This window comes from Daldinia caldariorum, assembly GCF_022478825.1.
Source record: "Daldinia caldariorum strain CBS 122874 unplaced genomic scaffold F4812scaffold_7, whole genome shotgun sequence".
Taxonomy (NCBI): Eukaryota; Fungi; Ascomycota; class Sordariomycetes; order Xylariales; family Hypoxylaceae; genus Daldinia; species Daldinia caldariorum.
Genome location: NW_025953043.1, coordinates 259,100 through 322,765, shown reverse-complemented (window position 1 = coordinate 322,765; position 63,666 = coordinate 259,100). Strand labels below are relative to the sequence as shown.

At 46.8% G+C, this 63,666-nt stretch overlaps 25 protein-coding genes across 25 annotated transcripts in view; 14 read left to right on the top strand and 11 right to left on the bottom strand.

Moving 5' to 3' along the window:
- The window catches only part of F4812DRAFT_426032 (acyl-CoA N-acyltransferase), a 2,438-nt gene extending 942 nt beyond the window's left edge, over positions 1-1,496 (top strand). Inside the window, exons 1-2 of the mRNA XM_047933978.1 lie at positions 1-336; positions 404-1,496. The exon at positions 1-336 is cut by the window's left edge and continues 942 nt beyond it. Of these exons, the coding sequence (XP_047790559.1) occupies positions 1-336; positions 404-1,309 (1,242 nt within the window). The 3' untranslated portion in view covers positions 1,310-1,496. The remainder of the gene's footprint in view (positions 337-403) is intronic.
- A 919-nt stretch (positions 1,497-2,415) lies between these two features.
- F4812DRAFT_359832 (uncharacterized protein) lies at positions 2,416-4,289 on the bottom strand. The gene has a single exon (XM_047931826.1). The coding sequence runs from the start codon at positions 4,107-4,109 to the stop codon at positions 2,691-2,693; it is 1,419 nt and encodes a 472-aa protein (XP_047790558.1). The 5' UTR covers positions 4,110-4,289; the 3' UTR covers positions 2,416-2,690.
- A 1,886-nt stretch (positions 4,290-6,175) lies between these two features.
- On the top strand, positions 6,176-8,178 carry F4812DRAFT_359704 (uncharacterized protein). The gene is made up of 3 exons (XM_047931825.1): positions 6,176-7,037; positions 7,216-7,549; positions 7,640-8,178. Exons 1-3 carry the CDS (start codon positions 6,926-6,928, stop codon positions 7,791-7,793), a joined length of 600 nt encoding a protein of 199 aa, XP_047790557.1. The 5' UTR covers positions 6,176-6,925; the 3' UTR covers positions 7,794-8,178.
- A 3,322-nt stretch (positions 8,179-11,500) lies between these two features.
- On the bottom strand, positions 11,501-12,193 carry F4812DRAFT_458673 (uncharacterized protein; the record flags this gene model as incomplete). Its single annotated transcript, XM_047937396.1, has 1 exon — positions 11,501-12,193. The coding sequence occupies one exon, from the start codon at positions 12,191-12,193 to the stop codon at positions 11,501-11,503; it is 693 nt and encodes a 230-aa protein (XP_047790556.1).
- Positions 12,194-13,633: 1,440 nt separating this feature from the next.
- Positions 13,634-15,299, bottom strand: F4812DRAFT_359625 (putative short chain dehydrogenase/reductase). The gene is made up of 3 exons (XM_047931824.1): positions 14,379-15,299; positions 14,098-14,322; positions 13,634-13,991 (listed from the first exon to the last, which is right to left on the bottom strand). The coding sequence occupies exons 1-3, from the start codon at positions 14,773-14,775 to the stop codon at positions 13,771-13,773; spliced, it is 843 nt and encodes a 280-aa protein (XP_047790555.1). The 5' UTR covers positions 14,776-15,299; the 3' UTR covers positions 13,634-13,770.
- Positions 15,285-16,446, bottom strand: F4812DRAFT_359608 (uncharacterized protein). Its single transcript, XM_047931823.1, has 2 exons — positions 15,924-16,446; positions 15,285-15,822 (listed from the first exon to the last, which is right to left on the bottom strand). The coding sequence occupies exons 1-2, from the start codon at positions 16,144-16,146 to the stop codon at positions 15,794-15,796; spliced, it is 252 nt and encodes an 83-aa protein (XP_047790554.1). The 5' UTR covers positions 16,147-16,446; the 3' UTR covers positions 15,285-15,793.
- A 611-nt stretch (positions 16,447-17,057) lies between these two features.
- Positions 17,058-18,287, bottom strand: F4812DRAFT_426019 (uncharacterized protein). Its single transcript, XM_047933977.1, has one exon. The coding sequence runs from the start codon at positions 17,950-17,952 to the stop codon at positions 17,404-17,406; it is 549 nt and encodes a 182-aa protein (XP_047790553.1). The 5' UTR covers positions 17,953-18,287; the 3' UTR covers positions 17,058-17,403.
- A 423-nt stretch (positions 18,288-18,710) lies between these two features.
- F4812DRAFT_426018 (uncharacterized protein) lies at positions 18,711-19,362 on the bottom strand. The gene has a single exon (XM_047933976.1). The coding sequence runs from the start codon at positions 19,336-19,338 to the stop codon at positions 18,805-18,807; it is 534 nt and encodes a 177-aa protein (XP_047790552.1). The 5' UTR covers positions 19,339-19,362; the 3' UTR covers positions 18,711-18,804.
- A 240-nt stretch (positions 19,363-19,602) lies between these two features.
- On the bottom strand, positions 19,603-20,465 carry F4812DRAFT_458668 (pectate lyase superfamily protein-domain-containing protein; the record flags this gene model as incomplete). The annotated part of the gene is made up of 3 exons (XM_047937395.1): positions 19,603-20,121; positions 20,181-20,345; positions 20,388-20,465. 3 exons carry the CDS (start codon positions 20,463-20,465, stop codon positions 19,603-19,605), a joined length of 762 nt encoding a protein of 253 aa, XP_047790551.1.
- Positions 20,466-21,279: 814 nt separating this feature from the next.
- F4812DRAFT_359496 (uncharacterized protein) lies at positions 21,280-23,617 on the top strand. The gene is made up of 2 exons (XM_047931822.1): positions 21,280-21,322; positions 21,481-23,617. Exon 2 carries the CDS (start codon positions 21,656-21,658, stop codon positions 23,414-23,416), a length of 1,761 nt encoding a protein of 586 aa, XP_047790550.1. The 5' UTR covers positions 21,280-21,322; positions 21,481-21,655; the 3' UTR covers positions 23,417-23,617.
- A 106-nt stretch (positions 23,618-23,723) lies between these two features.
- F4812DRAFT_458666 (uncharacterized protein) lies at positions 23,724-25,594 on the bottom strand (the record flags this gene model as incomplete). The annotated part of the gene is made up of 6 exons (XM_047937394.1): positions 23,724-23,771; positions 23,859-23,917; positions 23,976-24,077; positions 24,150-24,590; positions 24,651-24,879; positions 24,947-25,594. The coding sequence occupies 6 exons, from the start codon at positions 25,592-25,594 to the stop codon at positions 23,724-23,726; spliced, it is 1,527 nt and encodes a 508-aa protein (XP_047790549.1).
- Positions 25,595-26,703: 1,109 nt separating this feature from the next.
- F4812DRAFT_470861 (uncharacterized protein) lies at positions 26,704-30,049 on the top strand (the record flags this gene model as incomplete). The annotated part of the gene is made up of 7 exons (XM_047939027.1): positions 26,704-26,919; positions 26,988-27,360; positions 27,445-27,674; positions 28,171-28,369; positions 28,441-28,990; positions 29,145-29,748; positions 29,858-30,049. 7 exons carry the CDS (start codon positions 26,704-26,706, stop codon positions 29,873-29,875), a joined length of 2,190 nt encoding a protein of 729 aa, XP_047790548.1. The 3' UTR covers positions 29,876-30,049.
- Positions 30,050-30,298: 249 nt separating this feature from the next.
- On the top strand, positions 30,299-31,229 carry F4812DRAFT_426001 (acyl-CoA N-acyltransferase). Its single transcript, XM_047933975.1, has one exon. The coding sequence runs from the start codon at positions 30,513-30,515 to the stop codon at positions 31,122-31,124; it is 612 nt and encodes a 203-aa protein (XP_047790547.1). The 5' UTR covers positions 30,299-30,512; the 3' UTR covers positions 31,125-31,229.
- Positions 31,230-31,504: 275 nt separating this feature from the next.
- F4812DRAFT_425999 (uncharacterized protein) lies at positions 31,505-32,977 on the bottom strand. The gene is made up of 2 exons (XM_047933974.1): positions 32,212-32,977; positions 31,505-32,148 (listed from the first exon to the last, which is right to left on the bottom strand). The coding sequence occupies exons 1-2, from the start codon at positions 32,469-32,471 to the stop codon at positions 31,635-31,637; spliced, it is 774 nt and encodes a 257-aa protein (XP_047790546.1). The 5' UTR covers positions 32,472-32,977; the 3' UTR covers positions 31,505-31,634.
- A 994-nt stretch (positions 32,978-33,971) lies between these two features.
- On the top strand, positions 33,972-39,046 carry F4812DRAFT_425996 (FabD/lysophospholipase-like protein). The gene is made up of 12 exons (XM_047933973.1): positions 33,972-34,318; positions 34,371-34,838; positions 34,957-35,120; positions 35,244-35,352; positions 35,487-35,849; positions 35,911-36,541; positions 36,600-36,707; positions 36,763-37,106; positions 37,158-37,218; positions 37,282-38,039; positions 38,142-38,501; positions 38,588-39,046. The coding sequence occupies exons 1-12, from the start codon at positions 34,048-34,050 to the stop codon at positions 38,770-38,772; spliced, it is 3,822 nt and encodes a 1,273-aa protein (XP_047790545.1). The 5' UTR covers positions 33,972-34,047; the 3' UTR covers positions 38,773-39,046.
- Positions 39,047-39,918: 872 nt separating this feature from the next.
- F4812DRAFT_458661 (uncharacterized protein) lies at positions 39,919-40,612 on the top strand (the record flags this gene model as incomplete). The annotated part of the gene is made up of 3 exons (XM_047937393.1): positions 39,919-40,247; positions 40,304-40,417; positions 40,486-40,612. 3 exons carry the CDS (start codon positions 39,919-39,921, stop codon positions 40,610-40,612), a joined length of 570 nt encoding a protein of 189 aa, XP_047790544.1.
- On the top strand, positions 40,136-41,549 carry F4812DRAFT_425993 (uncharacterized protein). The gene is made up of 3 exons (XM_047933972.1): positions 40,136-40,666; positions 40,727-41,286; positions 41,358-41,549. Exons 2-3 carry the CDS (start codon positions 40,751-40,753, stop codon positions 41,434-41,436), a joined length of 615 nt encoding a protein of 204 aa, XP_047790543.1. The 5' UTR covers positions 40,136-40,666; positions 40,727-40,750; the 3' UTR covers positions 41,437-41,549.
- A 783-nt stretch (positions 41,550-42,332) lies between these two features.
- Positions 42,333-43,733, bottom strand: F4812DRAFT_359077 (uncharacterized protein). Its single transcript, XM_047931820.1, has one exon. It carries the CDS (start codon positions 43,247-43,249, stop codon positions 42,521-42,523), a length of 729 nt encoding a protein of 242 aa, XP_047790542.1. The 5' UTR covers positions 43,250-43,733; the 3' UTR covers positions 42,333-42,520.
- Positions 43,734-46,129: 2,396 nt separating this feature from the next.
- Positions 46,130-47,775, bottom strand: F4812DRAFT_458658 (MFS general substrate transporter; the record flags this gene model as incomplete). Its single annotated transcript, XM_047937392.1, has 2 exons — positions 46,130-47,033; positions 47,093-47,775. 2 exons carry the CDS (start codon positions 47,773-47,775, stop codon positions 46,130-46,132), a joined length of 1,587 nt encoding a protein of 528 aa, XP_047790541.1.
- A 3,121-nt stretch (positions 47,776-50,896) lies between these two features.
- On the top strand, positions 50,897-52,533 carry F4812DRAFT_358972 (Di-copper centre-containing protein). Its single transcript, XM_047931819.1, has 3 exons — positions 50,897-51,340; positions 51,409-51,571; positions 51,628-52,533. The coding sequence occupies exons 1-3, from the start codon at positions 51,123-51,125 to the stop codon at positions 52,429-52,431; spliced, it is 1,185 nt and encodes a 394-aa protein (XP_047790540.1). The 5' UTR covers positions 50,897-51,122; the 3' UTR covers positions 52,432-52,533.
- Positions 52,534-54,626: 2,093 nt separating this feature from the next.
- On the top strand, positions 54,627-56,819 carry F4812DRAFT_425968 (alpha/beta-hydrolase). Its single transcript, XM_047933971.1, has one exon. It carries the CDS (start codon positions 55,045-55,047, stop codon positions 56,773-56,775), a length of 1,731 nt encoding a protein of 576 aa, XP_047790539.1. The 5' UTR covers positions 54,627-55,044; the 3' UTR covers positions 56,776-56,819.
- Positions 56,820-57,301: 482 nt separating this feature from the next.
- On the top strand, positions 57,302-58,463 carry F4812DRAFT_458655 (uncharacterized protein; the record flags this gene model as incomplete). Its single annotated transcript, XM_047937391.1, has 2 exons — positions 57,302-57,561; positions 57,641-58,463. The coding sequence occupies 2 exons, from the start codon at positions 57,302-57,304 to the stop codon at positions 58,461-58,463; spliced, it is 1,083 nt and encodes a 360-aa protein (XP_047790538.1).
- A 1,137-nt stretch (positions 58,464-59,600) lies between these two features.
- Positions 59,601-59,936, top strand: F4812DRAFT_458654 (uncharacterized protein; the record flags this gene model as incomplete). The annotated part of the gene is made up of 1 exon (XM_047937390.1): positions 59,601-59,936. The coding sequence occupies one exon, from the start codon at positions 59,601-59,603 to the stop codon at positions 59,934-59,936; it is 336 nt and encodes a 111-aa protein (XP_047790537.1).
- An 885-nt stretch (positions 59,937-60,821) lies between these two features.
- F4812DRAFT_358944 (uncharacterized protein) lies at positions 60,822-61,900 on the top strand. Its single transcript, XM_047931818.1, has one exon. The coding sequence runs from the start codon at positions 61,114-61,116 to the stop codon at positions 61,759-61,761; it is 648 nt and encodes a 215-aa protein (XP_047790536.1). The 5' UTR covers positions 60,822-61,113; the 3' UTR covers positions 61,762-61,900.
- A 687-nt stretch (positions 61,901-62,587) lies between these two features.
- Positions 62,588-63,133, top strand: F4812DRAFT_458652 (uncharacterized protein; the record flags this gene model as incomplete). The annotated part of the gene is made up of 1 exon (XM_047937389.1): positions 62,588-63,133. One exon carries the CDS (start codon positions 62,588-62,590, stop codon positions 63,131-63,133), a length of 546 nt encoding a protein of 181 aa, XP_047790535.1.
- Positions 63,134-63,666: the final 533 nt, after the last annotated feature.

The window sequence follows — 63,666 nt, the reverse complement described above, 5'->3', positions numbered from 1 at the left end:
ATGCTCGAACGCTTATACGTCTGTCCGTGCTGCTTCAAGTATAGCAGGGAATTAGTCGCGTGGTGGGAGCATGTCAGATGCTGCGAGAAGTCGTTTGAAATGCCCGGCCAGAAGGTGTATACGCATCCCAAAGGTTTGGGGACGAGGACGAGGACGGTAAACATTCCCTCAGCGTTCTCAAGTAGCTTCACGACTATAGCTACCGAGACGGCTGGAAAGGGTAAAGGAAGGAAAAGGAGCGACGGGGGTGCGGCTGCGGGTGCGTCGACAGTGGAAGAGATGGTTAGCGACAATGGAGAGTGGAGTGTGTGGGAGGTTGACGGGGAGAAAGATAGGGTACGCCACCAATCCTCAGAAACTCCGGTTTTGCTACGACATACCACTGACTGGGTCTATTCAATAGTTGTTCTGTCAAAATCTATCCTTGTTCGCGAAGCTATTCCTGGATAACAAATCGGTATTCTTCGATGTGACCGGATTTAACTACTTTCTTCTCGTCTACACGCCTCCACCACCGACTCCCGACTCGCAGTCACCCCCGGAGCCTACTATCGTCATTCCGAATTCACAGTCGTCTGTAATAACAGCAATTTCTGCTGCTTCCCAACATACCCCAACGTCGCAGACGAGACCGCAAGTGGTGGGATTCTTCTCAAAGGAGAAGCTATCATGGGATAATAATAACCTCGCATGCATACTGGTTTTCCCACCGTGGCAGCGCAAAGGCCTAGGCGCCTTGCTTATGGGCGTATCATACGAGATCTCCCGACGCGAGGGTATCCTGGGCGGTCCCGAGAAACCTATCTCCGAGCTTGGCAGAAAGGGGTACAAACGATTCTGGGCGGGCGAGATCGCGCGGTGGCTTCTGGAACTGAAGATTCCGAACGAGGGCCGAGGAGAAGAAGCTAGTAAGGACAAGGAGAAAGAGAAGGAGGAGAAGGAGAAGGAGACTGAGGTGGTGATTACTGTCGAGGATGTTTCCAAGGCCACGTGGATCGTGCCCGAGGACTGCCTAGCCGTTCTCCGGGAGATGGACGTCGTTGAAGACGCAAGCCCTGGGTCTGGTTCTACCGGGGCGGCTATTACTAATGGATCGACCGAGCGGCGCGGCGGTAGTATCAGCGACGGAGATGCCGAAGCGGAGGAGTCGTTGTCGAAGGCGGCTCCGCGCGTCAGGCTCGACAGAGAAGCTGTTAGGCGCTGGATCAGCGCGAACAAGATCGATCTTACGAAGACGTGCGACCCGGACGGGTTTGTAGAAGGGTACGCGGTTAAAGAGGGAGGGGATGAGGAGGCGGATGAAGGGTAGGAGGGTAAGAGAGATTGATATGCGCGCGCGCGAGAGAGAGAGAGAGAATAAAAGAGGAATAAAGGAGGAAGAGATGGAAGATAAACGAGATACCCCCTGCGTTCCGTTAAGGTTCTGGACGCATAATATGTACATAGCTGGATATTAAATATTGAATATTGCCTGACCTAAGCAGGCGGCTTCCTAACGTTTATGCGTGTTGATGCTGCAGTTGATCTCTATGGAGTATGGCTGTTAGAGAATATTTGTTGAGGTAGCAAGGGTGACTTTTTTACACGGAGCGGTAATCAAATCGTACCCAAATCCCATCCTAGGCGAAGGTACTTTTCAGTGATAGATATATTTTTATTGCTCTTGATGCTTGACATTTCGCTCCCTATCGATTGCGTTACTCTCCTTCCCATTCTCTAATGTGACTTACTGGAAACCTGCACTACTCGCTTTGATATTCACGCTATAAACTTGGACTTTGCTCGTGGCACATCGAGATATTTTATTATGTTAGGTACTTATTGCCCCCTGAAGCTGTTCCGTCTCCTACGAGCGTGTAGATTATGAACGCGTGGCTACAACTAAGTCCCCTATCCTGAGGATGTCTAAGCCGAGATGGGCTCGGTCTCGCCCGGGCGGAATTGTCACATCATGAGCTACAACGGGAATGCTGATTTGGAACCCTGTTTTCTTTATATTGAGAAGGGAAGAAAAAAAAGATGTTTTTATGATTTGCCAACATATGCCTAAGAAGCGAAAGATGCGCAGAAGATGAGATCTAAACCCAAACCCAAAGCAAAAAAGCAAGACATACATACATGACTGATTCATGCAACCCATTCATTCATCATTTTTGTAAAGGACCGCCCCCATTCACATTCATATCGCTCGCCTTGCTCATTTTTTTCGTTTGTCGTAACAGGGAAAAGGAAATAAAGGGAAGAAGAATAAAAATAAAAAAAGGCCTGCCCAATGTAGTGTGCCGGAGACATATGCTGTAGTACCAAGGTAATGTATGCTGTCCTACATGTGCCAGCTGAAGAATTCCTCAACAAAAAAAAGCCCAAGCCCATGTACCGTACGTATGCCAAATGTTATTTCCCTCGAGGCATCATACTTTTTTTTCATCTCGTTATCATTGCCCAGTGGTCATATCGTATCGTATCGTATCGTTTTTCATTTTTGTTGTATGGAGCGCGTGATGCATGATATGGGGAGTTTGGGAGGAGGGAGATAGGGAGATAGATAGGGGTAGGTAGTACTATGATGGATGGGAAGAATCCTGCTTTTTTTCTCTTTTCTTTATTCACGTGGCAAGGCTATCCCTGCCATACGAGACAGAGAGAGAGCGACACACACACACAGAAACATGCGGGTTTCCTCTCTCTACCTAATTAACCTCGGACCCGTACAACGGCCTGCGTTTGCCGTCGAACTCGTTGACCACCCTTCGAAAGCGGCCGACCATCGACGGCGTCCCCGGCGGCATGTGCCTGCGCGTGCGCTTGTACCCCTCGTCCCCGACGCAGCTGATGCTGTCCTCCGGCGCGATGCTCTCCACGTCGTCGTCGTCGTCGTCGCCGTTCTCGCCATCCCAGCCGACCCGGCTCGCCGGAAGCTCGAGGTCCCGCGCGGAAATGCGGCTGTGCGACCTCGAGGGCGGGCGTGCCGCGCTAGCAGCAGCAGGTGGTGGTGCCCGCTTGCTGCGCGTCGACACGTACGTCTCGGTTTCCACCTGCCGCGGCGCCCGGTGCTTCGAGCTGCTGCGCGCGCGGTACTCGGACTCCCCGGCGTAGCGGGAGGGAGTGGCGGTGTGCTTCGACGGCGCCGCCGAGTACTTGGACGGCGCGTAGCTGCGCCGGTCGTCCTCGCCTACTTGGCTGCGGTATTCCCGGTCCATCAGGAGCTTCTGCTCGTACTTGGAGCCGACGTTGCTGATGTATTCCACGTCCGCAGCCGTCGGCGGGCGCCTCGTCGAGGCCTCGCTCAGCCGCCGGGACCGGCTGGCCGTCGTGTAGTGGCTCGAGTGGCGGCTCGCGCGGTCGTCGAGGTCGTCCGCCGCCCTGCTCCGCGCGGGGGGCGCCTCGATCTGGGCGTACCGCGCCCCGTAGCTGAGCGGCGGGTACTTCTTGTCCTCGGCGTACCTGGGCTGAGCGTTTGCGTGGGGGTCAGAGTAGGATGCGCGCCGATGCGTCGCGGCGTCGTATTCTTGGCGCTGGGCGTTGCGCTGCCGGCCGTTGCTCATGAAGGCGTAGGTCAAAGCGCTGCCCACGGCTACGCCGACCGCGGCGGCACCGAGGACCGTGCCCATGCTAGAGCCAGCGCCGAAAGGCCCGGAAGTCTCGCGGGGCGGGGGCGGGGGCTCTACGCCGGTAGTAGTGGCGCTCCGCTTCACCATGGCTCGAGGCTCTGATCGTGAAGGCATAGATGCGCTGGAATTCGCACGTGTGAAGCTAGAGCGGTATCCGGCGGAACAGACGACCTCTATTATGTTACCGTCCAAGTCGGTGACCTCCACGCGGCCGTCGTCGTAGGTGTCGATTTGTATATCGGGCTCCGCTCGCAAGGCAGCGGTTCGAAAAGCAGATACGACAGAAGGCGACTGGGCGGAAAGGACTGCACGGGATGGTCTTAAGTGTTGGCCTGGGGCAAGTTTCTTAACTTCTAAGACGGGTGTACCGGAGGTACTGTCACCGAAGACTATGGAGGAGGAATTGGCGGAGATATAGCGGAGTTTGAGGGGTTGGACGATAGCGGCGTAGAAGGAGGCCGAAGAGGGGAGGTCCCTAACCTGAAGCGGCGGCTGCATACCTTACCTTAAGTCACACTTCTTGGGGGGGTATAATGCTGACAACGTATTGGAAGAATGGTAAGCGGTTGGGGACATGGAAACTTCGAAGAAGAGAACAAAACAAAAAACTAGAACCAAAAAAGCAAGATCTCATTGACTTGTATATTTCGAGAAGCAATAGACGGTGATGAACGACTGGAGACAAGGCAACATAAGGCACCAGATACGCAGCTACACGTGTAACACGCCGGGTGTATGTAACAAGGGACTGAGGGAACTACATAGTAAGGGGTTAAAAAAAAAGGTCCAAGCTCTCCGGGGGGGTATCGTGTACACGTAGCTGGCTGGCTGGAGTTGTGGTGGGAGGAGCCCAGCTGGGCTAGGTTAGCAGGTTAACAGGGTAAATTTTTGAGATACGGTAAGGTACGGGCACATAGTAGTGTAAGTGTGGTGTATAACGGGGTTTACAAAAGAAATCAATCGAGATCTCATCGAGATTCAAGATAACTATATATTGTTCTATTACATTATATCTCATCATTTGTAGCGATCCTGTTGATATTTCAATTGAAGCAATCTCCAATTGAATTGGAAAAGAAGCTAACCGATGATCTCTAGGTTAATAAGATAAGATCCTTTTTTAAGGTTGAGAGATCTGATAGGTTGGGTAACCCTGTGAAATCAATAGCAGTGACACGTATAAGAGCTACCCCAAAGCGAAGATCGTATTAAGTCCGAATCGACAAGTCACGTGAATTTCTTTACCGCTGAATTGGATGAAAGAAGTACGTAGGTACTTAAACCGTACATGCATTTCGGTACTTCAGACCGAAGGATATGCTGGAAACTTGCTGCACCATGACCAGCGCATTGAAAAATGAAATGGGTCACATGGGATGAAAAAGAATTTGCGCCATCGGTTCGAGAAACAATGTTTCAGATAAAGAACATCCGTTATGATATACATATATGTGTATATACTTGCCAATTGGTGAAATCTACCCCTTTCTAATAGAGTGAAAGTAGGACTATTAATAGGCATAACTAGTTGATTTTTATGGCGTAAAAGACAAGCTTGATTTCGCTTGGCGGACACGAAAAAAAAATAAAAAATAAAAGAATAACAACCTGAGGCAATGAGGCTTACAAAAACCGCAACCTGCAGTTTACCGGCAGAACCGACATCCCGGGAATCTGAGTGGCTCGAAAAAACTTTTTCACATTGTGCGACCCACAGCCTTACATTTTCCCATTCCCTCTCCCATAATACTCCCAATAGAAAAGTCTCTTGCCGGGAAATTCCCAACGGAAATTTGCATGGCTGCAGGCATTGATGCTATGCTGTAAAACCGGCCCTGGAGGGCACACCTTCGCATACATTAGGTACCTACATAGTTAGGTACCTGTAGTGAGTGAAGCAGTGATCGATGTCAATCCTGGTTTGTCTAAATAAGCGTCTCTCATTGGCCACTCAGCCGAAAATTAAAAAGTTAGATCGAAGGGTTGAGCTGCAGTGACAGCTACAGTGGCGAGGAAAAGCTTCAGGTGTCACAGCTTGAGCAGCTTTAGCAGTTTTAGCAGTTGTTGAGAGCTAATCCCGGTTGGCTTAGGTGAGCTCAAGCACTATAAAAGTTGGTACTGCACTAGCAGCTTAGAAGGACCGAGGGAAAAAAGAAAACAATTAACCCTTTCCTTGGGGAATTCTTCGGGCAGGTGCCGGAGTCCAAGAGTGCAATCAGGCCGTTTTGAAAAAAAGCTCCTTCCTCCCGGAATCCGAGGGTGCTTCGTGCCTTTTATCCTTTCTGTCCCGACTCCTTCCTGTTTGCTTTATTCTCTTGATGATCCACCCACGTGTTTATCAAAGTCTCAAGGTTGTTAACGCTGATGACATGCAGTGGAGCTTTATAGAGGGTGGGGGTCGCTTACAGGTACAATCTCACTTTTTTTCTTTTATTCTTTTTTGTTTCCTCTTCTTGGTCATAATATAAGACTTCACAAGACTTCATATTATTATAGTTTGTTAAACAGAAATATACTCTTAACCTATTAATACAAGCTTATATACATAATATATTTATTCAAACTTGAGAATAACATCTAAAAGACATAATATAAGGAAGTCCTTAATTGGGAAAATTAGCGAAGCGGTGATCGTCAAGACGAAAAAAAAACCTCAAAACTTTTTGATAAATGCGCCCGGGATGCCGGTATAGGATGACCCGGTATTCCCCGAAAGGTAGCCCTTCGCTTTACCCAACCGTCAAAAAAATTATCGACAGCCTTGTCCTGATCGGGTAGTCCTCTACTACACAGTAGAAAAAAAAATTGCGATCAAGTTTAGATCAGTACCTTAGGTCAAAGGCGTCCCACTTTCTCAACCCACTCGTCCTATGAATTTTCGAGTCGTAGTCTTTCCCTTAGCATTACCTAGTACCTAAACCTACCTGAAGCAGCTTGAGGTACTTCTGGTCTCTCAGGAAACTTCCCAAGGGCCGACGACCTTACGCTCATATCAACTATTGCACTGTGTCCCCTTAGGTACTTACCCCCCTAGGGCCTGAAGGTACCCAGCTGCTAACTAACTTAGCAACCAAGTAACCAAGCAACCACCGACCCGGACGATTCTGTTCCTCTAGTTTCTTTCCGAAGCTCTTACTTCCTTTTCTTCCTTTCCCACTCACACACCAGTCAGCAAGCTCAATTTTTTTTTTCTCTCCCTTCGACGATTTGGACCAGCTCCTCCCCTCCCATCCCATCTTCTCTTTCATCAGTCATCTTTGGTCTTTTCCAACCAATACCTCTCTCCCCTCCATCTCATATCCACGTCTATCACAATGGCCTCCGCTCGCGTTGTCGCCTCTAGGCTCGCTTCCTCCATGGGCACCAAGGTCGCTCGACCTGCCATGCGAACTCAATTGACCAGCGTTGCTGCTAAGCGAACCATCAGTATGTTTTGATTTTTCTTGTTTACCTTTTAATACTTGATGAGGTATACAAATAAAAAAAAGAAATAAAAAAAATTCATGTCGATGACATCAATTGATACTTCAATTGCAACTGTGAAAATTTTTTTCTTTTTTCAATGTTTGTTTGTGCGCTTGCTGACATGTGCTCAACCTCCCAGGCAATGCTACTCCCTTCCAGGCTGTCAAGCGCCAGCAAGCCTCCAAGATCCTGAGCGCCACTACCCGCCAGGCTTTCCAGCAGACTCCCCGCCGAGCATACTCCTCTGAGATCGCCCAGGCCATGGTCGAGGTCTCCAAGAACTTGGGTATGGGTTCCGCTGCTATCGGTCTGACTGGTGCTGGTATCGGTATCGGTCTCGTCTTCGCTGCTCTCCTCAACGGTGTTGCCCGTAACCCCGCCCTCCGTGGCCAGCTCTTCTCTTACGCCATTCTGGGTTTCGCTTTCGTCGAAGCCATCGGTCTTTTCGACCTGATGGTTGCCCTCATGGCCAAGTTCGTACGTAACATCCGAAAATCCCGCAACCGAACTTTTTTTTTTTTTTTTTTGTATATCGGGACAGAATACTAACATATCGGAAATAGACTTAAGCAACTTAACCTCCATACTTACGGAGGCTGGGGTTCACACTACGGTCTGGAACGTGTGAATGAGCAAATTCGGAGTGAGGGGTACACCGCGATAGGTTTTCGTGCCTTCACCGTGTTCAATAGGCGAACCAGCATTAGAGTAATTTAGAGGTCCATAGACTCCCGTGGAAAGGGGATAAAAACCTTAGGGGGAGGGTTTGCATTGCATTCAAGGCATGTAAAGATGGGAGAAAACTCAAGGCCACCCTCTTGGTTGGCGTCTGTAAAAATACAACCACCATCTTCACCAACACTACTACTACTACCACCGCTAAGACTTCCCCTTTTTTGTCTTTTCTTTCATGTCTGGTGACGAGAAAAAAAGAAAAAAAAGAAAGGGACGAGAGAAAATGAATCCGTAAAAAACTGTCCAAAATGGACTAATCTGAAGAAATTCCACTCATCAAGTATTTTTGATATCTTGCCTCTATCGTGGTATGGCCTGTAAGAAGGGGAGGGGGGACCCGTTAGCAGAGGCCAGCCAGCTCCTGGTCACTTGGGCCATCCCCGCGATTTGCGATTTGCGCGGTTTTCCCGCTTAAAGATCTTGGTCCACCGAATTCGCTTGATTCCCTCCCTGCCTCCTTGCCTTCCCTGGGCGGCCCGAGGGTAAGGTATCATTCCACGAGCAACGAACTTTTTGCCGTCTGTATTGTACTGTACGTAGGTATTCTCTCTCGACTAGGGACTAGGCAAGGTAATAATTAGCCCAAGAGAGAGCACAGTAGCACAGCTTTGTGCGGTTTGTGCAAAACGCAATTCCCGTTGAGCCGTAAAACTCGAGGCCCACTTAGGCCATTTCGTCTGCCATCTGCTCGCTGTCCTCGCATCCGTAGCAAAAAAGAAACCCCCACTAACGTCTCCACGTCCGCTCCCGAATGCCACCAATCAGGAGGAGCAATTGGGCGCCGTGTGGATTCTCTACCTGGGGCGCGAAGAGGGAGCGGAGACGGACTTGGCTTTTCCTTGTCTGGTCTGGTCTGGGGGGAGGGAAGGGGGAGGGGGATGACGAGACGAGAGAGAGTATGTACATAGGTAGTCTGGTAGGGTAGGGTAGGGTAAGTATTGAACGTTGCGGAGTTAGAAAGAGAAAAAAACAGACAGAAAGATAATTTAGCTGCCTCGAACTAGCTGCTTCGGGCAGGTATCGAAGGAATGAGGTCAGATTGATGGCTCGATAGAGAAGCTTGATGTGTGCGGCTAAGGTTCGTTAGGGTTAAGTTTAGACTTTTCTCTCGACATCAAAGTTTCCTTCGTTCTTGGTTGTGGACCGGTCCGGACGGTGCTAACAGGGGGGGGAGGCCCGGGAGGGGAGGGAAGTCCTGATAACGACTAGTTAGAGGAATATATGTATTAGTTGATTCCCCGATGGAGATGCTGTTCTCCTTTCTTGACACCATAGATCGATCGATGTTGGCTGTTGACGATTTAGACGCATTTTGAGGGTATCCTTACGGCCCTGAAAAGCGTCTGAAAAGCGTCTGAATATATTGATAAGAAGAGATGGCTGGCCTGATATCCCTGCTATCCCCCAAACCGTCGCTACGAGAACCACGAATAGCACAATGCGACTCATGACTCTCTTGCGTGGTGGATGTTAAGAACAGGGCCCGCAGTACTATATCGCGCAACCACGGTGCAACGTGAAGATGCGTAGTTGGCGGGACCAGTCAGGCGCCATCCCAAGGAAACCCCGAAGACGAGAATCACGTCACTGCGCCTCCATGACAACTTCGAGGAAGTAGGCGAGCAAGGCCGGATAATCAACCGGACACGACTGGCCAATGGCCTGCAATGAATCGACATAAGGGTCTGCTTTCGAGATTTCAAGCTATCCTTCAATACAGACGACCTGTACATGGTCCGTAAAGATTACCGGCAGTTGGTACCGAGTATCTGAGTTACTCAACGGAATCTGAAGGTCGGTTAACAAATGGTTCCGATCCTGAGCCGCCGCTGTGATGAAGAGGACGTTGACGACGGGATATTGGATCAACTCCCAACGGCCTTGAAACGGGTTTGCCGCTTATTGCGAAGTGATCTCGTCCCAATTATCGCTCCTCGATGTTTCCCCTAACGATGGATATATTAATATGGGCTTTGGTATAAGCCATATTGGTCAAAATGCCTATTGGACCGCGAGTTTTGCTCCAAGTACCGCAACTCCCGACTTGGATTCCAAGACATAAGATTAGCAGCCGTGGCACGGTGGGCGTGGGCCTGTTTTATACATGGCCTTGGCAAATATGGCAAATGTTGGAAGTGTGAATTTTGGGGTTCCTAAACCATGCCGGTGCCCGAACCGTTATATTTGCTGAGCATCCCCGCATTATAGCTGCCACCACTGACACCCCGGCCTCGAGGTTTGGGTTCTACTTCGGACCTTATCATTGTCCGGAGAATTCGAGTTGGAAATAACTTTTGGTCTTGGTCGATTCTCAACGGTGCTGGATGATGACAAGGATACCTTTCGACTAGGGTATCGTTATTTGGAAAAACCCACGATATGTTCGAGTTGGGTGTGGTCTAGAGTTGATTGCTCTCTTTATATGGATTGGGTATTCGTTCCCGGGTGCGACAGACAAGCAACAAGCCAGAAGCAAAATACCGCGTCTTAACAAACTATCATGCAAGGGGGGTTGGATTCTTGGAGAAGGTATTCTGGGGCTTATAAATCACAGGTACAAGCGAATAAGTTGTCGATTCTTAAGTGTTCAAGACTCGGCTTTACCGAACGTGTCTTCTTCAACAATTCGGCTTTTTAGAAGACGAAAATACGGGATAGGAGGCAGCAGAGGGAACAGACGATAAAGTGTGACACTGGGATGAAGTCAAAATAAGAAGCATAAAGAGAACTTTGGTTCTGGTCGACGCACCCTCAGGCTCTTGTGGCCTGTTGCTTTCTTGCTCCCTTTTTCCCCTCATTCATCACATGACAGCCTTCCTCTTCAATCCAGACCAATGCTACCCCAGACTTTCTCCCCCAGACGAAACCCCGGACTTTGAGTCCTTCCCCGCGTTCCTCATTCGTTCCTCGTTGCTTCGTCCTACACCGCTATGCCTTATTTTTACCTTATTATCCGGCAATGGAGGTACGAACTTGTCAGCCCGTTAATGTGCGTGCGTACAACACATCAATAGGAAAACGGATAATGAGTATGGGCGATGCGAGGATGACGCCAACCATAGTCCTCCACATCGTACACACCGCATTGACAATACCTACCCAGCTTGCTGCTTTGAAGGGTCCCGGGGACCGTGCTTACTTTACGTTTAATTGCGACCGTTTCGTATTCTCCTGCTTCCGCGGAACACAGGGTCAATCTTACATGCATAAGAGCAATATTCGTCTTAACCGTATCACCCCGTTCGATATTGACGCATGCAGCTTTTTGAGGTCAAAAGAGTTAACATCTCACCATTTACGTTCAAATCTGAGAGAAGCGTCGCATCTAACTAAGTCACATCACACAGAGGGCGGGGGGGAAAGTTAATATGTGTTAGTGTTATAATCATATTAGGGTGTACACCGAAATACCTCTGGAATAGAGCTCGCGACACCTACCTATCTATCCGCCATCTATCCTCTATCCCGATTATATGCAAACCCAAACACCCACTCGATATGATCGATATACTGCAAATTGTTTCTTACTGACGCCTATTTTTACCCACGAATGGTCCGTTCACGACGCGATTATGCCGTTCCTCCCTCTGATACGCGTCGTTGGTCGATGTTGTCCGCTTTTCGACTTCAAGAAACATCCATCCTTCCTCTAAGTACGACTTGTCCAACGGGTATACCGACACAGAATCTTACGAGAGCGGCCACCATTGCTCGGTGGGGTGGCGAGGATAGATGAAATAATCACGGGTTGGAGGAAAGTTCGCCAGGTTCGGGAGCTTCTCATCGATCACGTTATCCGGGGCAAACAGATCCTGTTCTAGATACCCGTCGTCGTCGTTAAAATTATCGCCGTCTCTCCAATCCAGATCGTATCGCCAGTCGTACGAGTCGTACGAATCGTACCCGTCGTCGGCGTAGTAGAAGGGAGAGTAGTACTCTCCGCTTTCTACCCTGTCAATCAGGGTCGCGAACCACCACCACGAGTACGTGGCTGTCGAGACCAGTTGGTCTCGCCCAGACAACCTGTCCCAGTAGCTCTCGGGACCGTACGGTGCTTGGACGGATTCGCCATACCCGGCCTCTAGGAAGTGGGGATGCCACGCATTATTTACCGAGCCATCGATCATAATATCAGGAAGAATGTCCCCGCTGCCCCGAGGAGTACTTTGGCCAGACGTGGCATTGTCACGCTGCGGCTGCGAAAGAAATCGCCGGGATTCCCGGTCGTATACCTCGGAGGGGTCGAGAGCAGACCAGCTGGGAACATCCCCAACGGCCCTATCGTCCATGGCTTCCAGAGGCTCGCCTTCGTCGCTGCCGCACTCTACAAGCTGTACGCCGTCCTCGAACCAGTCGATATCATAACAATAGTATCTCGGCATCGGGCGAGTCGGGCACGCAACAATCTCCTATTATCTCCACTCTGGCACTAGTACCAGTTGCTTCTAATGACCCCCCTCGTAACGTCGCGGAATTGTATGTCCTTGCGCAATCTGCCCTTTTGTTTTTCTTTTTTTCGAATGCTTGGGTGTTGGAATTGTGCTGGAGCCCAGCAAACAGGATGCTATACAGGTGAGTGCTAGGTAATCTTAGAGTAGCCGAAGCAAGGCAGGGAAAGGTTGGCGAATTGCTTTACAAGAAAGAAGAAGTGGACGTGTTGATGAAGGCTTATATTTAATTACCTAGGTAGGTAGGTAATGGTGCGACGAGGCACGGCCGGAATCGCGTAGGTTGAGTCGTAATTCCCCCTTACCTCATTAGGCTTCAGAAGGGTAAAGTCAGGTAAGTGTCTACTCAGCAGTGGGTCAAAGGAGGATTCGCGGAATTGGCGATCTAGTCGAATCTCGAGTGCGGGATAGAGGTAATACTCATGAATAACGGTGGTTTCTACCTACGTACCTTAGGTTAGGTAGTCACGTTGAGTTGGTTGCTAGATATAATTGTCGACGTGACAACCGCTCTAGAAACAGACGCTTTGTAGGTCCTTAGATTGACATTGGTTACTACAATGACGAGGACTTTCCAGCCACCCCTGGATTTTTTTTCCTAAGTCTGCGCGTGAAAGGATACCTTAGTTCCTTCTTACAACTTAGGATAGCTATTTGATCTGAATCATTGCCGAGACTTTTATTTCTTTATAGTCAGTTGCTGGGCCGTGGCTGGGGTCGAATGAGCTTGATTCACTTCTGGCGCAAGCAAACCTTAGCCTTGATGTCTTTAAGCGTTTGTGTCATGTAACTAGATGAATCTACGATGGAAATTTTTCGACGCTATCCTCTTGTTTTTGTGCTTATCATGAAATTTCCTAGCCCTCGGTGGGTAGTGTCTAATATATACTGTTATTTGTTGACGGCAAGTTAAAGTACCTCTCAGCATATGATCGAGCATCCGATAAAACCGCTAGGATACTAGCTTTGATTCGCAAGTCGAGAGCGACTTTGAACCGTGATAGAAAAGAAATCCGATACCTAATTTCTCTGACTAACCGATATATATCTACCTGTTGGAACAAACGCTTAAAGATATATTAGGCTGGTAAGAGTAGGTAGTTTTTACTTGCTGTTATTCTCCTCCGATCGGATTGGATCTACTTGAGAAGAGGTACATGGCTGTTATTGCATTGCATTCAAATAAACAGAGAAATTTGAAATGCTTATACACAGGTAGCTTGGAGGTAGCCATTTAAGCTAAAATAGACACGAGAGACCATTGTATAAATCGTTTAACCTAGAAGAGTACCAGTTGAAGACACGGCTTGTCTCGGAAAACCCTCTCTAAATAGCGTCCATTAAAAAGGCCTCGATAGCCCTGAGAACCAAGCCCCAAATCCCCTTTCTATGCCCCTTTCTATGCCTTACTAGCACATGACGGTCATATCCCAACCTTAGGTAATTTACTTTACGCCTTGATTCCTTTTTTTAAACCGATAAGACCTAGCAAATGCATCAAACCATCGCTTTTAAGCAACGCCGTGTTTCCAGAAAGTCTGCATGTTGGCGTGTGTAGCCTCATCCACGTACTCGGGAGGCGGGCGCAGCGTCACGCTGTCGCCGTGGATCTCGGCTACGGCCCCGGTGATCTTGGGGTCTCCGACTAGCTGCGCGACGCCCTTGATAAGCGTCTCCTGCGGCGTGACAACCATCTCCTCAAATAAAGCTTTGGAGGGAGAAAGTCCGGTTTCTGTACCGTATTAGTTAGTAGAGTTTCGGTAATGCATGCGCAAGCACCTTTGGAGGACCTGAGCAAAAAGGGATGTGGGGTGCGCGGGAGAGGGGGGGGATCTTACCCAGTACTGCCGGTGCTAATGCGTTGATCCGGATGTTGACACGTTCGAGAACTTTGGCTAGAGAACGAACTAGCCCTATCACACCGGCCTTTGAAGCAGCGTAGATGGGGGCAACGGGGAAGGGGTATAGACCTGCATTCGAGGCAGTGCATATGATTGTACCCCGTGATCCCGTTGTGGGATCTGGATTGTTCTTCTTGATATAGTGTGCTCCAAGTTTGACGGCTTTTAGACAGGTTAGTAAAGGGTTTGCTATTTACATAGAGATAGATGGAACTCACTATATATCACTCCCGTTAAGTTCACGTCCAGTGTCCTGAGTCTTGGCTGGGACGGCTCATCCTCGTCGACTAGCGTTAGACTGCTGGCTCCTTGTTCTGAGATGCCAGCGTTGGCCATGACGATGTCGACGGCACCGCGTTGCTGGTAGACCTCCCGGAAGGCTGTGTCTAGATCAGACCAGGATGTGACGTCTACGCGCTTGAAGCTGATAGTCGACTGCGGATATTCTGTCCCAACGTCGGTCACTACCTTGTGACCCAAAGCGGTGTTAACGTCGAGAATGCTGACTATGTAACCCAGAGAGGCGAAGTACTTGGTCATCATGACCCCGAGCCCGCTTGAACCGCCGGTCACGATGACACTAAGCGGTCGAGTTTGCGTTGAGTTGTCGCTCATTGTGTTTGGTGTTAGGTTGAGTATAGGTATGATTTTCAGTCCACTGTAACTGATAAATTTGGAGAAAACTTGTATGAAGTTTCTGTTATACTGTTACTAAGTGGTTATATGAATAATATAGAGTATTTATGTTGTCGAGACTGGTGAACGTCTTGTAGACATATGGATTTAGTAGGGGTCGAAGGACGTGGGGATTATATAGTTGCCAACGTCCGAAGCGCGAGAAAAGTGATGTCTAGACATGTTGAGTCTAATTGGATAAAGCCCGTACATTATTCCTCAACTACTAAGACTTCGTTGAATCCCGAGTTGCTGAAATCAATGGAGGAACGTGTAGCAATGCAACTTTTTTCGCTTTGGGAGGGATTGCCTGTGGATCAGGCTACTGCACTCGGCAGTTCGTCATCCTATAAGTGGAGTGCGGCGTCAGGAGATTGCCGATTTGGTGTCGTGATGTGAGAAATTAGAGGGTATTTTGGAAGTAAAATCGACTTCTAGACTCAAAAATTGGAGCTAGATAATTCGATACTTAAATGGTTTGATATCCTAAATTTATTTACCTCGTTTTGGACACTGTAGAATTTGTCTCGAATTGCTCGTTGACTCGTGTAAAATATCGCAATGGCATTTATTACGCAGAAACTATTCCGAACTTGGTTCAGCTGGGTCGCAAGTGACCTCCAACTAACTGTATGCCTCGCATTGTCGATACGAGCTGGATATTAGATACCTGTCGGATTAATTGGAGAAAGGGAAATCCCGGTTCACCAAGGCGTCAAATTGAGACAACTCTGACAGATGGAAGGACTGAATGAAGGACACGTGACATTTCGATATAAATTCTCGACACGGTTTGCTGTCATATTCCGTATATCGCTAAATACAGACATCGGCTACAAATCCCGGAGCCCGCTTTGGAAGCTCTCATGTTTCGTCTCGGGCAGATTCATGGTTACGAACTCATGGGTTAGGTGCACTGGAATTCCAGATTATGCTCTCAAGCACAAAGAGACAGATTCTACAAGCTTGAATTATCCTTCTTAGGAACTGCAAAATCGGTTAGTCTACCGAGTTGAACGGCAGATACAAAGGAGACTACCGCTATGTAACCGGTTCTTGGCAGAAACGTGTCCGGGCCGGTAACTCACCTTGATTCTTCTCCCATTGCTTCGGCATGCCCTTATAATGGGTAGGCAAATGTCTGGTCGGTCTCGACTGCGAGGTGGAGTTTGAGTCAGATGTGGCGGTATTCTCCGTCTTGTTGTCGCCGGAGTCCGTTTGGGCAGCTTGATCCAATGGGGGGTCTTCCTTTTTGGTTTCCACTCCGGAAGCGAGCGCCGAGGTCTGGTCTTGTGACTTATCGTCGGTCATGATTCTACGATTAAAAAGGGCTGATATATACTAGGTAGGTAATGGGCAGATGATTATTTTGTAAGGTTGATTTTTTTATGTTTTGATGTTTGATGTTTGATGGAAGCAAGAATGGGTTGTGGGATGTTCTGAGGAAAAGAAAGCGTTTATGGCCTAATTATCGGTCGGTCCCCTGATAAGAATAGCGTCCGAATCCAAATAATCAGGTGATTGATCGGCCACTCTGCCACTCCGCCACTGTAAGATGCGCCGATTTTTACACTACCTAGTACCTAATACACCTAGTAAACTGTACACTGTACAACAACCTAGGGGTGACGTCAATAGCCTAGAACGTTTATCAATCGGTGCCTTGCCTGGTACGTAACTTTCCTCTATTATCAATATAAAACCTGATTTGCCTGAAATATATCTGGATCAATTGTTTCATATAAAGCCTCAAAATCTAGTACAATCATGCTTTTGGTTTTTGAAGCTTCAAGTATGAATGGGTTTAAGCTTGCCTCTGGTGCTTTCAAAACCCTTCTAGCAGTGCTAAAAGTCTCAAGTTTTAGAAGGCGGACCGACCACTAAAAAGCACCAACTTTGAGTCTCACTTGTATTAGGGGTACTCAAGGTATAAGAACATTGTAAAAGCTTCTTTTCTCGTGTGAATTATACTAAATGCCTTATAATATTGAAAATACCTACCTAGGTAATAATAATAATAATAAAAACTAAAGCTTTGTGATGTTTCGACGTCTTTGGCCAGGGCTACGCAGCTCACAGAATAAGGTCTCGTCCGCCGCACACTCACGCCCCCCTTTTCGCGTCGGGGAGAAGAGCATATCAACAACATGGCTCAGAGAAGATCGGTCGGCCTCAACAGCCCAAAGCCGTGCATGCGGGGATATATGCTGTCATATCTATGTCGATCGCCTCCCTGTTTTTAAAGTAATTTGGCGGTATAAGAACACGTCGCATAGCAAGTTGGGTTTCCAGCGGGTTAAGGAATAGGCATGGGTCTGATAGAAACAAGAGGCATTACATAGCGAGTTTTGGCACGTCGAATTTCATAAGGCGCGTCATATAGGTATAGAAAGCGGTATGTATATATTAATAAGACGAACAAAAATTAGGTTAGGTGCTTTAGATAGTAGATAGAGATACCTTAACTAACCCAAGGCAAAGCGGAAAGCGGTTGAGTTCAACCACAAGAGACTATATATAATTCTTAGGGCTTAGGCATCATCTAGAGCCTCAGCTTATCCAAGGCAACTAATTGAAACAGCCGCAGTTATCGCAAGGGACCTCGGACATGAGCTGTTCGAGGCGTAACTTGTTGCCGCATGTGAAGCATTCCGGTCCCGTCTGCATCCGATCCATGTCTTTCTTCCCATTCCGCTTTTGATTCCCCCCCTTTACGTTCCACTCCTTGCCTTGCTCGTACCAAAATTCCGTTCGATCGCACTTCCCGCTACTCTCCTCTTCCTCGAGGGGAAGGCTCTCAAAGATTGGCCGGTCCCGCTGCAGTGTAGGACGAGGAGGAGGAGCGCGCTTAGGCTTTGGGATGGCAGGGAGGGTGAACTTACTGGGAGTCGGTGGATATCTGGCATCCATACCCGGTTTGTGTATTACCTCTATCGGCGCAACAAACGGCGAAGGCGCTTCCCTTCGTGTCGCAAACGTGCTATAGGTCCGTTGTTCGTTGCTACTTGAACGACGCTCGCTGTTGTTTGCCGATTGCCCACCGTTAGTTGCTCGTAAATAGTCCACAATCAAATCCATCCTGACATCCTCATCCATGTAGCGTCCCGAGGTAGACATGTTGAATCGTAATGTTTGGCCCCGGTCACTAGCTAATTTAGGTATCCAGAAAGTTCTATCAACCTACCTCTGAATTAGGATATCTTCGAAATCGTTAGTCGTGAAAGTATCTGTGATCCTGAAATTTAGTTAATCGTCACGGGGGACTGGTCTGAAATACTCAATAGTACGTAAGGTGTAATAGGAAGGGCTTTCTCTCAGTCGGATGTTTTCTGCCTTGTCTATATGAAAGGCTTCTCATAAAGTTTGCAACAGTACAATGGATGGTTTCCCAAACAATGCCATTATTAAAGGAGCTGCGACGAGTCAATGCGATTGTTCGTAAGTGTTCTATGTCACGCGAATAGCCCCTTTCTCCTATTGTTTATCTTTACTATGCCTGGGAAGCGTAATCATATCGGCTGCTTTCTTTATACATGAATTACCTAGGCGTAAGATAGATGGTATATACAAATCCGAGACTCATTGATAGCCAAGGGGGTCATACACTAGTAGCAACACCTTTGTTATATACACTTAGGTTTACCATGTACTTCATTGATCATTACTGTTGATACGATGATTGTGCTTGGGAACACCCTTGACGTCCTGCGAATAATCCGCAAGCTTAGTGGTGTCCCTAAAGACCATCCCGTAAGCACCGACAGTACCTAATTCAAGCCGTAAATCTAGAATCCCTTAGTGCTCGCTGAGTCGTATTGCACCATTCCGGCCTGGCATAACGAGCTAGCACCTTTCGCAGAGCATGCTGTGTTGAAGTTACTAGAGAACGAATATAAGCTGCGGTAAATTAGCTAACTGTTCCTAGCAATCAAGTTGGACTTTTCGCGTCACAAGACTTAAGAAGTTGACTTACCCCGCACCATATACAAACAAGTACGCTCTTGCTAGTGCTAACACGGAGCCCCCATGATGACTAGCAGCCGCGGTTGTGACGCGCTGTAGAGCTGCGGTATCATCAATCGTACCGTCACCTTTAGCACCACTAGTTCGAAGAGAAGAAAAAGACGACACAGCGAGATTGGCATATGAAAATTTCGACCGCTCATGAAATCTGTCGTTGCTCACGAGAAGGCTCGGGCGAGTAGGTGGGGTAATCGAGCCGGCGGTGGTCTCGGGGCTTGTAGGACTGTACACATTACCGCTTACCCAGCTAGCAATTGTCGTTGACCCTGTGGTTCCGGCAAGTAGGGCGCTTTTGGTTGGGCCGAATTGGATAGCTCTAGATACGTTCTTCAAGGAGACGTTCTCAATCGCAAGACTGCCGTCTGTCGTCGGTTGATACTTTGCGTAGCGCGATATATTAAATGCGATTTTCATGTTCGTGAATGAGCTATCGAAGGTGACAGACCCTACGGTTTCGCCGCTCGAGTCTCGAGTCGCCATATCAAGACCGGCTGTACAATTATCTGCGCTCTGTCAGCCACTGCCTACATCAGATGGAAATAACCCCCATGATCCATCTCATTGCGAGACATAAATGGAATGTTACGACTCTCTAATGCTTTCACTTGAGAAGATATGCGGTAGACGTGGATTTGCAAGGATTTAGCTACCTAACTTACCCTCCCTCCGTTAATATACCTATGTAGGAAAATAGGAGTAGTTTCAAAAAGAACCTCTAGCTGGGATGGAAGAATTATGTAGTACTTACCTGACGGATATGCTCTTATACGTCCATCCCCAGTCCCATAGCTGATAGCTAGCAGTCACTGCATCGCTGAAAGTGAGGTTTCTTACGGTAAACTGCTGGCTACCAAACACGGCTCCATATAAACCGTCATAAAATACGAGGTCGTTTAGGATACCACCAGGGCCCGACTCTATGAAAACTCCTTGGTGCTTGATCCCCTCATCGCTGGACATCTTGAACACGATATTCTGCAAACTCGTTGCCTGTGCCGTAGGCCAATGGATGCCGGTTGCCTCAGTCGCCGCCGGGATGGCTGTTAGGTCAATGACGAAGTTTCTGACTTGACGCCAGAAGATATTCGTCGCTCCGTGGGGTAGATCTCCACCGGTCTGGCACGGAGCACCGTCTATGACACCGAATCCAGAAAAGCCGGCCGTGGCTTTCAAAACAGGCATGTTATTCGGGTTTCCGACAGTATTGGTCGCATAGTAGCTAACGATTGACGAAGAAACCACGTAGGTTCCTGCGGGGAAGTACTGTATCATGTAAGTTGCTCATAGCCTTTGGCGCCATAATCCTTGACATTGCAGTAGACCTTGTACGTTGTACCGTTGGCATTGAAGGCCGATATGCCTTGATGTGAAATCTTCTCATACCAGTAAGTACTAATAGCGGCTCGCTCCTGGATTTTATTTTCCTCGGAGCCGGAGACGGAGCTCGAGCTCACAGGTGAGACATCATTGACTACGGCCGAATCGTACTAGCCTGTGTATCCGCTGAATCCTACCAACTGCGCGCTCACTGCATTTTGTATCTCAGGGATAACCAGCTTCCCTCCAAGGATAGTTGGCAGGAATAGAACCGCTGCTGGGAAACGCATATTGAATTGGGCAGCGATCGAGACCAAGGAACGGGTCTACGGGCGAGACTGCTGTGTATCGCGGCCGCGCATCATGCTTGCCGAAAGTGTCTTAGAGCTCGCTCCAACTGAGGTCGAGTCGATCATCTTGATCTGAAAAGGCTAGACATATGGAATAGCGGCGTTGAGTCAAGATTAAGTGGTGGATTTGACTTGGAGAGCTCAGACAGCCTAGACCCTGGAGCCCAAGATTTCCCTCGATATTGTCATTAGTCTCATAGTTTATTATTTTATTTGTTTAGTAGATCCTTATTTTTTTATCGAAAAGGTGCTGATACACCTTGGTCTGAGATTTTGATAATCGTGACTTGTACTCTTTATGAGTACCGGCTAGGGCTAGGTACCTCCCTGTAACGCGTCGGTCAGTTCCCAAGTTTACACGTATTTAGGGTGATTTAGCTCAGAGTTATCCGTCTTTCTAATTCGTTAGATTAGGTATAGATATGCTGCCATACGTGAAAAGTATAAATCATCCAGCTGATGAATTACCTATGAAGCTTGTTGGGTGTATCCAATAGTACCTAATATAAAATAAATGTTTTTTCTTTCTTTCAAGAACACTTCATATGAAGCACAATTCTTGATCGTTTGTTTCCAAACCTCGTTTGTCAGTTGCAAAGAGTTGAGTTACTTGCACTCTATTGGTCGTTTTCGGTCTGTTTGTCGTTTTCGCGGTTGTTTGTTTCTTTCTTGGCGCCGCCCACTACGAAAAGCTACGAAAAGTTTAAGACATAAAGAGTCCGGACTCCGAAGAACCTTACTATGTAAAAGTCAGGCACCGGGAGATCTTCGGAACTGATATCGGCGATTACCTATCTGTAGGTATTTATTATCTCTTCCAATTTTGATACCCCAGGTACCCTAACCTCAACTAAGGCTGCCCCCTTTTTTTCTTACGAACCCTTGATGCGACCAATGCCACTTCAGCTGTATTTTTAGAAGAGTAAGCTGATACGCTTTTTGTATTAACTTTTAGCTTTGAGGTAACCAACAACCTTTACCGTTTGATCTTCTTTTTTCTTAATAGAAACTACGTATTAATTTGGCGATCTTGTATCTAAGCCATTTATCATATCACACTTGTGGTCGGGGAAATATCAGCATTCTATTATTTTTATGAGTTAAAGCCTATGATTTAGGGTTGAGGCATCATGAAGTCGCTTTTAACACAGCTGCGGCACCCTGGAAGTGCGCGTGCCTCGTCTTCGAGCTCAAGAGAGATGAAGCTCGATATAATTAGTCGTCTCCCATTCGAGATACATGTTCTTATTATTACCTATCTCGAGCCTAAGGACATAGACGCGGGTCTCACCGCATGTCGTCATTGGCGCGACATTTGGTTGAGCGACGAAATATGGCCTAAGCTTGCTCGGCGGTGGTTCCCAGGCTTAGAGGATCACATTCGCAACTCGGCTACCGCTGGTCAAGATTTGGGTGAGATGTTCCGAAACGCCTTACATAAAATTCAGGGAAGAGTGAGTGGAAGATTCATCTCGGCCTTACATCATAAGATGTGTTTGGGTTCCGACCGTTTCTTCACGCTAAGCAAGGACGTCCCGGAGCGGGCAGGGGGCGTGCACTGTTACGACGATGTGGATGATTTAGAACTTGATGACGGTACTTATTTCCCACGCTTTATGATGTACAATAATGGCCGAATAGCGTGGTGGCCGGAAGCATACGTCCTTCCTTATTTCGCTGTCGTTGACGATCTACGCACGAGAAAGCGACGAGCATACGTATTCCCAAATCATCAAGGAGAGAAGCAAGGGTTCAAGACTGCTATGAGCGGTAAGCTATTGCTCATGGGACGTGGAAGGACGTTACATGCGTGGCATCTCGAACTAGACCGGCTTCATTCTACTAGAGTTCCGGAAGAATTCGTTCGCTGCATTGCGGAGGGGGAGACTGTACTCATCGTCACTAAGAACGCAGAACTCTTCATGTGGAAATTCGACCGAGAGCCCGAACATATCGATGTAACTGGCTGTTACATCAAGGGTCCTCTTGGCACATCTCATATATACGACTTTACTCCTGGACAGCTCGTTTCCTCTCATAACGCCGGATCACGCCTCGTGCAAAATGGAATGCTTCTAGACTTCATCATTTCTCCCACCGAGGATAATGTCTTTTTTGTCATTACGCTCACCCCCGCTCCCAAGAAGCAATTGCGAGTACACGAAATCCGCAACGGCGTACTTGCTGAAACCTACTCTTTAGACAGGGCTATTTGTCCCGATACTACCATGGAATCTCTTGACTTTACGAACCTCCGCTGGGAAAAGGTAGATTCATACGGCGGATATTGCTTAATGCAAGCCATATTCCCGGCTAATCAGAATTTAAATCCTGCCGCTCACGAGGCCCACGAGACTGAATGTTATCCCCTGGGCGACAGCCTTATATCTGTGTGTTTTAATATTTATACGAAGTCTTTCACGGTGCCTCATTATCATCATAGCAGTAATAGAAGCGCCTGCCAAATTTGGAACGATCGAATAGCTGCGACCAATACAGATAATGCACTGGGACCCATCTTATCCCTTCCGCCATGCGGCGGCGCTGCGCGTCCTTGCGACAAGTCACGTCTTCCCCCAATTTACACAACCGTTCCTACCGGAAGAGGTGATCTATATCGAAGACGGCGGGCGAATCCCGAGAAACATACCTGCTACGAATCTATCGGTGCAGACTTCGCACTCGATTCGAACCCCAAATATGATAGGGCCACTGTCGAAAATACCAACGTCGCATCCCCATTGGTCCCGGGTGTCAAGAGGCTAGTAGGTGATGATGACTTCTTGGTTTTAATCATCAGACAGTCCTATACAGTTTGGAGTTTCGGGAACGAGATATCCGAAAAGACCTCGGAGCGGGGAAGAAAGTCATGGCGCAATCTGATCCGTTAAATGCCTTTGTCGTCCCTGAAAGAACGGAGGTGCTTTAGGTTGAAAATTCTGTTACTATTGCTACCTAAGTTAAATGAAACCCTCCCAAGTACCCAAATTTTGAAAGAGATAAAAAGACACTTTAGAATCGTAATATGACAAATGAAATCAGTCGTCAGACAAAGCCGTAAGGATACACGTAAATCAATCGCGGAACAAATTTTCAGACCGAACCCTTTTCCTTGTCACATTCCCTTACACTCCTAACCCCTGAATAACCTGTCAAAGACACCATGTAAGACTGTAAAATTATTCAATACTTTTTAGTTCAACCAAGCTTTCGGTCTAGGATGGGTTCGAGGAGGGTTTCGAACAGCTAGATGATGCGATTAGCACGTTTTCAGAATGTTCAAAGCGATAGGTTAGGAGGTAGGGATGTTAGGGGAGGGGGGGTTATTCTTACCCAAGCTTCGAGGCCTCTCTCGTTGTCCCTGAGCTCTCGGAACTTCGAGTCGAGTTGGTCTAGCAGTCCATGTCAGCAATTGAATATCTTCATATGCTTCTCGTATGGGTAACTCACGTGCTGTAATATACACATTCTCAAGGTTTTCTTCCTTCAGCTTCTGCAGGAATTCTTTGGATTTCTTGTCGCTACCGATTTGACTGATTTGGAAGACCACAGCTTTGCGGCAAGTCAGTAAGATACAAGAGGTAGATAGGCAGGGAGGCATAGAAGTCTGGGAAAGTTACTTACTTCTTGATGGTAGGCCGTTCTCAAGCAAGTACTCCTGACATCTCTTGATCTCATCCCTGAGCGTGTTGTATGTCTCTAACGATCCGTATCCGCCGTATGGGATACCATCGGTGATGATGGAGATGAATAATGGTCTCGTCAGGTTCTTTACATTCTCATTGTATTGAGAATATAAGAGCGGTTGAAGGATTCGTTCACGGAGCTGAATTCCAATTTCCGTGCAACCTTCAGCTTTGACTTTAGCCATGATATTTTCGATGTCGTGCATCTTCAGGTTGTCAAGGTTGTCCCGATGGTTATTTATGAATCGAAGATGGACGCCGAGATTGTCGGGTACGATCTTGGTGCATATCGATGCAACTCGTTTGACTAGGCTCCGCTGGTCTCCCATGCGGTCTTCTCTGTCATTGTTGCCTGCCGGGTCCATTGACCCACTGTCATCTATAAATATAAGTTAGTTTGGGACCGTTAATACTCGACTATATGTGTCAGGGTTCGTACCACAATAGATGACAGGCTGGTAAAGAGCAAGCTTGATGAGGTTTTCAGCGTTCTCCGGTTCGCCCAAGACTGATGTTTGATCCTTCTGCACCTCGACGGCCTTGGCGGCAATACTTTCCAGTAGTTTCTCACTACCTTTCCTGAAGAACTTGCCTAGCTTGTGCTGGGCTACGAAATCACCAATGCTCCTTTCGAAATCTTCCTTAGTTTTTGCCTTTGGTCGTAGTTCCTATAGGATCAAGTTAGATCATAACTAAGGGAAGATAGGGGTTCATGAACTTTCTGCATTTTCGCACCTTATCAACCTTCTTTGCCATTGGGTCATCTGTGTGGCCGCGAATTGGGTACGCCTTCAAGACGCTGCCGGTTGCGATGATTGCATCGTGAACCCAACCGAAGATGTATAGTATAAGAGCAATGATAATGCTCACTATCATTTCGATACCATTAATTGGTTTCCCTGAAGATCCCATAGCGGCATCGATATCGGGCCGGCTCAGACTCTCTGCCAAGGTTGTGGCCTTTCCCGTCTTGCCACCACTCTGGGCGAGAAGTTGGATTACTTCAGGGTCCTTCTGCTGCCTGAGTTCATTCTCGAGAGGTGTCGGCCCGTCTTGGAGGGTCGGGTTGGAGTATCTTGGGTCAGCTCCATATTTCAGTAAGATCTGAACTATCTCAGCCCGGTTGTTGCCTCGTCCTCGTTCCGTGACAATGTATAATGGTGTGAGCAGCCCGGATGAGAGAGCATCCACCGCGGCGCCCTTCTCGAGGAGAAGCCTGACGACATCAGCATGTCCATATCGCGCGGCCACAGCAAGTGGTGTTAAGCCGAAGGTGCCGTTTCCTTTCTCGGTACTGGGCTCGTTGATTTTGCAAGTTTTCAAATAATAATCTAACGCCTTCTCTGTGAGGGCGCCAGTTGCAGCGTCACTGTAAAAAGACATATCGAGAAGGTTATAAGGTAGGTAATTGTTTGGTGTGTCTAGAATTGAGGCTTCCGATTTTCCTTGTCGATACATAGCATAATACCAGGTACTGAATAGCCACTATATAAATAAATATCGTGATATTTGAGCCGCAAGCCGACTGAGCTTAGTTTCTTCGTCCTTCTCGTTCTTACCTCCCTCCCTCCCGCTGCCCACATTTTGAGCCTCATCCCACGAAAGCCACAGTGGACTTTAATTTTCAAATCAACGCCTGATGAAACCGCTGTATCTGCCAACACCTATGAATTATCGTATGCCAATCATTTACCCTATTTTTGTATTAGACTGTCTAAGTGAAATGGTGATGTAACCCCTATCTTAGCATTGGGCGTTGATCTCGGTGTATGAAGGAAGGCTACGTGAAGCTACAGATGCCGAGAAAAAAAAGAAATTATCCCATTCCTTATACACGTGGTGATGATTCTATCGTCGCTTGGGGTATATGCAGCCAGGACGTCACATTGAGCCAAATAGCTACCTAGGTAACATCCCGTCGTGCGGTGGAAATGACCTCTACGTAGGATTTCGCGCAGACGAGCGATTAAGTGCCGATGGGGTGTATTGCGCCTGATTGAAAATATGCTGCCCAACTACACCCACAAAGCCGCTGCTAGTTTAGCACCCTATACACGATAGGTTACCTTCGAAAGCCTTGGTTGAGTCGGCGGCCAACAATATTATGTGAATATCCGCACCGTGTCCGACCCGCAAGTAATTCTATCTAAGCGATTCTTTAAGAGCCCCGGGTATGTTATTTGCAGCCCCCGTCTTACATGCGTCAGGCATTCAGCTTCACGACATGACCCAAAAAGGGAGAGCGTGGGGGGTCATTTTCAGCTGACAACTTCGCCAATCAACCCAATCAACAAAGTCGGTGTGCAGCTACACTTACCCCTCCATAAGAGTGTCGTAATTGGGATAGCGGCAGCTGCTTGAAAATAGTGAGGCTCAAGTGAGAGACTAGGTACCATATTTGATTATAAATGCACAGGCGTTACTGTGAAAAGGAGAGGTGTCTTTAGGCAACTTCAGGCAGGTCCATCACAAACTCTTTTATCTTCTCCATCATGAGTGTTCAATACCTTGCTCGCTCCCTTGTTTCTGTTGGTTCGGTAAAGGTCCCAAGCGATGAAGGCGAGGGACTTTATGTCCTGAGCGTGAGAGATGGGGATCTCATCGAGAAGTACTGGGTGGACGATGTGGTAGAGAGCGAGAACATCATTGCTTCAGGCGTAAGACATAATACCTCGGCTTCATATCTTCTCGGCTCAAGAGACACTCCGGTACGTTGGATCACATCTTGATGTGGGACCTTTGGTACCTTTGCTGACCTAATACTGGTTGTCTGCAGCGCATCGTCATCTTCATTGACGAAGATAATGTTGTGCGTTCCTATGCATACAACGAGGACGCAGAAGACTGGGAAGAGACACCACACGGCGACAAATTGAACATTAAGACAAGCCCAGAGAGTAAGCTAAGTGCGATTATTGGCCCAGAGGAAGAGATTGTGATCTCTTACCAGGATGAGACTGGTTACCTGGCAGTCGTGATGAGCACGGACAACAACGAGTGGGCTTCTTTTGGCCCTCTTAAGGCCACCCCTGTCCTAGGGACACCCCAGTGCCTTGAGGTTATCGACGGCAGGCTCCATCTCTTTTATCTGGAGAAAGGCTCTGGGATTAGCTACCTCGTCTTTGATCCTTTTACACTCAACTGGAAAGGTGAGAAGCTGCTACACCTTAGATCTTATTACCTAACGAAATGCTTCTGCTAACTAAGGGGCATCTCTTGTTCCATTTATTTAGCCAATGTGCTTGAGAATGCCAAGTTCAGCACTAGTATTGATAACTTTAGGATTGAGGAAGACCCCGAGACCAGAGTTATCCAGAGCTACGTCCTTACAGACGGTTCCCTATGGAATGTCAGCGGGGAGAAGGAAAAGACCTGTCTGGGAAAAGTAGAAGGTGACGGTAAGCTTATTCCTTCAAGCAAGGCACAGGCTGGATGGAAGGTTTCATGGAAAGGAGCTCGGAAGGTGAGAGTTTCAAAAAGGAGGATCACTATTTGGTTTTATTAATGATGTCGAGCTTGTTGGGCTTGCAACAACGATTTCCTGGTATAGGTCTAGATGATTATGAGATAGTATATTAATGATTTTACTTGAATATTATATTACTCCACCCGTATCAGGGAGATTCCTGTGGTGAATGGGTGGTCTCAAGTTAGCTGTGTACAAATATCATTGGTGTAATGTGATTAGACTATGCATGCTGGTGTACTTGAAGACATATGATGTTAATTGGGTTTCTATAAGGCAATATACTGTGTTCCGAAGGTGAACACAGGTAGGCATAATTGGATAGTATTTCCCGAGACGAGACCCACCATAGCCCTTTATTAACTTGACAGTCTGTCTTCATATTTTGGAAATTTCTTCCCCTCAAGTGCCTTTAATAGTTATATTTATGAATATTTAACATCGCATTTCAATATAATCTCCATAGTACTAAATCCGGGGCCCTTACTATCAGGTAATTATGGGAAACGAAAAGCAGCCAGACTTCATAAATTTCAATCTAGAAACCTTTCAGCTTCCTCGGGAGTTCTGGCATCCGACTCAAATTGGAGACTATGAATCGTGCGCACCTGAGCGCTTTGGGATAGATGTGTCTACTCTAGCAACCCGGTGGCATGAATGGGTGGTTAAACTGACTTTTGAAAAGCTTGGAAGTGAGTAAAACCATTCTAAATCCTTTGAGACTTCGGGAGACTTAACGCAAATATTTGGTATCGACTTAAAGTCGAGAAGCATGGTAACGGATTTTACGTCAATATCCCAAACGCCCGCTACGATGTTATCTTCACAGCTGGGCACAACCTTGTTGACAAACCGCAACATTATTGCTCTAATATCAGGATCATTGGGGATCCCCACGAAAAAAAAGAAATTTGTGTAAAACCCGACATGATTCGGGTATGCTCGAAGTATTTTGAGGACCCTGATGAAAATATGGAAATCTATGATTACGGAGTCATACTCGTAGAGAGGCATCACTCTAAACGACATCGTGGGTTTGGATTTCACGTTATGTTAGGCCTTGCACCGGAGTCTGGGGAGGGTAGCAATTATAGCGAACATGAAAGCAAGGACATACTTCAAGGCCGCACGGTATACGTCTGCGGATACGCACCAGAAGATTCACCGCACGAAAAGTCGCCACGGAGATCGGAGGGTGAATGCGTTGGAGTCAATTTACACCAAGTCCGTTACGAAGCCGATACTAAACCAGGAATGAGTGGTGGACCTGTATGGTTAGGATTCCGCGGAGTTGAAACCGTTATAGGTATTCAGTGAGTGCAGAGTTCTTCTCTAAAACGGAGTTGTACCTTTTATTTAAAAAAAAGAAGAAAGTGAAAAAATGAAAGAAAAAACCTTAACCGAAGGATGTTCTTATCCTACTTGCGTTTAGCTTGGCTGTTTCATACTGATATCTCGACATTTTAGTACTTATGGAGCGGCAAAGGAAGGATTAGGGAATAGGGGAACCCGCTTGAACTGCAATGTCTGGCGCAACATATTTAGTTGGCTTCAAGTTGGTTGGTATGGAAAGTCACTTCACTACTGCATGTCTCCAAACTTCAGTATGCATCTTCATTTGCCGCAGAACAACGCTGCATTCAGCGAGGGCCGAGTTCGCGTAGGCAAGCCTGGGAAAGTGGAGACTTTATTCGATGTCATCCCCGTGGCAGCAAAACCTAAAGGCAAAGAATCCGATGCTGGCTATGGATTTATTTTAAGACCTCCGGGTCTTGATGCCAAAGGCTTCTGGCCTCCAGGCCTCACATCCCCTTGGGTGCGATGGGATCCTAGTAAAAACAGAGTCTCACATTCACAACGCTTCGACATGCGGTGCGAAGTCAAAATCCCCCGATTGGCTCTTCACCCAGAGAATCCTTTTGAAATACAAGTTCAGGATGGTAATTGCTGGAAGCAAGTACGGATGGGAATGGAATATTTGGATGAGGTAGATCTCGAGCTACTCGAAGAAGATTCTCAAAGATTTGAAGATACATCAGAAATCTCATTCGGACCACTGACCAAGAAGAAGGTTAGCTACCCCTTAACTTCCTTTTCTCGCCTCCTTATTCTGCCACACGGCAGTCACCGGTATAGTGGAAGAGACTTAAATAAATAAGATCTAACAGAGGTATCTACAGTTATTTCAGTTCAAGTAGCGAGCTCAGGTTATAACGCTACACATAGTTGCATGGATCTCCAAGGCCTAAAATACGGCGCAAGATGCTTTACGAATTTTCGTTTCAAACTTTCTGTCGAGTCATATACCTAGGAGTTGAATTTATTGAACTGAAGTTAAGAACCAACACTTGTAGCCATTTAATGAACTTGATCCCTATGCCTTAGGTACCTACCTCTTAAGGTGCATCAGTGCATACCAATATCTAAAGTACCAAACTTGTCATGGAAAGACATAACTAGGTAGGTAGTTAATTATACCAATATCTTTTCAACTCTATATACACCAAGTTAGGAGGTAGTTAAGACCTACACTGGTATGCTTATAGTATATCCGTGTAGGTATAGTTTATCACATATACTTCAAAATCTCTTAGTGTTTTGTTTAACAACACTTTAGTTAGCCATGCCGTAATCTCGGCGAGACCAAATAGGCAATTCGTAACTTATTAGCACCATCGTGGGGACTTCTACGCCGCAACTCCCATTCCCACTAATTTGCAAGATTCCTGTGATTATAAATACGACGTCCTTATCTACTACAAATCAACAGCGAGAATCTATCATTTGGAGAGAATATCCAGGCGTTCTACTATTCTGCTTTAAGCGTTCTTGAAAATGCCTGAAACAAGACCTTTTGACCCCTTCCACTCGGAACGTCTCGTATACCGCGCTGTCAATAGTGAACCGTCGGATGTAGCATTCATTTATGCAATTCAACAGGATGCAGAGGCCCAATCTGGCGCAAGCTATGGACTTTTGAGGCCCGAAAGCAAAAAGGCGACCACCGAGTTTATGAGCCACATCGAAAAATGTCTCCTCGGTGCTCTTATATGTCTACCCGTCACGCCTCTCGACGGGAAGGATGACGAAGTTATACCCATCGGTCTCATTTGTCTCAAACCTAGCTCGCCGAATCATGCGCATCACAGGAGCTCAGATATCAGTATTGATATCATAAAGGAATACCGCGGACAGGGATATGGTGGAGAGGCCATTCGATGGGCGCTGTGGTATGGTTTCCAGATGGCAAACTTGCATCGCATCTCAATTGGGACATTTTCGTTTAATACGGGTGCCATGAGGTTGTACGAAAGACTTGGTTTTATAAGCGAAGGCAAGCATCGTGAGGCGATATGGTTTAATGGCGGTTGGCATGACCATGTTCTGTACGGGATGTTGGAGCATGAGTGGCGGGAGGGGCAGAGGAAAGCTGGTAAAGAAGTATGATAGCAGTCATAATCTTGTCACTATACTCACTGGGCAATATCAACTATGTATGTGAGATACGATCTTGAAATAGATATTGAAAACCCATAAATCAATCTGTTCAACGCTCAAATGTACAGTCACTTAGGCTAGTTCCTGAAGAGTGGCGCTGACCTGTCAGGGGTATGTAGGACTAGTGTGGGCGAGGCATAGATCTATAGGGTAGCAGATGTATGTAAAGGGCAAGCGTTTGTAGCTTATATCTACTACATTACTACTGGTATCGGTATCACTATACGCATGACACCCACCATCGGATTTCTTTGACACTTGGGGAATTTGGCTCACCTTAATGAGCTAGTTTCGCCGTGCCTGGGTTCAAGATCACTTGCAACGTTAGGTAGGTAATTATCGTGTATGGGTGGTAACAACTGATAGGTTAGGTACATTGCATACGATTATCAAGAATTCTAGTCCACGCCTGGTTTAGGCATCAGGTAGCTAATCTTATGAACCCCCATCTATTTCGGCTTAGAATGAGTCCTCCGCAGCTATCATTCTAATATTTCGAGTCAAGATCCCCGTGAAGACAAATACCAAGGTAACAATAATCTCCTCTATGACCTCAAAGCCGATTCGTAGGCCTAGGCTACCCGTTACTGGGCTTAAGTCTTGGTTTTGGGTAAAGAAATAAACGGCTCTTTCCAGTAGTCGGATGCCTAAGAATGGTATAGAAATAGCGACGGCTAAGAGCAGAGCCTTCCCTGATTCGCCCGCTGCCAGTCTTCTAGACCTTTGAGTTAAAGAGTTTCCATACGTGGTAAGCGTAACTACTGCAAGAGAAAGCCAACCCAAGAGCAACAAAATCATGCCACCCTTGACTAGATTGAGGCTTCGTTTTAGCTGGTCTGGTGATAGTGTGGTGTTGTTGAGCTTCGAGGCTCCAGAAGCAACAAGAGCTATTGCAGTCGTAACAAGGCCATGGAAGAGAACAAGGTATTGAGTATCAAAAGGCCGTCGCGATTTCGGAAGGATATAGACGCGTCTGTAACATGGTGAGTTTTAAAGAAACTATTGTAGATGCCTCATAGGACTATATTTAACGTACGACTCGTGCATGATGCCACAAGCGGCAGCAAGGAGGGGAGACAGGCCGATGCTAGCAACCAGTGCAGCGCTTGAACTTCGGGCATCATGTATCTCGATAGCACTAGCGACAATCTTTAAAGTGCAGAATAGGAAGAGGAAGAGCCATCCAATAAAAGTCCCATGCTTCAGGCCATGCTTTTTGACGATATAGATTAGGGATGGAGATACTATGATATAAATGATTAATAGAGCTGCTGGTAAAGCTGTCGAGGAGGCCATCTTGTGGGACTTGGAAAGATACGTGCTGGTGACTCTAACCCAGTATGCCGTGATGGTATGAAAGATGGATCTAAGAAAAAGAGCCTTTCTTTCCTACAAGACTCGGGCTAAGACCTCATTATATATCTCTTACTTTTGCTCATTCTTCAAGCGACGTTTGAGGGTCTTCTAAGGGACTCCATCATGCAGGATAGAGCAAGCAGCACTGCCTCCATATCATATTTTACTTACCTCCTACCTTAGGTACCTGGTACCCAGTATTAGAATCGATGTCGATCAATCCATAAACTGGTTTTCAATAGCTAGAACACTCACCGTCCAGTTTGAATGCATATCGTGAAGCTGATTATTACATGGCTAGGTACCTCCTATGTTGGTCATTAAGGGGCAGTAATTTCAGAATTAGGTTCGTTTTGCTGGGGCGCAGTGCTAAACAAGTCGGTATAAGGCATCAGTTTTCGCGTCAGGCATCAAGTCATTGGGAGGAGATATCCACAGTAATGCCACGCGCTCATAGGCTCCGGCTGGTCAAACGTGTTCTTTATTTGGACACAGCGTGTGCTGTAAATACCACCATGCCCTATTAAATGTTGATGCCTTATGCGAAGGTCAGCGGGCAGAGCGGGCTAACCTAGCGACGTAGTTGATATATCGATATACGCGCAAGGTCACTTAAATTTAGTAAGGAGAATAGCTCTCTACATCTAAAGGATCAATAAAGCCAGCATGTAAATGCGCATCTGTAATACACAACTCCAGATTCTGACAGGGCTATATTGACCCGACCATACATGTGTGAAATTCAAACTGAATATTGTCAATTGATCTCAGCCACAGTTAAATATTGGTTTACTCTTTAAAAATTCGTTGGCTTGTTCCTGCACAAGCTTAATAGCCCTAATGAGAAGTTGGAAATCGGAGATAAGAATAATATACCGTAAGTATCGAGCTATTGCAGGATATGTAAACCATTACCAAATTAAGACTGATATTTACCCCTGAGGAGATATCGTGTTCATGTCTTAGATTATCTGATACCTCATTTATCTACCCGCTTCCTTGGGTTATCATCCAACCTGCCCGGCCTGCCAAGCATGGGTTGTTCAGGTGTTACTAATGCGCCGTTCTGCAGCAATCCAGACCCCTCTGCGGCTGATGCTGCTGATGAGGGGAAGCGAGTCCCCCGGAGCTCGAGTGCCTCTTTTTTTTGAGCTCCGAGGAGTTCCGCTAACTCTCCAGGAAGATATTACGTACCAGAAACGACCAAATGCTCGCCATTCAAGGGTCTCTATCATAACCATGACCCTCAACCACCATGGCGGGGCGTTTATCACTTTCGCAACCCTGCCAGACATGTGGAACAAATGCCGAGAAGACGTTTACTTGCATTCAATGCAATAACTTTGCTTTCTGCGATGCTTGTTGGCCAAAGTGGTTCCTGCATACCCCGGGCGCCGTCGGTTGGTTAGTACATATCCCCTAAGACCATAAATCCCGAAAGACCACAATGCCTTTTCTATATCTATGTCTATAATAAACTTAGTCGTCAAGTCCTAGACGAGACTAACCACCATGAATGATCGACAGGAACGGAAAACCCCACGAGAAGGCAGACCCCCTTGTCGTCCACAGGTTACGTCAGATTTTGGAGCCAACGCGCACAGAGGCGGAACATGAATCAGAGCTTCTCGAGGATCGCGATACAACCTGGTTCGGGTTCGGTCGCGATGGCTTCGGACATCCTTTATTCCACGACTATGGGCGGTTCGCCGCCATAATGAGCGAGACGGTCACCGACGAGACAGTTGAGAGATATCCACAATTGACGACGTTTATTGGGGAAACTGGTAGGGCATGATGTTTCCATGTTTAGGTACATATTGACTAACAACGTCACAGGCGCTGGGAAAAGCACCTTAATCAAACTCCTTATTGACCGTCATGATTTCACGGCTCCCGAAGGTTCTAATTATTATGCCCCGGTAACATCATCCAGTCATGATCGGATTTCCACCACGGGCGATGTGCATTTATACGCAGATCCATCGACTCTATATAGCAGCCATCCGTTGCTGTTAGTTGATTGTGAAGGCCTGAGCGGAGGAGAAGCCATTCCAAAGCAGTTGCGACATCACTCACAGACCTCAAACGCAGGCTCAGGCAACACGAGTGCGAGGAGGCACTGCTTGACTAGAAAGATCCTGTGGGCAGATACTCCTCATACCCAAAAGAGGGAGTTTACCGTCAGCCAGTTATATCCTCGAATTCTATACACCTTCTCCGATGTTGTGGTCTTCGTGCTGCGGAACCCGAGATCATTTGAGTCAATGGTCCTTGATAAATTAATACGTTGGGGCGCAGCCTCTAGTATGTCCCGACCCCTTCCCCCCCTTCTAGAACCTATCGTATTCTCCAAGTTGTCCTGCATGGAAAATTCGCGTTTTCTCTTGACATTGAAAATGGTCACTTACACTAAATGCTTTAGTTGATAAGTCGCTCAATCAGCCGGTACTTCCTCATGCAATAATTGTGTTCAACGCCACGGATATCAATGTCGATGAAAGAGAATGGGATGTCACAACCGCTACAAAGTTGCTGATGACCGACATTCATGACGCTGTTATACGTGAGCCGGCGTTACAGGAACATGGTATGCACATGATAACCCTTCTAAGAGACTATTTATCGTATATTCGTCAATAAAACTAACCAATTGACAGTGAGTTCAAGTCTCTTTCAATTTCGCGCCTACCACTAATACCCCTTAAATAGGTGCAAACATGGCGAAGGCGCGGGAAAATCATAAGGAGCACTAAGGAACTTCTCGAGTGCTACTACGGTTCTATAAACGTTATTAGGGTCCCGTACAAGGGATCATATAGTAAGAAGCGAATCATTCCATCTTTTACCCCTAATATTTGGCTGCGTCAGCCGCTTTTGAGGCAATGATTTAGACATTGCGGATCTGTGCCTGAAAGTCAATGAATTGGCCGTCACTAACGTAAGATGGTTTAGTGTTGATGAACGAACAAGTCGGCAAGCTCTGTAACCTGCTAAAAGACCGCTGCAAGGCCTCATACTTGAGGAAAAGAGAAGTACGAATGCTAGCCAACACGGAGAAACTCCAATTCTACCTTCAAGCAGCTTACGACCACTTCACTAAAGATCTCGACACGCCGTTTGACTTCGTGAAGGAGACTCTTCGACATAGCCCTATCTCTAGAAGCTTCGAAGGAAATATGTTGAACTTGGCCTTAGCTATCAAACAGAAATCAAGCAATTTGATCCTTAGCTGCGATACTGAGCAGATCTTTCGGGCTATGGGGCCAATGATAGCATCGTGCGTGATGCTTGACGCTGTTCGTCAGAACTTACCAGGTGAACTTGGATATTCCTCGACCAACGTTGTTTGACGCAAAGCAGCTAAGCCATTCAATAGGTAGCGCAAGTCGCCTCCTGGATGATCGATATGCCAAGCCTTGCGCTGGCGCACTACAGACATTCGCCGATCTGTACTGTCCATGCAGCTTCACGAACCCGTCATTTACCGGAGATCTCGGTCGATGTTATAATGTTAGATCCGGCCATAATCCCAAAGGGCACCAGAACAAGCAAGGGAAGATTATCGGCAACGGAGATTACGAATCCAGTTTCGATATTGATACGTTTCGGCCAGTCTGGGAAGAACTCCTGAAAGCAAGTCTTGCCCAAATTCAATCCTCCAGCTTTAAGCTTGGGCAGGAATTTCCGGATAGGACCGAGCTTCAGGTTGCTGCTCTTATCCACCAGGAACGTTTGAATGAGCTCTATTCCAACGTGTTAGGTGTGGCGACAGACTTTATTAGTTACTCCGCGTGCCTTTGCTGTTTGAGAGAATTGCCAGAGTGCGCATTGCCATGTGGCCATGTTCTCTGCTTCCCCTGTGCCCAGATATATGGAACTAGAACCTCGAGGACTACCATTGAGATTAGCCGCTGTCCTCTACACGTACGGGATCTCATAGCCAATCCACCTTGGGCTATCGTAACAAAGCCACGTTATGCGGGAAGCCGGGTCCTTTGCCTTGATGGGTACGTGATCCCACATAATAGCAAAATGCATCGAGAAATGCTGACTAGATGGGCGTAGTGGCGGCGCGAGGGGTATCATAATGCTACAAGTTCTCTCAGAGATAGAAAAAGCCTTAGGTCCAGACCTGCCTATCCAGCTATTCTTCGACTTGATCGTCGGCACTAAGTAAGTTTTCGGAATATTATTCAACTAGAGGCTTCTCTAACAGAGGTTTGTAAAGCTCTGGTGGCATCATCGCAATCGGACTAGGGGTTAAGAAGTGGACGGTCAAAGCGACGATACGGAAATTCAAAGACCTATGCAAAGAAGCCTTCGCGCCTCGAGAAATGGCGAGCGTACCAATTTTTGGTGCACTATCAAGTCTTTACCATGGTAGTCTATACAAGACGCAGCCTTTTACAAACACGCTGAAAAAATATCTTTCGGACCAGCCTTTCTTTGGTGCCGCCACCCATAGATCCACCATCACAACTTCAACAAAAGTTGCTGTCACAGCTTCGACAGGTATCGAACGACAAACTGTCGTCTTTGCCAACTACAATCGTCCGGATCCAACCGAAAAGAGTGAGAATATCATGATATATTAATAAGAAACTCTCTAATAAAGGTTGACAGGGCTTCCATATAAGTTCATTCGATCAGATACACCATCAAAGGAAATGCGCACGTGGGAAGCGTAAGTCTCCTATATTTATTGGCTCCAAAACGGCTGCCAAGCTAACCGATCTTCTCCGAATAGTGCCCGCGCGACATCCGCGACGCCTCCTTTCTTCAAGCCATTTCTCAAATCTGAAACTAATCAAGAATATGCGAATAACGATATCCGTCATTCTTGTCCGGTCTTGATTGCCCATCATGAGGCTAAGGCAATATGGAGTGACATAGCAGACTGCCCACCGGACCTGCTGTTATCTATCGGCGCGGGTCGTAACGTAGGGGATCGCAATATAGACGACCCAAGTTCGTTTCGATCATCACGTTCCATGACTAACGAGACCATCACGACTGCGGGTTTCGGTGCCAGTGCTGTCATCAGACAAGGCCGAGGAGGAGCTGGCAATTATAAGCGCAAAACCTCAGCGACAATGCTACCTTACGATGATATAAATCAGGGGAAAGCAGCGAGCGGATACGTCATCCGCGACCCTAAGACGCCAATGCTGGTCTCTTTCAACAACCCCATCCCGAACCAGACGGACAAGCTGAACAACCAGCGGCAATGCGATAAAGCCTGGAACCGCTTCATGTACAACAGTGCGATGAAGGATGAGTCGATTAGACAGCGCTACATGCGCATCTGCCCTGAGCTCTTGACCAAACTGCCGAAATTCGACGAGACACAGAAGATAGGGTTGGTAGAGCAGGAGACCGCCGAGGTACTACGGCAGAATCACCAAGATATCATCGAGGCCGCGCATAGGCTGGTTGCTAGTACATTTTTCTTCGAAAAGGACGCCGGCAGCGTAAAGCAGACCCCTTCCGGTTATAGTTGCACAGGTAAGCTACCATCATTCTATCCTTATATTACGGTCTCGTTGCATTCACTTTAGTTATAAATTCTCCTTTTATTAAGGCTTCATACTAACCATTTTATTCTAGGATCCATCTTCTGTAGATTCAGGCTATCCTCACCCGAACTGAAAGCGCTGGGCTGGTTTCTTGTCTCTCGGCTAGACGGCGATTTCGAACCATATTTCTTACTAGAGATACAAGACGAAGGTGCATCGTGGCCCCCACGACAGGTTATCCTTACGAACTCGGTATTACAAGATATGCACCTACAGGGCGGTTTCCAACTAGATCCCATCCGAATAAGCACTGCAACAGAGGATGCACAGGTCAACATATCCCTCTGCTTGCAGACTTGCCGTTATCCTAGTGGGGCGATAGTGTTGCCTATTAGTGGCTTTCCAAGGCGACTTATGAGTGAAGATGGCAGCGGGCTTATGTATCAGGCCAGTAAGTCCATCCCGCCAATATTGGGAAACCACTAGAAAAAGAATTATAAAATTACCGATGGCTAATACGTGTTTCTATTTACCTAGGCAGCTCATCTACTAGGACGTTCTCATCTGTCATTGAGAAACGATCATCGCTTACGACAGGCACATCATCAACTCCTCGAGCATCGCTAACTGACTCTATCCCCAGTCCCTCTACTAGCGTCAACTCATTCGGGAAGCTATCTCTGGGGAGAGATTCCGACTTTCGAGCTGAACTAGAGGGTTAAGCTGATGAGCTGCCAGGAGTAGAGAACAGGATATCATTCACGTCGTAATTCCACATTTGGGGTTTTCCGAAAGTGTGTAATTTGCTAGTTGAAGATTTATTAGGAGGGGGGGGGGCTGTAAATTACCTGTTACTTACCTTTCTCACGCTGTATTAAAGTAGTAACCCTTCGTGTTATAAAATAAACTACATCATGTAAGCCATTTACTAAGTACTCTATCAAGCATATATTCTTGGCGAAGATCTTAAGTCGTTGCCATCTCGTTATACCGGGCGAATTAGAGACGTTGGAAAACAATTCTCCCCAAAAGCATGTCAGCACAAGCTATCGCCAGCCCCAGACCGATTTGGAATCATAGTAACCAGATGGCTTCCTTCTCTCAGATACCCTTCTAACCTCGAGCGCTTTTCGAGATGGTGGGGTCAAGGTGACATCTAGAGTGGATGAACCAAGTAAGTAACCCAGTAAGTCTGCCCCAATTGGGAAAATGGTATTTTCACCCAGCATGTTCTCATCTCACTAAGATAAGCACTTGCGCAAGGAACCAAGACTCCACGAACACTAAATCTGACTAAGTACATGTCCACCTAATTCGTCGTCTCCATTAGCTAAACCCCCTTATACTCTGAGCTCTGAGAGAAATCCGCGGACGTAGAAAGGTATCGATTGGCTTAGATATTAGACGCAGGGAACCCCTTCGTAGGTTCGATTATCTCCTTTCGAAGAAACAGGCCTCAGAAAGAGACCGCACTGTGGCGGAGTCTTGATAATCCAAGAGCGAAGCTTCCTACACGATGACGTACGGGTCTTAGACGTCGAAGATTTTATCTGACTTGAGGATAGGATATTCACCTATATTCGGGGGTCCATTGAGCCAGGATAACTTCAGCTCGTCGTCGAATATACGTCAGCATCATGTGGATATTCATCTCACCTAGCCATCTAGAAAGCCTAGTCTCAACCTGTGAACTATCAATCCTTGTATCAAGGCCATTTATGATGACTGATCAAAATATTCTAACGAAATGATCGCTTAAGGGTAGACAGATACATATATAGGCAGAGCTGTTAACAAGTTTTAAGTCTCAATATCAACTCCTCTTCTTCATCTCTCTAGGTCGCTAGTGCTTGTCCATAACAGTCAACATGTTTTCACACGTTGTGTCAGCCTTCATTTTCACAGCAATAGCTTCAGCTATACCCCTGCACCTGCATTCAGGATGTAGAGACCTTTCGATCCCCATCACCGTCAACGTCCCGCGTTTCATCGTCAATGCCACGGTAAACGACAACTGGGACGCAATCGCCTTAACGCTAGCTCTCACGAGGCGGGACCTGAGTGAAAACACAGACCCGCTACCCATCGCTGGGAATACGTCTGTACCTGTGGAGAGCAAGTTCAAGGTCGGGGCTACGCTATGTGGAAAAGGGGGGCCGACCTTGGTTCTGACTCACGGTATTCTTGAGTCTAAGCAGTATGTCTAAGAAGATCTCGATTCGCGATGACACATGAACACTAACCTGCAATTAGATATTGGCAACCAACGTTCAAGGATGCTGAGAAGTATGACTTTGTTAAAGCTGCCATCGCCGCTGGGTACTCCGTTCTCAGCTACGACCGTATAGGTGTTGGGTCATCCTCCAAGTAAGAGCGGTTTGAATCTTAATCGCGGAGGGTTACGGTGTTTACTAACTTGCTTGCTTGACTACCAGGGTGGATGCGTTATCAGACGCTCAATTTCAAGTAGAGGCGACTGTCCTTGATTCGTTGGTAGACTATGCGCGATATGCTATGAACGCTACCAAAATAGCGCTTGTAGGCCACAGCTGGTATGTCTAAAAACATCCTGTGTCATTATCCTCAGACCATAATCCTAGCCTGGGTTCGAAACCGCCTCTATGGAATAAGTACAAGATAGCTAACGCTTAATAGTAAGTGTGATGACCTTGCATACCTATTGACTCTCTATCAGAGACGATGAAAGTTTTCGAGCAGTGCAATTGGAAAGCTGACACGAGATGCTTTCATGTAATAGACGGGGCGTATCTCACAGTTGCGTCCGCGGCTAGCAAAAAGACCGCCGTCGATGCCATCGTACTCAGCGGCTTTGCGGGAGGCTTCAATTATTTCGGCCCCTTTCTCGCTGGGTCTAGCTTCAGAGTCGCACGGCTTCAGAACCCTATCCGCTGGGGCGCTCTGGACTCGGGATATTTGACGTCGGCAGACCTGTTTTCGGAGACGTATGCGTACTTCGGCGAGGCGAACGATTTCGAACGACGTGTAGCCGAGTGGTCTCACTACCAGAACAGCGAGCCATTTGCCGTGGGAGAGCTACCGTCGCTCATTGCGAGCAGTCCCCTGGACTTCAAAGGGGTCACGGCCTCCGTGCTTGCTATCCAGGGGCAATTCGATCTTTCCGCCTGTGGTGGTAACTGCGTCGGCCTTCTAGATGGCCTCAAGGATGACTTCGCTGGTGCTAAGATCGTCAAGACCGTTGATAATCTTCCCGCGGGGTAAGTTTTAATACAAGATTAAGAACAGGTACCTAAAGCATCAAATATCCATGCTAACTCTAACCTTGCAGACATAATCTTAACCTCCATAAGGTGGCCCCTAAAGCCTTCGAAACGATTTTCAGCTTCTTAAAGAGCCAAGGGGTGTAAGGGTTAGGGGTGAGGTTTACGAAATAACTGGTAATCATGTTTAGACAGTATACAAAACTAGCGAAATAGAATTACAGGGGAAGATATTACCACGAGGTTTAACATACTAATAAGACTTTGTCGTGCTTGAATAAATGTATGCGATATTCATTACGTTAAAAAGATACCTCTATCACTGCATCGACAGTCAAGAGAGATGACATAATATTGTAAGCAACAATGTGGCTTTCAAATTTCCAAACTGGTTGGCTATCCAATAGTTATTGTACAATCCGCCATACTTTATATGGGTTTTTTAATCCGTTTCCCTGATCCTGCGCCCCGTAAGCGCTGTAATAACCGAAAATTCGAAGCCGACTAATATCGGCGATATGTCTAATAGATAGGTGGTATAAAAAATAATGGTACAAACATAATAGAACCTTTAGAGATGAGGAAGAGACGAAGGAGGAGGAAGAGGAGGAGGGGCTATCGACGATTTGCCTTGTTTGCCCCTCCATGCCAACCACCGCTCGTACCATTCCACGTTGGGTCTCGTTCTCGGAACCAGAATGTGGAACCCGTCCAAGTGTTTTTCTGGCTTTTCAACTCGTTTTCTCCGACCCCGCCTGCGCCACCGCCATTATCTCGACATTTCTGGAGCGGGACGGTGATTCGATCACGCGAGAATCGAAGCTACGGCAAGATTGCCGTGCCTGAGCTAAGCTAGGTAAAGGAGGGGGGGGTTGATGCTTTCCGAGTGAACCCCCCTCTTGAGTGCCCGATCGCTTACTTCCAGATGGGCTCGTTTTTGCATGTAAAGCTTGGAAGTAGAAGCTGTCGGGTTTTATATAGTTTAGTTGATAGATTATAGTAAATATGCGTAAAATGATGGGAAGAAAAAAGGTCGTGGCCTAGGGAAGAAAATGGGTATATCAGAAAGTGAGGGTGATTATGTTGTTTTGGTATCGTTGTTGTTTTTGATGATGATGATGATGATGCGCCGACGATATGGGTCACATTTAATGATGCGGTCCGACGAGGCGGTGTGGAGAATCTCCCTGTATAACCCGAGCCATTTCCTCCCATCACGCTTAAGAACTGCTTAGAACACGAGGTTCACGCCGTCTTCTGGGTGCTCATAGTAGGATCCGCCCAGTTGTTTAATTAAACGGCATCGTTCTTCCATGTTGTAGGTGTTGTTGATCCTGCCGATTCCTCTCGACGACGCGTCTCCGTGTGTTGTTCTCAGAACCCAGACACCACCGCCTGCAGGCCATCCGACATAGACGACGGGCTGGTTGTATCTGTCCGGGCTCATGAAATTCCTCCTGTATGCATCTTCGCTCTCCCACCAGGTAGCTCCTAGTTTTCGCATATTCCCACAATGCCTGTCTTCTTCTGCTTGATCTGGAGACCTCATGGCGATGTGGAATCGGTCTAGGTTCAAGAAATCGAGCTCGACAGCTGTGCAGTGAAGCACGTAGACTCCGCCATAGCTAGGGTATCCGCGTACGGCAGCGCCAGGTCCTACTCCGAATTGTGTTCGAAATTGAGGCTTGTCAAATACCATAAGGTAGTCATCTTCCTCGGCGGAATCGTAGATGAGATGTCGCGATAGCGCGTCGGCAGTTGCATCTTCATCTATATCATCGTAGTCAAAGCCTCGCGATCGAGAACTTGACATTAAATCACGAGTCAGGCCATGAGGTCTTGAGCGTCGTGCTCTAAAAGAAAATAGATAGCTTCCAGACAAAGCTGCAAGAAAAAAGATAGCAGGCGTTATGAGGGACATAATGCCCGGAGTAGGTTGTGTTCGGACTGTTGGGGACATCTTGGCTTGGAGTGTCTGTACACCTACCTATAGGTACTCCCGGCTCCCGGTGGACAAGCCCTAATAAACTCACATGGATGCAATATGGATGCAATATGGATGCAATATAGATGCACTACAGAAGCACTACGGATGCACTACGTGGTTATGCCCACGTCACTTAGCGGGTTACCTACTGTAAATGACTTGGGCTCTGACGCTTTGCCCAGTTGCGTTATGTGTGTGTTATGTGTGGTTACGTGTTATGCCACTATTTGCATAAGGAGCATTGGATAGACTGATTGGAACGGCAAAAGAGGAAAAAGAGGCATTCGGATTTTGTTTAGGCATTGTTTTTGGCACCACATTCCGGGATTTCATCTCCAACGTAGGGCTGATAGGTAACCGAGTAAACACCAGGGATATCAAATAACCAATCAAATAGCCCCTCGCCTTTTCGGCATAACAGGTAACCTGCATATACGTGGCCACGAACAATAAAAAATTTCGTGCCACTTTAACTGTGCTTCTTATTGATCGCCTCAAATACTTCCTACCCGCACAGCCATCGCGAGTCACGCAGGTACAACCCCTTAATCCATGGGCTGCCCATGTCGAAAGGAAGCTATGACTTCATCAAGAGATGTCTCGAGATTATCTTACTGGTTGCCTCGTTGGAAGAAGGTAATCCAATGAGTCCAATGAATCCAATGGTCCTTTGGCGCCCAACACTAGAATGTGGTCCCGTGAGTTTTAAAAATCTGGCCGCCAATGTTTACTTTGATAAAGCACCATTTCCACTTATACGCTTGCATGCCAAGCATTCCGTTCATGTCTTCCATCCACGTCAATACAACCCAACTGTTTTTGAAACGTCTACGGGGCTTGATGGCGCAAAAAGAAATTTGACGAATACTGGCGGGTAGTTCGACTCCGGTAGGAAAAAAAAAAAGCAAAGACTGAGCAGCTGACAGGAGAATGAGTTTGACTCGATCTAGAATCGATTGCGAAAAGTGGGACTTTATAAGTTATTGGCTTCGAGCAATGAACATGATCAACCTTCATCTAACGGTTTTGAAGCTCGTGAAGCTGAGCTCATAGCTTCTTAAAAAAAGGCTATTAGGTATATTACAGATATTATAGGAACCCCGACGTTTTGTAGTGTCAATGCAAAGAGCAAAAGCTTCTAGAATAACCGCGCCTTCAATTGACGTGGTGTGATATTTTTAGAACATCGGTAACCACGGCAAGTCTTGAGTATGGGTTCAAAACCTCGAAGGTTCATGTGAAAAGAGAGAAGCGCTATTAGACAATTGCTAGGGAAAATGAGGGAGCCCATGCTAAAAACATGGTTTCTGATTGGTATCCAACTTCAAGCTCAATGATAGTCGCCTTCGTTCGGAGCTCATAAACGACCATCTTCAAATATGGTGTTCGACTCATATTCGCCTGCTAGGACCGGTCCCAGCGATCCGACTAGTCAGGAACGACGTCCGAGTGCCCTGATCCTTTTCAAGATGTATCCATGATTGGTTAAGATGGGGTCCATCAGTCGTCTCCCATGTCGTCGGACCCGGCGTGTAGGCTGGGGATAATGGGTCAGACAGCCTCGCTATAGACTTGACTCTTATTCGTGAATCTGAATAGACTCCACACAACACTAAAGTAAAGAGTATCTACCCGGCGACCAAACTATATGAGTCGGAAGGAGATTCTATTTGTTTCACTCGAAAGAGATAGGATCGTACAAGTATCGTGGAAGGTGAGCAGTCAACACATAGTCTTAGGTATTAACTTATTAAATATGGCCTCGGATGAGTACCTACTTATCAAGACTTACTGGCAAGAAATTCGGAGGAAGAAACCTAACAAGTACCTACTGAGGCAAGCCAAGGTAAGGACATATAATAAACCAAACCGGTAAAAATGGCATTTTATCTACCTACCTAGGTACCTAACCTTAGGTACTCGTGACAATATGAAACTGGCATGCTACTTAATGAGTATTTTCTCTTGTCATTGACTCTAGTTTTATACTAGATGGATAAATTTTTATACTACTGCTGATGATAAGGGGCTGAGTTCGTAGCTAAGGTACTGGGGTCAATGGGTCAATGCTAGACCCAGTATACTATTAACTATCCTGTAAGTCATACACTATCCAAGGTTGGCTCCACAAGATACGGGTCTGAGAACAGACCTGTATACATTGGAGATCATTTTCTCATTACCAAACCAGTATATCCGTATCGAGAAAATAAAATGGCATCCCTAAAAACCCAGTTTCCCATGGTTCATCAGCTGAGCCACGTGGCGATTTTGCCCGTCATAATAACTACAGCAAGATCGCCCTACTGCCCGTAATTTTCTAAGCCTTCTTACCACATCTACGCGGATCAGCCCTTTTTCAGCTTGTGACAGGTCAACTCAAGGATCAGCCATCAGCTCTAGAGCTAGGACAGATAGATGTTCTGTGAGGCTTGTATATATGACGTGCAGAAGAGCATTTCGGGACATGCAGTACGTTAGCCTACAACTCGTAATCTCGAACCCCACGTCTTTTATTATGTGACTCTATACTAGGGCCTTATATTATGTTTTAGTTTTTCGGTACTCAGACCATCAGCGATCACCAAGTGAGAATCTCGGCAACGCGTCGTCCATGAGAAGGACCGCCGACCCCGATAAAGTCGGTTTATTCAGTCACGCTTTATTTGAGTACCTCGTACGTAACCTAGCTCAAAGGGTATCTTGAGGGGTGGATTATGGCTTGACGGTCCCGGCGCACGATGTAAAGTATCTTGGTACTTACCAAAGGTACATACATGATGCTTCAGACAGTATAGGTACCTCTCAACTTCACACATCATGATCTAAACCGGATCTAAGAGCCTGCGATGGCTAATTGCCACCGCCAGTAGTTGGTGCCCGCACGAACAACGCCAAAATCAACATCATAATACATGATATAGATACCCCAAGGTATGGTAAACCGATCCACATCCCACCTAATTTCATCCCTAGCGAGAACAGTCCGGCCAATGCAGGCGTTGCCCAGATATTACTGCCTATATCCAAGAGCGCCATGATGCTGAACAGCCTAGACCGATGTTCAACGTCGGTGTGCGAGGTCGCAATGCTCTTGATAAAGCTTGCTGATCCGGAGCCAAGAGACATGATGACAAGTCCCGTTATGAATACAGGCAGAGATGGGGATATGCCGAGGATTAAACTACCTACGGCGTAGATCAAGTAGGACCATCGTGCCAGTATCAAGTCGCGGTCCTTCTCGTTTGCTACGCGCAACAATCTTGGTGTTGTTGGTTGGACGACTAGCTTGGATACACCTGGGACGATCAACAGAACCACGACGATGTGGGCGATGCCGAAGACTGATTGAATGTAACCGGTTTTGGCTAAGGGGATCTGGTAATGCTTCGAAATATACTGGGCCATGAACTGGAGCGTACACATCACCACGGGCATCGATAAGAGGCATATGCAAAGCACGAGAGTAACGGAAATCGTTCCAACGATGGAAAAGGTGTCTTTCAACTGGGCGAAGCCTCGTATTACACGCAACTTTATGGTAGGCGCCGGCACCGGCGCCGTGTCGTCCGATGGTGAGGGTCGGTGAAATGTTTCCGGTAGAATGGTTATTAGGACAACAGTTAGGGCCCATAGCACGGTGGTTAGCCACATAGCAGGCCAGGGACCCGTTAAGGACATCATGGCGGAGGCTAGTGCTGGCGAGACCAAGTTACCCGATAGGCTTGCCACATGAATCCTCATAAAGGCGATCGACCTATGAGTGATAAGTGATATGAAATCAAAAACTCCCTGGTCATTGTATTGTTGACATACCTACTAGATTCTAGGGCTATGTCGCTCACTATACTGTAAGTACAAGCGCCGATAACTGAGGGACCCCCTAAAAGATGCGCTATAGATGATACCCAAATCCATCGAGTCGGGAACGTGCCTGGGAAATATCCGACAACCATGATAATCAGCACATGGAATATCATCCCTATTGTAGCGGTGGCGTATACCGGTTTGCGGCCTATCCGATCGGCAATGATGCCCCAAAGAAGGGCAACAAGACATCCGATGCCTGCATTGAGAGCCTCTAGGAAGGCAAACAGATATGCTAGCTCGGACTGTATAACATCCTTCTTGCAAAGCGCCTCGTCGATCGGTCCGCCGGAACCGGGCGACTTGCCGTAGTAATAGTGACAGAGAATGTCTTCATATATCCTCGTCATGGGAATCTGCTGGAAGCCACCAGCGAGAGAACCGACGAGAACAATCAAGTAGCATAGACCTAGTATAAAACTAGGACTGTACCTCCATGATAAGGCCGTATTAGCATCCGAGATAGAGGAAGCAACCGCAGGTGATCTTGATTGACCAGGCTTCCAAGAAGGGGTGGAAACGGGTGTGGGGGACCCCTGAATGCCCGAGTTCTCCGAAGCCCCCGAAGTCCCCACAAGAGGAGTTCGCTCGGTGATGGGGTCTCCGTCGCCTGACGACGATAGTCCGCTCATTTCGGAGCTGGACAAACCTATTAGATTATTCGCGGGTTCGGTCGTATATTTCGGTAGTGAATGTTGAAGAAGGTAGGGTTGCAAGACAGTTTGTTTCCTTGTCACGCCGACTTGGCCACAGCGTGCGACAATTTCAAGATCTGACCTATCACATAACGGATAAGAACAATAACATTGTACAATACAGGGATCAGATTTCCGCTGACGTTGGGTACATGTATAAATAATTCAAGACATGCTTTACCATTGAAGTCAGTCAGTCAGTGAATTAATTCATGTCGAGGCATCTACTCCTAGGTAGTTTCAATATATTTCCGCATATACCTATTATCGTGGAGCCACAACGCAAAATGTATCCTGTCCTGTCACAGTGTCAATTTACCAAGCCGACTGTGATCTGCTCAAGGATATGTACATCGTATAAGAAAACTAAGGAAGTCGACATCCCTTGGCTACATCAACTGCATCAATTCCACCAACCTACCTCCCACAATCATACGCTATCTAATGACGACTATGACACGGCAAACGACAAGCCAAATCTCATGAATCATAGGATACCTGTGGACAAACCATTCCTCTCCCAAGCTGACAGAAATAAGGGAGAGAAATTACCGTCATCCATGACGCATTCTCAGCAACCAAGGGATAGCATCGGGTCGGCTCGAGGAAACAATAAAAAAACGATATAACAGTCTGGACCCTTTGTTTCAATAACACACTCCATTTTTATCGAAAAGGTCATTCCTGGAGAGGGAAAGCAAAAGAGTACCTAGAGTATCAATGTTTTTTCCATCTCATCGTTGGTTATAAGGAGGTATGTATGGGTCTACTTGAATCCGTCCCTGCGATGAATGCGGCGACAAGGTTAAGTACCTAAGGTACCTAATCGACTGGGTACCTGTAGCCCCCTTACGATGCGCAAACCACCAAGTACCTAAGACGCGTTAGAGAAACTGAGAAAGTAAAAAGCAGCTGTGACCTTAGTCTGATCCATGATGCAGTCCGGCTACCTGAGGTTTTGATAACAGTCTTCGTCATGCGATGGACCTCGGCCATCGGAGATCGTAATGTCTCCTCGGCTCGAAAATCTCTAGGCAGGTGCTTGACACGAGAATCCTTAAGGTCGTACGCACCGTTTTCCACAGCTTCACATTAGGTTGGAGATGTCAAGTCTAAAAGGGCCGAGCTGTTTTCTAGAACCTCCTGCCAATCCCCCCGGCGGATGAATACTATTCTTGGCTTAAAATGTCGAACTCGCTGAAAGTTGCACCAATTCTAAACCTATCACATTGAATTGATAGGCGTCAAGTTCCGCGTTCGTAGTGGAGGGAAAAGCCAGTCTACGGCCAATGAGAAAGGTCTTGTTGTCCGAGAAAGCCGACCGTCGTACCAGATCAGCCATAACCTGCAAGTTATATTTACAGGCGACGTTACCCGCTCATGGATTTCCCAGCTGAGCTTCCAATCGCTGCCGGAGCGGAGTACAGCCTGGCCGACAAACGGTGAAGGTTTTGCGTATGGCGGCTCATCCTGTGATCAGACTGGCCAGAACATCGACGTTGATATAGTGCAGATTGGGGCTGAAAATCAGAAGACTGACTTACACCAGTCAGGAAGAACCTGTTTTATATCAGCTGCACTTGTCGGTCATGGTATAAGATGACGGCTCGTATTATGAGTATACTCCCTACCTTAGGTACCTCTCAGGCAGGTATGTTGGCGACACATCTTGGGAATAAACGACCGCATAGCGCTTAGGCATCACGGAGACCGGAGGTTAGGATCGTAGGAGGTGGTTTAGCAACTCTGCTGATACAAAATGCCCAGCGATTCTTCCCAGTATCATGGCTGCAGTGCGATGGAACGCGTAAGTCAAAACGTGCCACGCTCATATTTCAAGCTTAGGTACCTGTCTTTATCGCGATACGTCTTGAGAGTTTCCATACGACGTAATCCCGCCCGATGTCCATTGCGGACTGATGATAGAGGAGCATTTAGAGACAATCCTGCTCCTCAGACAGAAATAAAGTTAGCCATAATAGGAAAAATAAAATGTATCTCTCGAAGGATGCTAACTTACCGAAATCACCTCTATTCGAGTTACGCGCGTTAGGTTGAAACCCGCTCCCTGTGATACTTACCCATGTAACAAGTAGGAATCAATCCCGCGATAGCTTCGTTGATAACAGAAACATGATAATCCAGGATATTGTGCATGATTGGGGGTATATTTAGATAAGCTTCTGATCCACTGCACCATCCCGATCTTTTATTAGGTCGAAATAGATGGTCGATTACGCAGAAAGAGAGGTAAGCAGCCGTCAGCCTCAGAGATGGGCATGAGATGCTTGAGGCTTGAAGAGGCGTGAGGCTAAGGCGATGCTTCCCTTTGAAGTGATTCTGGTATCGCACAATACTTTGATTGGCCTGATACCCGAGCAGCTATCCGAAGCGTGATGTCAAGATAGGCCACGAAAGGGAATCTCGCTGAATATCATTGCTCGTTCGGGTGAGACACATATAATAATTCGACGTCCGATAGTCTGGCATGTTGGGATTAGTATCACCAAATAATCAGACCATATTGACTTCTATTGTTAGTTGTTAACTATCTATTTCAAGCCTTCAATCCCTACATTACAGGATGAGGTCATTGTCGCTGAATTATGAGGTGACGGAATCCAGATCTGAGAATTCGAAGCCGCCTTGATCCCCCTCTCAATGCCCCTCGACGCCCCTCGATGCCCCTTGATGCCCGTCGGTGGATACTCGTAGGAATACGGATAAGCTACTTGAAGACGTTAAACGACACTAGGAGCAAGTTACCGTCGCGCATAGGAAGTATGCAGATGCACGTGTAAAGATGCATCATGCATTAGCTTGTAAGGGGGATCTCCTGGGTAACATCTCTGAAGAAAACGCCACGTTATCTATTGAAATACGATCTTCTCACAGGCTTGTACCGGCTTGTAAATCGGTCAGAAAGGCCCATCTCTGATCCCGACCATCATCGGTCCCGGATACGCGGCGCAGCTAGATAACTGCTACAGGGACTCTAGGATACCTTAGAAACACCATAAGCTCACAGGATTATTTTGCAAAATGAGGCTCGCGGTCATACTGGTTGTCGCACGACAGCAACCCCTAGTAGGAATGCTGGCTCGATCAACCACTCCCTATATAACAGGTACGTCTGACACCTGAACCGTAAAACAAGTCGTTGTCTTAGTGCAACCCAGGGAGTTATCGTCTCTTTTAATAGCCCTAATACGAGCAACAATTTCTCATTTTCTCAGGCTTGAAGGAAATTTTATACCTTCCTCCATAACGGATTCTCGCAGACTATGCATTTGTTTTGGAATTGGTTAATAATAGGAGCCCTCGCTGGCCTAGCAAGTCAGTCCGTACTCGCCGGTCCTGTTAGACATGGTCCGGGCCACTACAATGGAATACCAATGCCACACGACTTTAGGAGATTCGAAGATATATATCATAAAAACACCAGGGCATCCTTGGGGCCTCGCGGTTGTACGAGGAGAACCATCACCATCCGCAAATCATGGTAAAGCAGCACAACCACTCGCAAAGATATAACTCCTGTCGTGAGTTTATTTCTAACATCCGCTACAGGGATAACCTCGATGACACAACACGAGCAGATTATTTACGGGCGGTAAAATGTCTGGCGGCTAAACCACCGAAGATGGACACGAGTCTAGCGCCTGGCGCTGTTAACAGACTGGATGACTTCACTTACACCCACATCAACCAAACAAACATAATCCACCAATCAGTAAGCGCATCTAATATATATTTTATTCTACCATATTTGTAAACTAATCGTTATAGGGCTACCTCCTTCCATGGCATCGTCTGTTCCTCTGGCAAATGGAGCAGGCTCTGCGTAACGAGTGTGGGTATAAAGGGTACCTGCCCTACTGGGACGTGGCCCGTTTCTCAGAAGACCAGTCCAAGTCCAAGGTTTTCGATGGTTCTATGACGTCTTTTGGTGGTAACGGCGCTCATATACCACATAAGCCTCATAAGGTCACCCTTCCCGGACTGGTTATACGTAACTTCTCGCTGCCGATGCCCGCAGGTTCGGGAGGCGGCTGCGTAACAGATGGGCCCTTCAAAGACTTCACGATCAGCTTGGGTCCCGTGGCAAAGGAGGTCATCGACCCGGCCAACAAGTACGGCTACCAACCCAACAAACGGTGCTTGTCGCGAGATTTCTACGACGGGGCAAGCAAGGGCGTTCTAACGTGGGCCAACGCTACGACTATCGTGGCATCCAAGAGCATCAAAGAGCTCAGGAACAACATCGAGGACCTGTGGCATTTCAACTCGCACACCTTCGTAGGTCGCGACGCGGCGGATCCGTTCAGCACGCCGAATGACCCGGTATTCTATCTTCTACACGCGCAGATAGATCGCCTGTGGGCTATATGGCAGGGACAAGACCTGCACGAGAGGACTTACGGGATCGATGGGAACAGGACGTTTCTGGGTATCGCGCTCGACTACGCGCCGGATGTACCGCGGAGTCTGGCAACTATAGAGGATACAATGAACATGGGCTTGGGCTGGGCCCCTAGAGCCAAGGAGGGGATGCCTACGACGGACTTTGGGCGGTGTTATGTGTACGAATAGAAACCTAGGTACCTCCTGTGCGGGAGACCGGATCATTTTCTTTTGTATTAGATCCAATTACAATTAGACAGATACCGTACCATTTATGAGACATGACCAAGGAAACTAATTAATAAAATACAAAATCATTTTAACGAGGCGCCAGATTCAGAAGTATTAGGTAGGTACATATGAGGCTGAAGGGGGACTCAAAGCTTGAGCATCAAAATCATACTATCCAGCATGAATCAGCCCACGTAAAAGCTCCGATAGGATGGAATATTTAGTATTTTCATTTTGGTTTACGGGCGCTTGCACCGTAATATCGTTAACGAGATTTGGGCCTCATCTCAACTAGGCGGATATATACATCTGGCTTGACGAGACGTTTCCTGTCCTTCATCCGTCCCCTCTACTATCGGCGAATTCATTGTGATCTTCTATCATAAACTGGATGAGGAGCTTAAGAATCATTTATGACTATCAGAGGGTAGATGTAAGACAATTTGCAGTTTTCTTATCGATGTCTCCTGGAAGAGTGGCGTTTTGAATCATTCGACTTCTCTTTTGGGGATATGAGTGTGTGACGTAGCAGGTGGCGCTCAGCCCAATCTTACACATTTTCTACCTAACCCAAGGGACCATACGCTTGTGGCCTATTAGCTCTGCTCTCCGGTGGAGTATTTCCGGAGATCTGTTCTTTGCCTTATAAGTACCTAAAATAAGCGCAAGCCCCGTCACGCATCTTTATAGCTCGCTTATCTTACAAGTCTTAAACTCGCATAGACCTAGGAAATTTTACCTGGATCAAAAGAGATGGATATCTACGTGAGCGAATATACATACATCTCGATGGTCTCGGCCGAGCATGATGGGACGGAGAACATCCCTCGGTTGATCCGTCGCGAGTGAAGGTTAGACTATTCATACAGAGAGGTCTACTTCATACTTCCTGTATCATTTCTCACGTGTTACAAACGCACCTCGATCAGTGAGATTGGTGGCTTAATTACTTTCACCTTCTCATATGACTCAGTCACTCTTAGTCTTTGCTGCGGTGTGCTGAATACCCCCTATTTAGATACCTTAGGTTAGGTAGTCTTGTCAAGCTTACAGCTATGCTTAAACTGAGGACACAATCTGCTGAAGCTGGGCCACTAAAGATAATTCGCGGTTCTTAGCAGCGTTTTCGTGACGGCATTTAAAGAACGTGGTGCGACTCGGAACTGTATGTTGGGGTAACTACGAGGTATGTAGGTATGTGTTACGAATTGCGGTTCGTCCGAGATGGTACCCGTACCCAGGCTTTCGTGGATATGACTCACAATAATCAGTATTAATCCATGGAGTTTACTATGCACTCCGGCTAACTTCATGTTACGGACACTTGTCAATCTAATTACCTGGAGTATTGATTCAATGATCTTACAGACAGCCTTACTCGTTGAGCTCTTTTACCTAGCTGTTTCCCGTTACTATAAACAACTGCACTTTCTTTAGGACAAGGAAACGCGGTGTAACGAACACTTGATATTCTTATGCGATCTAGAGTCTTACATATGATCTTTACCCTAAATAGTAGAGACGTCCGAACAGACTCGTCAGGGTAAGCAAAATGTTTGCTACTTTAATATTATTGGTCAATCCGCATCTCAGCATCCAAGCTGAAAGTAAGCCGTATCTCCTCAGCAAGTCCAGTTTAAAGCTATTGGTCTAATCGTCGAGTTGTGAGTGTTCTTCGTAAAGTTATATGGAGGGGGACTCGGTGATATTCCCAAAATCGTCGATCCCGCAACTAAATGGTAGTCTGTAGCTTGGTCTAGATTCCAAAGCATTGGAAGTTATACAACCTAACGTAGATACCTAGAATTACTAAAGTATAGGGGTGTCCCTAATGGATTTAAACACTTGTCGGAAGAGAGCTCTATGTTCAAGGCATGAACTAGTTTTGTCAGACTATTTCGGGCTTATACGCTACATTCTAGCAACAATTATATAGGTACCTCTAATAAATAGCTTTCTAATTTCCTTCTAATTGGGGCTGTTACGCTTGCCGAGGGATTTCATGGAGGGGTTCGTTGAATGTAGCCGCAAGATAACCGAGATAAAATACAAGAATGGCAATGATATATTACATGCTTGTAACTATTTTCTTTTAGCTAGGTACCACTCTAGCCACTCTATGGAATATAGCACTCATGTAGTTTGAAAGACTATAAGGATTATTGGCCCAATTTTGGTATGCTAGGCAGATCGCGTATCTTAGTGGCTATGCGTGAAACTATATCTTATAGTATAAACCATCTATTCACATTGATGGCTAACCGTGATCTATATAGTGGTACTTTCTGCACCTTTAAACATCTTGCCCTATCAGGTGCCGCCCCAATGATGCGAGATGACAGCATTTAGCCTATTGGAACCATGAATAGAGCAAACGCCCAGAACGTACCCAAGGTTCCAGAGCTTTGGAGGGTTCCATCTATGAAAGTCACATATAGGGTCATATTGACCAGAAAGGAAGCTCCTTGAAATTTACAAGTGCCGACATACCAGACGTAGAACCATGATTGTGTTATGGGATTGTTATAGCCAACTAGATGTCTCTCCTCATATCTTCGTCAGATTACAAGTATGCTTAACTCCCTTTGGGGAGAAATTATCGTCGCTAGGGGGGGAAATTATATCTTGACCGTACCTGGAAATATAAGACCGAAACCAACCCCACGGAGATACAAGAGCGATGATCATTCCAACTGTCCGCATTTTTTTTTGCCCAAGATGAAACGATTATTCCTGGTGGCTAATACTTTAGTGAAGATCCTCGCGGCTAGCGGGTTGTGCGATCAAGATGACAAACCTAGCCTGACAGTAGGCACTCTAACTGGGAAATACACCGGTCTGCGAAATCCAGAGTACCAGGGTGTCAGGGAGTTTCGAAACATACCGTATGCCGAACCTCCCGTTGGCAAGCTCCGATGGAAACCTCCCGTGCCTCTCCGTCCCTCACAGGTCCATCACTATTCTTACAGGTTCCCTCCTTCGTGTCCTCAATATTTGACATCCAATTTATCGCTATGGAACGCAAATATCACCGACTTCTCCATCTCAACGGGTGACCAAAGTCACTACGCAGGAGAAATGGCGCAGACCACGGCGGAGGACTGTTTGAGCTTAGCAATTTGGTCGCCTATCAACCCTACATCCCAAGATAAGCTCCCAGTGGGTTTATTTCTACCTGGCGGTAGCTTTAGGGGCGGTGGCCTGGATGCCCCTTATCACATACCAGCAGGATGGGTGAACCGCAGTCAAAAACACATTATGGTTACTATGAATTATAGGGTCAACATCTTTGGATTTCCGAATGCCGCTGGGCTCGAGGATAATGATCTCGGTATTTTAGATCAGAGACTTGCTCTTGAGTGGGTGTATGCGAATATTGAAGCCTTCGGCGGTGACCCGAGACGTATCACCGTATGGGGCCACTCTGCCGGTGGAGTCTCGGCAGACGTCTTGAACTTCGCATATCATGAAGAGCCGCTAGCCGCCGGGTTCTTCCTGATGTCTGGGACAGCAATGCGTACTTTTTCACAAGGGGACAACGCCTTGCAAACAAACTTTACGTATGTTGCTAAGGAGCTGGGATGCGATTTTCCAGACGACGCTAAAGCTGAGGTGGAATGTATGAGACAGGTCCCTGTGAATTTAATTACAAATTTTGTCGGACATTATGGGGACAAAAAGAAGAAGCCTTCTTTGTTCTTTCGACCTACCGCTGACGACAGAGTCATATTTAAGAACTACACAGAAAGGGCCGAAAGACGTCTCATCTCGAAGGTACCAGCACTCATCAGTGACACTTCGAACGAGCAATCAAGCCTTATTTCCTACCCTATTAATAACTTGATACAGGGGCCCAATAAGACAGAAGTTGACAAAGGAACACTGGACGACTTTATTTGTCCCGCATTCAACTCTTCAAATGTCAGAGATGCTAATAATCTCACCACATATCGTTACCAATACGCCGGAAATTACTCGAACCTAACTCCATTTTCTTGGATGGGAGCGTATCATGGTGCTGATCTTCCCATGATCTTTGGAAGTTACAACATTACAGGTGGAGCTACAGACTTTCAGAGGCAAGTGGCAGAGACGATGCAAGACTACGTATTGGCCTTTTTGACCGATCCGGAGGACGGTTTGAAGTCATTCAGTTGGCTACCTAGTGGTTACGAATCTAGAGTGGACGGCTCAATGGTGAGATTCGGAGCTGGTAACGTTGTAGTTCAAAGCATCAACGCCTCAGACGTAGACGTCGCATGCATGGGGATAGGAGATTATAACCCCCACCCACAAAAGTGAAATTGAATTCATTAGGTACCCACCTACCTATTCATTGACCAGAGTATAAAACAATATCTCGTTGATTCGTGGCTCGTCGGAAACATTAACTGTAGCCTTCGATCCTTAAAAGAAGAACTGCGTGAATCATCCCATTGTATGAGTAGTTCTCTGACTGTCGACGAACTTCCAAGGACTCCTTTTACAGTTTGCGTAGACTAGGATAGTTACCCAGGTATTTACTATATACAAATATTGAAGTAACAGAATTTGCAACATGCTGGATCCCTCCGTATTGATGTAGAACCTACTTGAGGTTACTGAGGTCGCTGCACTCCTTAATACCAGGCCAACCTAACATCCCGCCTTCCAATCCGGAAGGTTCTCCTGAGGCTGTGAGTATTGACTCTACTTTTAAAATCGCAAACTACCTAACCTTAGGTACCTCCTAGATGTGGGAATTTAATTCCAACTCATCTACCAACATCACTGCCATCGTCATAAGCAAGGCTTCTACTAAAAGTAGTAGCACACTGCCGATTTCAAGATGGCAGATTCACTCGATGGCAAAGCTCAGACAAAAAAGATGAAAGCCTTAAATCAACGTGACACAGAGGATGAACTACCTTTTATTGATCTATTTGACCTTGCCAAACCTGAATACCGTCTTGACCGAGTCCAAGGTCCAGAACCCTTTCCCAGACCGGTACCATCTTCTCGATCTTCTAGCGATCCAAGTTTATCTCAGCATCCCTACTCAAGAAAGCGTGACATTTCACCAGTTGCTACCTCAAAGGGTCCCCGAAAGTAGGTCTACACACACCGCGTGGGAACCCACGACTGCTATAATATGTTTAAGAAAGTAAGCTCACTGTATAAACTTCAGGAAGTCGCGAGTCTCGAAAGGTCATCAGTCAATATCCACTATGGATTCATCTTCAGATCTTCCCGGTCAACCCACTCCGCCTTCCCAAGGCGAAGCAGTATGCCAACCATCTTCGAATCTTACCGAAGAATCACACTTCCAGCCTCAGGAAAGTAAGTACACGAATCTTCGCTTCGAATTAGACATGCCTATCCGATCAATCAAGCCCAACGACAACGTGGAGGGACGAAGCGAGCAAAGCACATCCACATCGCATTCCCCCCTGCAGCTTTCCAAGAAAGAATTCGCAGCACTCCCGGACGACTTCAAGAAACTCTACGCCGAGACGCACAAAACGGACGCCAACAGCAAGAAGCGCGAGAAAGAGAAAAACGCCGAGAAGAAGAACGCCAAGAAGAAGAAGATCACCCAAAAGGGGAATGTCGCTGAGAAGGAGAGCGTCGAGCAAGAGAAGGAAGCTGGCCAGCTGCTCTGGCCCGGCGACACCTCCGCGTACCCGGCCGAGTCCTTCGTGTTCCAAAACCCCGCTGGCAGCCATCTGCGCGCCCAGGCCGTGCACATCGGCCTCACAAAGACTTATCCCCTGACGGCGCGCATCAGCGTCTTCGCCGTGCGACAGGAAGGCAGCGCGGATATCGAGTTCCGAATTGCCCGAGACGGCTCGACCCCGGCGGAGATCCGCCAGGGTCCCCCGATCAAGTACGACCATATCCGCCATAACGACTTCTTCGCGGGCATGAAGCAGGCCCAAGCCGAACTCTGGGCCAGACAGCTTCTAGCTCAGGTCCCGGGCATCAACGACGCTATCGTCAAGTGGAAATGAAGCGATGAAACGGTACCCAGAGGAAAAAATGGTTAGTGTGAGGACATACGAAGGGACTGCGATAGGTTTCGGGTTTATTCCTATACTACACAGCCTATTACTATGATATGCTCGATGCATTCATGTATAACAAGCATCGACTTTCCCGACGCATCTTGCATGTTTGGCTGGCATTTGAATTGCACGTCCTGTAAGGTACCCGCCAGGTTGAAGTTGATGCTCGCAGTGTATTCTAGGTTTTACACGAATTAATTCCATATGACCCCAGCATCCCTTATTCCCCACTTGGTCGTGTTTTTACGCCCGTACTATCGTAACGCCAGTCATAAGCTATAAGGAAGTTGAGCACACTAAATGCGCGAAAAGGGGGGCTCGTATCCCGGCGTTTTTAACTATCGCATCCTCCGATTATCTATGTTGGATTTCTCGCAGTTCCAGCTAACCGAATTATTCGCAAGGCATCTTTGACTGCACGAGGTAAGCCCCAATAATGAACGGGGAAACTTTGTATCAATTCGAAAATGCTATTAGTAGTACCCGGATAGGAACTATGAATTCGCTCGAACAGTCACGGGCGGACGCGTATGAACCTAGCATTAGGGAAGGTTACCTTAGGTAACTCTAAGTACCCCTTCTATTAGCGTGAATCGAAACCATTTTTCATCAGATCTTCACAACATTTGATGTATGTCTGTTCCTGAATTTTAATTAAAGTAGTGGTCAATCACAAGCTTGAGTGAATTACAATAGTAATGTCACACGAGTAAGTTTGCCCATAATTTTAAACACCGTGAGTCGTGTTTGTATCGTTTGCTCTGTCGATCTTCAGTAATATTTGTGGCGCCTCGTCGCATCTGCTGCGGGGGAAATCTACTGTGATCATGCTCTGAGGATTAGTAGTTCACTTAATGAAAAATATAAATATCAGTTCCTCTACAAGGCTCATCTACAAAGTTATTGATCCCCCTCTTACCTAACTTTTCGTTGATGATGCCAGTTCTTCAACGCTTTGCCCCGCCACGACCTGCAAACTATTATCAAGCCGATGTCGACTTCACCACCTGAGGAAATAGTTACCTAACCTAAATCAACCATAACATCGTAATGCGCTTATCAACAGCTTTCCACTTTGTCGCAATGGCGGCTCCTGTCTTTCTCCAACCAGTATTTGGATGGTCTTTTACCATGTATGATACCGAGGATTGCAGCAACTCGTCAAACTCGAACGCAGTCGCAGATAGAGTGGAACGACAAGGCGACGTCGATTGCGACCCTGTCCCGAATGCGAATCTGCATAAGTCGGTAATAGGTGGAGTTCCGGCTGGGAGCGAGTGTCGTATCTCGTTCTATCCTCACCAAGGCTGCAACGATAGGGTCGCGTTCAGTCTGACACAAGACACCACGTCTTGTCTCTCCATCGCGGACTTTGTTGAACCACTCGCATATTATGGCGCTACGGACTGCGCGTCATGAGCCGGTTTAATAATAGAGAGGATATGGTGGTGATGGGAAAGACAGAAAAGGCGGAAAAGGCAACTAAAGTCTAAAGTTGTGTACATAGTACTTCGTACGTTTAGCCGTTTACCTCTTTAGGTATATAGGCTCTGTTTAATGCATTCCATATTTCGTCCGATCTCCGTCTTTAAAGAGACGATCTGTTTAGCGCGCTTAAAAAAAAAGGGGTTATCCTTGTTGATGCGCGAAAGTCTCAAGGGATCATATCGCGCTTAAACGCGACTCGTTCTACGTAATGAGTTGTAATAATTATATCCAACTTCCCTTGCGAGTGTGTTAATTAACAATAATAGGGATAACGACACTATTTACCAAAAGTAACTCGTTTAAATATTCAAACTCGGAACATTATTCCTCTTTCCTACGACCGCGAGTAGTTTAGTACCTAATTAATCATGTCTTTGCCCTATAACCACGACGATGCACTGGCTTCATACAGAGCCCGGGAGCAAGCCCGAGAAGTGAGCATCCAATTTATCATATTACCCATTAAAGGTACCTCCCTCCCATACGACACGAGAACTAACCAAGTAGCTTCAGGCCGAAGTTAAAAATAAATTAATCATGAAGCTCAAAGAACATGGTCTACTCCCAGATGAGCAAATGGACGCATTTAAATGCGAGGTAGCCATGGCCTCCGGGGGTCTTTATAGACAACGAAGATAATCGTTGCGAATTAACTCGTCTCGCCAACTTGAGCTAAAGAAAGAGTTTGACGACTTGTCTCTGTACTCCTTCACTTCCGGAATGTGGGGTTACTTTTATCGCAATGTTCCTATTGATCGCTGTATTCGAATTTTCGAGGACCTTATTTCTGTCCTTCTAAATGACCAAAAGAGACCGCCTACATCCAAGCCTAACCCCAACGAAAAGCCTGCGACGGCATTCTCAGTATCTAGAGCGGTAAGATCTTGCACCTTCTTTTTATCTTGGCCTTAGTCGTAGGCTCTCGGTCTTAACCTTGTCTTTAGGCACCTGGGTCCATCATGTCTAATGCTGAGTTGATTGAAGCCCTCGCAGTGGCGTCGAACATGGAACCACAGAGTGCCATCATGATCCGTGGCCAAATCACATGGTGTGATTCATGTAGTAGCGAGGAGTCAGGAATCCTGAAGGTCGGCTCGGTCGGAACCATATGCTTGCAGATGTCCCTAACAACTATGTTAGAGATCGCCTAATGGACTACATTATTACTCAGCTTGAGGAGCATCAGCAAGAAAATGCAAAGAAAGCTGTATTTCCTGATCTTAGCGCAACTGAGCTCGAGCAATATACCGCGCTGATCATGAAGAAAATAGAAGAAAGTAGGCCCAAGACCCGAGACGAGATGATCTCGCAAATAGCTGGAAGCAAGCCAATAAAGACCGACGACGAGATGAAAAGCGTACTAGATCAAGCTTATGCTATAGGCGAAGTTGATCAAGATATTGATCTTACCTCCCAACCTAGATGCGGAATCCGTTCCTACGCTCGCCCTGGTCCGATCATTCGATCGGTTGTCCAGCCGGGTCTAAAGGAGTTAACCCGAGAAGAATCGAGACTAGATGTAGGTACAGATATCGACTTGGACTGCGATCAGATCCGAGCCATGATTGTACGATTCGTCAACGGTAGTGGATGGACTGCCGACCAATTTCGCCTAGCACTCCGCGATGTCTCACGCCCACAGCTAACGGCGTTTCTCAACAAGAGAGGTCCTTGGTTTACCTCTAACAAACGCTTCAGAAGACGTCCCGGAGGACACTTCCGTCCTTCAAGAACGCGATGTCAATCGTTCAAATAAGCGACAGAGCGTCGACGGGGAAGGGAGTGGCTCGGGGAGGAAACGTACAAGAAGAGCATAATAATTTCAATGAGGCTTATGTGCAGGAGCTAAAGGGAAAATCCGAGAATGTGTCATCCTCGGACGCGTATACCTAATAGGATAGATAGAGGAGCTGCAAAGCCAATATTATAAGTATCACACTTGTATTCTATGGGTAATCTGAAGTATCTAGCACTTAAGTGTACTCGGGCTTCTTCAGGGTCTGTCGGTCCTAGTAAGTCAAGTTTACTTTATACTACGTTAGAGGTAGAGAGGCTTGGCTATTAGGTAGTATATAAGGCTCAACATTGCGATGATGTTTAATAGCCATTGATAGACCTAACATATCAAGATAGAACGCACCTAGGTACATTTTGAAACATGACATTTCTATAGCGAGGTATTTTAACAATTTAGGATTGCTCAAAAACACCACCTGTTGTGTTCCAGACCAATAATATTGGTATGACAAAGAAAGTTTGAAATATATTGTTTACCTAGAGTATAAACGTCTTGGTTCCCACATCATGTTATGCCAAGTCATAAAGAAATTCGCTTCAAAGGGTCTGGTTCCATGAAAAGGATTCTTCCAAGCTTTCATTGCAGTGTCTCTTCTTCCTTTGATTCTACGTAAGCAGAGACCGATATAATATTTCTTGCTATTCCCCTTATCCAGGTATCGAATTAACGCCTCCTGCAACCTACTCGAAACACATTCTCAGAGTCGAAATTGATCCTCGAAGACCATTCTGCTTCTCAATAGGTATTCGATCAATAGGTTAGGTTAGGTAGGTATCTTTGCAAAATGCCAGCTAACGTCATTACGCGCCCTACCCACAAACACCTCCCGGAAGTTATGGTTCCCCCAAGGAGCCGTCGAGAGCCGCCCAAGGAGATCACGGTGAGTCACGTGGAGGGCTTCTTGAACCACCGTGACAAGAATAGGAAGACACTCATAGCTCGACTCACCAATCTCGCCCTTATCCCTTGTCTAGGCACTCCAGACGTAAGCTTAAGTAAGAAAGGAGACGGAACAAAGGGGAAAGGGTCCGCAAAAGAACCCAGTAACCGCGAGAATCTTGAAGGTCCAAGCACCCTCGAATTTACGGACCATGAGTCCGAAAGGCTTCAGTATCTGGAGGCAGAGCTTGCCAAGGCCAAGGCCCTACATAAGGACTTGTATTACGAAACGCACATAGGCCTAAATGACAGGGAAGTAACGAAAAAGTGCAGAGAAATCCGCAAGAGACGGGAGCAACTTGATAATGAGATCTCGGAGATGTACCGAAATAGAAATGTTCGCCGGAACTTCAGATGGGGTGCTAACCATCCTGAAGGAGTGACCAATTGATGAGTGTGTCTAGATTAGGTAGGTACCTTAGACAAAGCATCCAGGGGTGAGTGCACAACATCCCCTTTGTTAATAAGATTTTTATCTCTATGACCCTTGTGAGCATCTGTAAACAATCTTTTGAAGAACTATCTGCACAGAGTATTATTGCCTGAAGAGTAGAAAGGAAGAGTACAGGTGCACAAATATAGTGTTACGAATCAATACTAAATAGTTGAAAAAGAAGAAGAGACGGGATAGAACAAATATAACCGTGATGATTCTTTGAGCTTACCTTCGCGATATTTGAAACTGTTTTCAGATAATGGAAAGTATATGTCCTAAAGTTAATGTGATAACTGTGAAATATGTGGTCGACCCTGTGATCATAAAGATCTGTAGGCCCTAAGGGATTATTGTTCAGAAACAGCATGAACTCCTTGGAATACGAAGCATATCGTAGGATACGCCGATCCAAACTCAGAAAGCGCGCGCTGTGGAACAATGGCATTGTTATTGCACACCTGGCGAGTTTATGAACAATCTTTTGTTCT

Excerpts from the sequence above, each read along its gene's own strand:
- F4812DRAFT_426018 (XM_047933976.1), bottom strand. The coding sequence starts at position 19,338 with ATGGCGACTCGAGACTCGAGCGGCGAAACCGTAGGGTCTGTCACCTTC.
- F4812DRAFT_425999 (XM_047933974.1), bottom strand. The coding sequence starts at position 32,471 with ATGGCCTCCTCGACAGCTTTACCAGCAGCTCTATTAATCATTTATATC. Across the intron at positions 32,149-32,211 it reads TGTGGCATCATGCACGAGTC|ACGCGTCTATATCCTTCCGA; the intron begins GTACGTTAAATA and ends ACCATGTTACAG.
- F4812DRAFT_426001 (XM_047933975.1), top strand. The coding sequence starts at position 30,513 with ATGCCTGAAACAAGACCTTTTGACCCCTTCCACTCGGAACGTCTCGTA.
- F4812DRAFT_425968 (XM_047933971.1), top strand. The coding sequence starts at position 55,045 with ATGCTTAACTCCCTTTGGGGAGAAATTATCGTCGCTAGGGGGGGAAAT.
- F4812DRAFT_359608 (XM_047931823.1), bottom strand. The coding sequence starts at position 16,146 with ATGACCGACGATAAGTCACAAGACCAGACCTCGGCGCTCGCTTCCGGA. Across the intron at positions 15,823-15,923 it reads GCAATGGGAGAAGAATCAAG|TTCCTAAGAAGGATAATTCA; the intron begins GTGAGTTACCGG and ends CCGATTTTGCAG.
- F4812DRAFT_426019 (XM_047933977.1), bottom strand. The coding sequence starts at position 17,952 with ATGTCTACCTCGGGACGCTACATGGATGAGGATGTCAGGATGGATTTG.
- F4812DRAFT_358972 (XM_047931819.1), top strand. The coding sequence starts at position 51,123 with ATGCATTTGTTTTGGAATTGGTTAATAATAGGAGCCCTCGCTGGCCTA. Across the intron at positions 51,341-51,408 it reads ATCACCATCCGCAAATCATG|GGATAACCTCGATGACACAA; the intron begins GTAAAGCAGCAC and ends CATCCGCTACAG. Across the intron at positions 51,572-51,627 it reads CAAACATAATCCACCAATCA|GGCTACCTCCTTCCATGGCA; the intron begins GTAAGCGCATCT and ends TAATCGTTATAG.
- F4812DRAFT_358944 (XM_047931818.1), top strand. The coding sequence starts at position 61,114 with ATGCTTGCAGATGTCCCTAACAACTATGTTAGAGATCGCCTAATGGAC.
- F4812DRAFT_359625 (XM_047931824.1), bottom strand. The coding sequence starts at position 14,775 with ATGAGCGACAACTCAACGCAAACTCGACCGCTTAGTGTCATCGTGACC. Across the intron at positions 14,323-14,378 it reads CTTAACGGGAGTGATATATA|CCGTCAAACTTGGAGCACAC; the intron begins GTGAGTTCCATC and ends CCTGTCTAAAAG. Across the intron at positions 13,992-14,097 it reads ATTAGCACCGGCAGTACTGG|AAACCGGACTTTCTCCCTCC; the intron begins GTAAGATCCCCC and ends AATACGGTACAG.
- F4812DRAFT_359832 (XM_047931826.1), bottom strand. The coding sequence starts at position 4,109 with ATGCAGCCGCCGCTTCAGGTTAGGGACCTCCCCTCTTCGGCCTCCTTC.
- F4812DRAFT_359077 (XM_047931820.1), bottom strand. The coding sequence starts at position 43,249 with ATGTCCCCAACAGTCCGAACACAACCTACTCCGGGCATTATGTCCCTC.
- F4812DRAFT_425993 (XM_047933972.1), top strand. The coding sequence starts at position 40,751 with ATGAAAGTTTTCGAGCAGTGCAATTGGAAAGCTGACACGAGATGCTTT. Across the intron at positions 41,287-41,357 it reads GTTGATAATCTTCCCGCGGG|ACATAATCTTAACCTCCATA; the intron begins GTAAGTTTTAAT and ends CTAACCTTGCAG.
- F4812DRAFT_359704 (XM_047931825.1), top strand. The coding sequence starts at position 6,926 with ATGGCCTCCGCTCGCGTTGTCGCCTCTAGGCTCGCTTCCTCCATGGGC. Across the intron at positions 7,038-7,215 it reads TGCTGCTAAGCGAACCATCA|GCAATGCTACTCCCTTCCAG; the intron begins GTATGTTTTGAT and ends TCAACCTCCCAG. Across the intron at positions 7,550-7,639 it reads ATGGTTGCCCTCATGGCCAA|ACTTAAGCAACTTAACCTCC; the intron begins GTTCGTACGTAA and ends TATCGGAAATAG.
- F4812DRAFT_359496 (XM_047931822.1), top strand. The coding sequence starts at position 21,656 with ATGAAGTCGCTTTTAACACAGCTGCGGCACCCTGGAAGTGCGCGTGCC.
- F4812DRAFT_425996 (XM_047933973.1), top strand. The coding sequence starts at position 34,048 with ATGATCGACAGGAACGGAAAACCCCACGAGAAGGCAGACCCCCTTGTC. Across the intron at positions 35,353-35,486 it reads CCCGTACAAGGGATCATATA|TGTTGATGAACGAACAAGTC; the intron begins GTAAGAAGCGAA and ends AAGATGGTTTAG. Across the intron at positions 38,040-38,141 it reads TTCCGGTTATAGTTGCACAG|GATCCATCTTCTGTAGATTC; the intron begins GTAAGCTACCAT and ends ATTTTATTCTAG.